At 28.6% G+C, this 72089-nt stretch overlaps 1 protein-coding gene across 2 annotated transcripts; it reads left to right on the forward strand.

Moving 5' to 3' along the window:
* Window positions 1–27555: 27555 nt before the first annotated feature.
* On the forward strand, window positions 27556–55024 carry LOC111290222 (agamous-like MADS-box protein MADS3). 2 transcript variants are annotated; one of them, XM_022881559.2, is made up of 8 exons: window positions 27556–27883; window positions 31305–31380; window positions 32154–32215; window positions 32339–32438; window positions 33225–33266; window positions 53736–53777; window positions 53885–54012; window positions 54656–55024. In XM_022881559.2, the coding sequence occupies exons 1-8, from the start codon at window positions 27702–27704 to the stop codon at window positions 54738–54740; spliced, it is 717 nt and encodes a 238-aa protein (XP_022737294.2). In that variant the 5' UTR covers window positions 27556–27701; the 3' UTR covers window positions 54741–55024. The 2 variants fall into 2 exon arrangements, with proteins under 2 accessions (XP_022737294.2, XP_089624274.1); XM_089768148.1 differs by having other exon boundaries at window positions 31302–31380; window positions 54656–54927.
* Window positions 55025–72089: the final 17065 nt, after the last annotated feature.

A 72089-nucleotide genomic window follows, 5' to 3' on the forward strand; every position in this document is an offset into this window, starting at 1 on the left:
GAGCTTTGTTTAGTCCTAAATGTTATTATTCCTTCAAAGTTCAAGGTTTAAAAGTTTGAAAAATATGATGGTACAAAGTGCCAAAAACCCATATTATCATGTATTATCGAAAGATGGCTACCCATGTTAATAATGAGAAGCTATTAATGCATGTGTTCTAAGACTGCCTTACTAGATTTACTGTTAAGTGATATATCTAGCTAGATAAGACTCACATTCAATCTTGAAGTGATATGACCCATGATTTTATCAGTCAATATCGACATATCATAGATTTAACTTTTGACCATTTGTATTTGTAGAATATAGAAAACAAAAACAACTGAATCATTTAAGGAGTATGTCTAGAAGTGAAGGGACATAATTACTCAAGTGTAGCGTCTTCTAACTGATAAAGAGACCATAATATTGTTTATCAGCACTTAAAAATCTTCTTATTATAAAAAGATGATAGGAAATGCAACAAAAAATTTCACTGACATAGTGATCTCAGACAAAATTATTGAGCATGCTATTAAGAATGGCAAGTTGAAATGAGGGAAAACCAAAAAGATAACAAAAAAAAAGAGATTGAAGCTCAAATTATGAGCTTTGATAGATAATAATTCAGAGGTTATCAATCCTATCTGTCATAATCTTCCACACATATTATCCTACAGTGAATAATACATCACTTTATCCATGCCAGCTAGCACCACAGTCATTTTACCTATCAATATATCAGCTTATTTTTAGACTATAAGCTCTCTATACAGCCTTAACACAAACCTCTTGCAAGACCTTAGATTTGTCTTACTAGCCCAATAAGTGGTTCATGAGAGTTATGAAATACCCAAGAAAAACTCATATTTGACCTAATCTTATGACCTATGAAATTATACTAAAAGCTCTACAACAATCACTTGATTGCCCCTAGTCGATTAGAGCCATTCAAGCTACCTTATCCCAAATTGTATGATTATATAGCTCACTATCACTACCACTTTGAAATTGCTGGTCATTTCACCAAAAATTACATTGCTTTAAAGTATAAAGTGTAATGATTGATCAATGATAGAATAGTAAACTTTGATACAATAGGTAACAACACCTAATATTAGTGGCAATCCATTGCCCAATCACAATGTTAATGTTTTAAATGAAAATCAAGAACGAGTTTGATCTGAAAAGGCTTGGTGAACTTTGACGAAATAGGAGAGCTAGATGTCAATAAAAGCCTTTCATCTGATCATATAGGGGCATAATTTTGAAAATGATGTTAAGGCTAATTGAAAATAGCTTGTCATTTTGAGATTTCTTTCAAAGTAATGTTAGGATTTCTTTTATGCAATAAGATTTTATTTGTTATCATTTTAATTAAAAGCAAGTTGATGCATTCCATTACATGTTCTCTTTCATCTAAGCCACTATTCCATGCTTTGTTATTTGTCATATCTTTTTATTCCCATTTTCAAATTCCAAATGATAAATGTTTAGACAATGGTAACAATAATTTTGGGATTTAATTTTGGAAACTCATTTACATTGATAAAGTTCAATCTATGAAAACTATTTGAGTAAAAGAAGTAAGTTGCTAGTAAATATGAAATAGATATGACTTGAAGATATATAGTCCTTTATAAAAATTCACAAGCTTATTTTTGTTCAATAGATGATTTTCAAAGAAAATATTCATGTTTGAAATAAAAAATGGTCATCTTTCTTTTACCATTCATAAAACAATCCATTACTACCTTTTTTGAGCCTATTAGATTTTTTTCTAAAGAAGCCCAACTAATGATTACCCTTTATACTTGAAGGAAAATTTTGAGAAGAACATGCTTGAAACAAGAAAAAGGCAAAAGATTATAAAAGGTTTCAAAACTAGAGTAAAAAAAAATGCCACAAATGGTTTGGAATATGATGAGTGGAAAAAGAAAAAAATAGTGAAATAATGTGAAATAGGGCAAAATGCCAAGTTACATCAAATGATAAGAAATGATCATTTGGTTTTGAACCCTCTAAATATATGTTTTGAGCCTATTTTATCTATTTCTTTCATGACCCTTCATCATAGCCTACATTAAACCCTTTAAAAGTTCATTTTGATCAAATGTGAATGCTCGAATTAAGTGATCATATGTTAAGCTAAAGCTTGCTTGTGATAGAATAATGAAATCATGCTATATTGTTTTAGAGATTGATGTATGGGATATATCAATAAAAAATAAAAAAATGAGAAATAAAAAAAATAAAAAAATAAAAAAAAGTAAAAAGAGAGAAAATGAAGACTTAAATTAAAAACCTGAAGGGCAATTTAAGTAGAAAAACCTCTAAGCTGATAATTGGATAGACAATTCAAATATATGGAAGATCAAAGACATCTTAACATCTCTCAAAGCTAAAATAAAGTTCAATGAGCTCAAAATAATTTTGAAAGTCAATGAAATGAGTTTTTGAAAAAGAATTCTAGATTAATGTTAAGAATTATCTAAGTACTCATTGTTTGGACATTGTTACACCATTCAATACCATCTCTAATGATATGCTTTGAATTTATCCCTTTGTCTATTTATTTTTGTACCAAACTCATTCCTCATTGATTACCTTTCTCTCAATTCATCTTGTACTCTTTTAATTTTGCTTCCCTAGAATAAATTGAAAAAATGCATGATTGCATTATATTTGTCATGATTTGAAATGATAGTGAATGAATAATAATGTTCATAAAAGATTCTTTAATTTTTTTAAAAAGAAATCTAGGATGATATAGGGTAAAAAAATAAAGAGATGACAAAAACATGAAAAGAATATTTGAAAAGACACATGGTGTGACCAAGTGATGAATATGGTGACCGGATTAGTCAACATAACTTGTAAATTGTGATCAAATGATGGAAATAATGTGAATCAATGGATGAAATTTGTTCTAAAATTACTAGTGTGTAGAAGCCTATGAGTTGTGATCAAATGATGGAAATAATGGGGATCAATGGATGAAATTTATTCTAAAATTACTAGTGCTGAGAAGCTTGTGAGTTATGATCAAGTGATGGAAATAATGTGGATCAGTTGACAAAATTTATTCTGAAATGACTAGGAGTTAAAAAGGGAAATGAGAAATGGTAGAGCCTTTAAAACCATATTACCATAATTAATTATAATCTCATGACATTAATGTTAGTGACATCTACAATACATGTATGTAATTTGGTTTGGCTATGCACTTGCATCATGCAGTAAACATTTGAATCATGATTTAGATTATGGCATCTATAGTATTGAGATAATATAGACTATTGCATTTGCATCATTAAGAAAGCATTTGCATTATTATCATGACATTCTTTACAAAGTTTTGACTTTGATGAAAGATTGAGAATTTTCATGATAAGAGATTTTGAATTTTTAAAGGAAAGCTTGACGTTTACATAGCATGCATTGCATTTTTAAAAGTTTGATGCATAGCATGCATTGCATTTAAGAATGTCTAGTGCATGAATCTAGAAAGCAAAGATATTTCAATATCCCATATGGAGAAGATAAATATGAATACTTTCCAATGAAAGAATTTCAAATTCTCATTTGAAAAAAAAAAGAAGACCTTTAAAATAAGGTTTTGATCCTTGAAAAAAGATGTTTCAAGAAAAATAATTATAAAAGTTGTGAAGCCTTTACTCAAATAAGCATTCTTCTATTTTAAGAATGATTTGTAAGACCTCTGAGCATAATCTCTTATAATTTCTTTCGATGATCTATAAGGCCTTTGGACATGATTGTCGAGGAATTTTATTTTTTTCAAAGTTGTTGAGCTTCTACTTAGAGGAGCTTTATTTATTTTTTCAAAGTTATTGAGCTTTTACTTAGAGAAGCTTTATTTATTTTTCAAAGTCATTGAGTCTCTATTTAGATAAGCCTTATTTATTTTTTCAAAGTCATTGAGCCTCTACTTAGAAGAGCTTTATTTATTTTTTAAAGTTATTAAGCTTTTATTTAGAAGAGCCTTATTTATTTTTCAAAGTCATTGAGCCTCTGTTTAGAGGAGCTTTATTTATTTTTTCAAAATTGTTTAGCATCTATTTAGATGAGCCTTATTTATTTTTTAAAGTCATTGAACCTCTACTTAGAAGAGCTTTATTTATTTTTCAAAGTTGTTTAGCTTCTATTTAGATGAGCCTTATTTATTTTTCAAAGTCGTTAAACCTCTATTTAGATGAGCTTTATTTATTTTTTCAAAGTCATTGAGCTTCTACTTATAAGAACTTTATTTATTTTTTTCAAAGTTGTTGAGCTTCTGTTTAGGGAAGCTTTATTTACTTTTCAAAGTTGTTAAGTCTCTATTTAGAGAAACTTTATTTATTTTTTCCAAAGTCGTGAGCCTTTATTTAGAGGAGTTTTATTTATTTTTCAAAAGTTATGGAGCTTCTATTTAGGCCAAAAATCTCTTTTTCCTTCAGAGTTCTTATGCTTCTTCTCTTTTCTTCCTTTTTTCTCTCTTTTTTTCTAGAATAAGATGAACTCCAATTGAATATTCACTGGATTCTGAAAAATCTTATCAAAATTTGGGTTTGTTCACTAAAAGTTCACCAGAAGTTTACCGATTTTTGGAAAATGAACGTCGGAAACTGGGAACCTCACTAAAATATGGAAATCTAGTCAAAAAGTCACCAAAAAATCCAACCTAAAACTAGAAATTTTTCTAGAAAAATTTTTAGAAAAAAAAACTACAAATCTTCTTTTCAAAGATTTCCCTAAAATTGCTGACTATTTCATGTATTTTGATTTTTGTCTCTGTGTTTTTTTTGTATTTTTATGTGTCTCATTTTTTATCTATGTGTGTTGAGGCTTGATTAGGGTCTATAGTTATAGGGTTCTAATCCAAAGAACCCTAATTCAGAAAAGGATTTTGATTCCTTTTAAACCTTCTCTTTAGATTTTAAATCCAACTCAACCTTTACAATTTAAATCAAACAATTTCACACAATTCAACCATTTTTTTCCATTTTTTATTATTTTTATTAACCAAATCAAACTCAAGCAGAACCCTAGATAGATTAAGGTATCTACAGCTGCTTTTCTTTGCACATTTTCTGTTAAATAAGAATTATGCATAGACGTAGATAACTAAATCAAGAATCAACTTGACACATTTTCCTTTTTTTTTAAAGCATACTTAGACTTCTTGAACAACATAAAACTCCCTATTTATTCATTCTGGAAACGATGTTGTTTTGGTCTTTAGAAAACCCCAAGATCCGCGTGTTTTTCCATCAGGTAGCTTGACCCGAGTGCAACCTATTTTGCTAACTCGCATTTTAGCCAAGGCCTTTAGCCTAGCCAAGCTGTACTGAGTTTTTGAGCCGTGTCTCCAGGTTGCCATCTGTGTCTCCAGTCGAGTTGCTCCAATCGCCAAGTCGAGCCGATTTTATGGTATTTTATTTATTTATTTATTTATTGCATGATTAAATTTTAAGAAAAATAAAAATAAAACAGAATAAAATATATATATATTTGACAATAAATAATAATTATCCAATAATGAAAATTTTAGAAATTTCAAATGGTAAATTTCTATAAAATTCTTAGGTGAAATTTTTTTAAAAAATTTATCCCAAATGGTGGAATAATTTAAAAAAGTTTTCAATAATAATAATTAATATTTATTTTCAATTTTAAAAAATAAGAAATAAAATTTTGGAATTAAATACTAATAACCTAAGGACGAAATTCTTAGAAATTTCAAATGATAAATTTCCTAAGAAATCTCTAGGTAAAAAATTTCTTTAAATTTATCACAAATTTGGAAATAATTTAGATAAAATTTCAATAAAAAGTAATTGTATTCTTTTCCAAATAAAAAATTTTTCGTTGAAAATATTTGACAATTATGCAATGATGAGATTCTTAGAAATTTCAAATGGTAAATTTTCTAAGAAATCTCTAAGTAAAATTTTTTTTAAATTTGTCTCAAATAGTGGAAGAATTTATATGAAACTTCAAAAAATAATTGTCATATTATTTTTTTTCCAAAACTTTTTTTTAAAAAAAGAGAATTTCTAAATAGACCTAAATGTTGAAAAATTAAGAAATCAAAAAGAAAAATCTAAATTGACCCAAATGGTGGAAATTTAGAAATAAAAATAAATTTCAATTATGAAATTCTTAGTAATCACAAATGGTTGATTATGTAAGAAATTTCTAGGTGAGAAGATATTTTTAATTTAGCCCAAATAGTAAAATAATTAGATATATTTTTTATAAAAAAACCAAAAAATTAAAAAATGACTAAACTTTTTTCGACGACTGAGCCTATTCAAGAAAACAAATGAGATTTTTGAATACTCTTGAGGTAAGAAAATATTTTTAAGAATTCTATCAGATTGATGAAAAACTTTTTATTTTCAATATTTAAATATAAAAATTTAAAACCATTAAAATCGTAACTTTAAGATAATTTAAAATAAGATGGCATCATCCTTTGGAGAGGCATATGTTGGTGCTATAACTTTTCTTATATGTAATTGAACTTTCGAACCTTATTTTGAGTAGTAGATCAAAATTTATTCTTTTAAAGACTCTTAGTTAAACTTAGGAGCTCTTTAAAATAATAAATTCATTAGGTGACCAATCACACCTAAAAAAAAATTGATGTGACTCCTCTTGTTAAGTCTAGCTATAGATTTACAGATCTATATGTTATGACAATTCAAAAATAATCTTTTCTAAGAAATTACATATTTATAATTCGTCTAGACTTTATCATTGATTTTATCCCTAAAAAGACCCTAAAATTGTTAGACATTCAATTATTTGATTATCTAATTTTTATTATTTCATTTTATTTCAAAATAAATATTATTAGAAATTTTTTTCTAAATTCATCATCATTCTGATAGAATTTTAAATTTTATTTATCAGTTGCACATTCGTGATCATTTGAAATTTTATTTTTTTGAAATATTTTTATCATATCATTTTATTTATTATTTTCATTAATCTTGTTTTTTCTTAAAATTTGTTAAATTTTATAATAAAATTATTATTATGCAAAAGACTTTAGTTTAACATTTTATTTAACAATTCTATTATTATTTTTCATTATTATCATTTGAATAAATATCCCATGCTCAAATTACTTTAAATTTTAACATGCATATATTAAATATACAAGCATAAATATAAATAAAACAAAATTAATTAATTAATAAATAACCCAAAAAGATAGGTCAAATCGATCAATTGTTTAATAAGTTGGTTCAAATAGTTTGAATAATTTTCTGGTGATCCAACCTGGTTCAATGGCGATTTGTTGGCGGTTTAGCAACTTAGGAACCGATTCAACGGTTTAGAAGCCTATTAAGCCAGACCAGTCCATGGCTTGTAGCAAGGATTGGAGTGGGGTCAGATCCGAATTCACACATGGATCCTCCACCAAAATGACATCATTGCCCTTTAAAAAAAAACTATAAATCACAGTTTTTTTCTAAAACATTTTATCTTTTCTAAAAAAAAAAACTCACTCTTTCAAACAACCCTACCCTTCCCTAGTTTTTATCATCGATCGTCATACTGGTTGTCATTCATAATCGTCGGTTGATTACCTTTTAACCTTAATCTTCTCCCCAAACTCCTCTCAATCTTTTGAATTCCAATTTGGTCTCCATTTCTCCTAAATCATTTTAGATTCCCCTAGATATGAAGTTAATGTCTTCGATTCAAAGTAAAAAATACCCTCATTTCGTCGTTTTGATGGTTGCCATTTGTTACTATATTCATTCCGTAGTCCTAACCTCCCTACACACCAAAAACTAAGTCCTAAATCTTAATATAACACCTTAATACCGAAACCCATCGCAAAACCTCACCTCAATTTTATTTTTATTTTTATTTTTTGGCTTGGTTGGGTTCCTCACTCCGATGAGGATTATGTTATTATTTTATTTTATTTTATTTTGTAGCAAGGAAAAAATAAAAAGTTTTGGATTTTATTCATTTGATTATTGATTTTGATGAATGCAAAGTTTAAAATTTGGGAAATTTTATTTTATTTATTCTGTTTTTTGGCAGAGAAAAAATAAATAAAAATATGATTATTGATTTTTTATTTATAAGATTCTTTGCATGGTAACAGAGCATTGGTGGGAGCAATGATGGTGATAACGATGGCTGTGGGAGTAGTGATGAAGGCAATGGTGATGGTGGCAGATGTAATGGTTCATGGATGGCGGTGGTGACGTTAGGATGGTGTATTGAATTGTCGATTGTTAAGAATACCTTAAACTTTTAGAAGCTTTTCAACTTTGTTTTAAAAAGAACACGTGTCACACAACTCAGCATAATTAAATATAATAATATTTAATAAAACTGATGTGATAATGAAATATGCTAGTTTGGCATTTGGAATGAACAATAAAAATGTTGATTTAGCAAAAAAATTGAAATAAATTGAATATGACGATAGCTTTTGTACATAGGTATAAATAAACTACCCTTACAATTAGAGTTTATTTGATTGATATGAGTATTTAACCACATATATACAAGGCCATGTCATAAATTTAAAGTATCATGAATAAGATAAACAAACCAACCAATTTTTAATGAATATCTATTATTGCCTCGTTATTTTTGTGCCAATTATTTATGACTATACACACGACACATGATTGGATTTATACATTCTGCTAATTCTTCGATGGGTCTTTAAGTTCATAATAATTTTTTTTAAAAATAATTGAATATGAAAGTTGGACCCTATAAATTATGAATTTATATTTAATTAAATATAAAATTAATATACCACTTTCAACTACAATGTTAAACTAATTTTAAATTTTGGTGTGATTCAATTCAAATAACTTCAATAATATAGTATATATTCAAAAGAGTTAATTTAATTAATAAAAATTATTTTTTGCGCATCAAAATTTGATTCTCGTAAAAAAACATTGCTTCCTGATTAAGATAGGTTAAAAAAGACTTGTTATATTACAAAATATATATAATAATTAAGAGAAATTATCAAATATATTATTAATATAATTTTTTAAATTTATAAGAAGAATTAATAAGATGATACATGGTTTTTAAAATATATTTTAAAAATAAAAAATAAAAAATACATTATCATATCAATCTTAATTATAAAATTAACAAACTATAATAATAATATATCAAATAATTTCTCTATAATTAATAAACTGTATTTTTTCTTAACTTCAACTGTCTCACTACTAGCGTAATAAATACTTAAACGAGATTGATAAAAAGATTATTCCTACCAAAGTAGAATGAATCATATCCAGGTTCCTATCGGAGAGGAAAGAGATCCTGCTATGTATTGAGCGGTAAGCAGAAGGTTTTCGTTTACCCCCGATTGGTTAGTTAGGGTTGATAACAGGTCGGATCGAATTTTTGTTCGTCTCGATTTTGATTTGATTTTATAATAATAAAATTTAAATTCAAATTCAAATCCGATCAGATTTTATATAAATCGTACTTGATTCAACTCGAAATTAATAAAATATTATTTTTTAAATATAAATATATAAATATATATTAAAAATTAAAAAATAATTAAAAAAATAATTTTTATATAATATCGAGTCGAATTTATCTAAAACCCGAACTTAACCCAAATCCAACCTTTTTTTAATAATACCCAACCCGATTCAAAATCTGATTTAAAAAAAAAATTTAACCTTAAAGAGTTGGATCAAATCGAAACCCGCCGGTTGTGAGCTGGACTGCAACCCTACTATTGGCCAATTGGATGAGTAGCAGTGACATTTTTTACATGAAGTTCAAGCGAAAGATAATAGATATATTTTTTTCCATGAAGTTTGTAAAATTTTGTATTTAAAATATTTAAATAAAAATTAAAAGATTAAAAGTTTGTATTATATAAATTAAATGTGTAAATTTAAAAATTAAATAATAAAATTTAATATATATGTTATACATAAATATTTTAATAAAAGTTTTTATCATTAAAAAAATTATTATAAATTATAAATTATATTTTTTATATATTATTAATATTTATATTAAATTTTATAATCTTTCTATTTAATTTTTTATTTAAATTTTTTTAAAAGGAGCAAGTCATAGTACTATTAATTAAGAAGGGCCTATGCCTAACTAGCAGCTTAGCTACTCTTGACATCGGATCGAGTTCGGAGTGGATTTTGCTCACTCCGAACCCGACCCGATTTTATGTGTTATTAAACCCGAACTTAATCTTACTCAAATTTTTTTTATTTTTTCATATTCGACGTCGATCCGATACTATATAAATTATATATGATCTGATTCAACTTGAAATTAATAAAATATTATTTTTTAAAATATAAAATATTAATTTTAAAATATAAATATTTAAAAATATTATTATATAAATATATATATAAATAAAAAATTAAATAATTAATTAAAACATAATTTTTTATATAATATTTGATCGGATCAGATCGAATTTATCTAAAACTCAAACTCGATTATTTCAGAATTTTATCTAATTTGATTCTATCCTAAACTTAAATTTTAAAAAAAATATCAATCTCATAAAATCAAATCGATTCAAAATTCGTCGATAATGAATTAAATTACCGACCTAAGCTTAGCCTTGACTTTAACTCTTACTCGGGAGTATATCCTGTGGATGTTTCCTACCAGAGTCTTTCTTAACTTCGTTTTCCCGTACGAGTACTACTCACAGCCACATATAATTACTAGTGGGGATATCTAATCGTTTGTCATTTGAATTTGTGACAACAACGCACAATCATACACTGCATTTTTTTGTGCAGTAATCATTAAATTTTATTTAAATATGTAAAAAAAAATTTTTGAAAAAAATAAAAAAAATTATGTAAACGATTCAAAATGTTAACATATAAATGATTTTAAAAATTATCACATCACATTTAATAAATATATTTTATTTTATTTTATATATTTTTAATTTAAAAATAATTTAAAAAATTAAATTTATTAAATTTATTTTTTTTATTATTAACATTAAATTATTTTCAATTCAATTCATATTAAAAATTTTAAAATTTTAAAAGATTTTTAATTTGACAAATTAAATCAATCAATATATAATTAATAATTTAATACATACTACAATTATAATTATAAAATAATTGATTTTCTAATCAATTATTTGATATATTTATATTTGATGAAATATAGTATCCAGTTGAATAATTGATGTATTTCATATGTAAATATAGAAAGTAAATATATCAAATTAATTTTTCATAATTAAATTAATGGAATAAAATATTTTATTAATTTATATTTGATTGATAGATTTATATTTTATTAAATATGATTTCTTTTAATAAAATATTAATACGTGTTTGATTTCATTTGATAAAATATTAATATACGTGGATTTCATTTAATTTAATTTGTAATTTTTTATAATTTTAAATCTAGATATTAATGCATGTTGATTTAATTAAAATTTAATTTGTTTCATTGCTATTATTAAATGCAATAAATTTATTTTATTTTATTATTCTAAATTAAAGGATCTCTAAATATTAATGGCAGATAAAATATTTTAATATCAATTAACTTGTCATTGTTAGACCATTATATTCTCTCACAATTTTTATTATTTTAATATTAACTTTCATAATTTAAAATTATCTTATTGATTAACCTAGAACACACTTTTTATATAAATAGCTCTAGGTTAAGCATAATGCATCTTTAATCATTTTTTTTATTAATTTTATATCTTTTATCACTACTCAACTCTACTTCAATTTTTTCTCTAATTTTCACTTTGCAGCATTTCTTGGTCTATGCTGCTTGAAGGTTATTCTATTTTTATACTTATATTTTATATTTCTTTAATTATTATATTAGTTTTCTTTTTTTTTATTTTTTTTATTAATGATTGATTTCAAAATGATTAGGCATATACAGGGAAAGTTTTTCACGTAGAGTCACTATCATGAAAGTTGATACCACTTTTGATTGGTACTATATGTCATGTGGGTGTAACAAGAAACTATTCGAAATTGATGAAAATTTTCAATGTTATTTCTGTAATGTTGATGTCCCTAATCCAACTCCAAGGTAATTAGTATTTATATTTTTTATATTTAATACATAAAAAATTATTATTCGATGATGATAATAAAAGTATTTTAAATTATTATATTATATTTATAATTGTAAAATTTTACATTTTTTATAGATACAAGTTGAATAATAGGACATATGATAATTCTAGAAGAACGATATTCATACTGTTCAATACAGAGGCTAAGGATTTAATTAATAGAGATATCTTTATGAAATATCTGTTAAGGTATTAAGTTAAAAATTATTTTAATATTATTTAATATTCAAATTAATTGAATGATATATTTATACTTATGATTTTAAAAAATGGAGATTATAAAATCGAAGAGATATTTGAAAATTTCAGAGGTAAATTTTGTGTGTTCGAGACAAGAGCAACCAAGTATAATCTTAATACAAGTGGTACCAAACTTACAGTGAATAAGGTGTATTATTTTGATCCTAAGCTTGAATGTCAAAAATTATTGGAAGAGGTATGTATAAGTTTATTATAATGATTATGTTTGTTATAAAATTATATAGTCTAAGTTATAATTCAACTGTTATCAAATTACATATTATTGTTTTATCTATCTCTTCACTTCCATCTGTGAAATCTATTGGCTCATTAAGTAAAATGACACCTACTTCAAAATAGAAAGAAATATTGAAGAATTAATTATTGCATCTTTGCTTCAATAACAACTTATGAAAGAATCTCTCATGAAAAAAATTTATATGCGAGATTGATTTTAAGGATAAAATTTTTAATTTTTTGAAATTGAAAACATTATTATCTTTTGTTAGAGATTATTTGGATTCAATAAATTATACTTTGAGTTTTCTTTAGAATTGATAATAATTGTATAAATATATTCAATATGTAACTTTATTATATTAAAATATATAAATTTAAATAAAAATGATTATATAAGTTATGAATTATTCATAAATTTCATAGCTTATATTATCATTTAAAAATAATTATATTTATATAAGATTTATTGGTATATAAATATATTTTTATTCATCGCACAAGTTTAAAACTAATAAAGGAGTGGAATGAAAGCCAAAGATACTTAACTTCTCTTCTATACCAATCATGCTTAAGTATGGGGGAGAAAAGAGAAACCACGGCCACTCTATTTTTTTATTAAATATTTAATTTGAAATTAATTGATATCAATAGATAAAATGTTCAACTTAAATATAAAATTATAAAAAGTATAATATTTAACAGGATAATAACACTTTAATTAGTCCAGTCCCATATGAGACAAAAATCTATTACATGATAAAATTAAAAGAGATATAAGGTAAAACCCCATCATATATAAATATAATTATTGCATGATAAAATTAAAATATATATATATATATAATTAAAACAAGAGTCATAGAATAGAACAGAACTTGGATGTATTTTATTAAGTATTAAATTTAAAATGAATTGACAATAAATAAAAAATCAATTTAAATCTTAAATTAAAAATATTGACATTTAATAAATAAAGATAACATCACTTTAATAATTTTTTTGGTCGAAATAAAGTTAAAATGGCAACAAAGTTCATTGAGAGGACCGATAATTGCTTTAATGGTGGAAGTGAAAAGCTTGATGTTAACCGTCGTATATTTTCCTTTTCAATCAATGGACTTCAAAGATGGTTTAATACACAAGTTTTATATAACATCAATTTTCTTAATTAAAGCTATTGTAATCTTTGAGACAAACTTTTCTGGCAAAAAGAAAATCTAAGACATAAGCCTTTAATTATTTTTTAAAAGGAGAAACTTTTAATTAGTTAGAGTCCTTTTTATTCTTAGACTTATAATTAATTTTTAATTATGTAGGTTAAATATCATTTTTCATCATAAGTAAGAGGTTCAAATCTAAGGAAATTTGTGGAAAAAAAATTTACTAAGTGTTGAAGATCAAATCTTAACCATACTGAAAATCAGAGACAGATCTAAATATTTTGGTGGGACACTCTTAAAATTTTTTTAGGCATTCCAAAATTTGAAAAATTAAAGAATTAAAATTTTTTTTAATAGACACCCTTAAACTTTTCTTCTAAATATCATTTTTATTGATAAAATTGATAAATCCATTGCAATATTAGACATATATATATATATATATTATAAATAAGCACTCCCGAAAGAAATTCTAAATCTGGCACTACTAGAAACTACCTTTTAAACAATGTGGGTGAATCATTTGGTCTAAATCCTATGTTTATAGGTTACAATAACAATAAATAGAGTCTAAATATCTCATAATTTTAAGATCGACTGTATAAAAAATAAAAATATCATATTAAATCATAGTTTTCAATTTTCTTACGTCACATATTTTTATAAAAAACAACATTTTCATATGTTTCTTTTCACTCTCATATCCTACATTCATAGTTTAGTTAAATATTATTAAATTTATAAAATGTTACAATTATTATTATTATTATTATTATTATTATTATTATTATTATTATTACGAAATTCAAATCATATTTTTAATAAAAACCTTGTACCGACTATTAACTAAAATACTCAAATACAAATAATGTTATTACTACTTTTAATATTTTAACCACAAAGTTGTTTTGTAGTTAAAGCCAGTGGCACTCTCTAATTTCCATCTCATGACCATGAATATTATTCTAGTAATTTTTTCATTTTTCATTTTGTAAATGTTTTGTATTTTTGTCAATTTTTATTTTAACCTTGTTATATTTAATTAAAATATGAGGAAAATTGTAAAAAGTTTGTACGGAATTAGATAATTTTAAAATAGTAAAATTTAGTTTAGATATCATATATGTGGAACAAAAGAGTATTACTAGTATTAATGTAAAATGCTAAAAAATAAATTTGACATGGCTTGTGATGATTGATGAACTATCGTGATAGACAAGTGGTTTTAGATTTTTAATACTTACTATTAGTAATTAACAACTTAAAGAAAACCTACGTGAACATAGAAGGGCCTTTAGCCTGTTATCCCTATCATATATAATATTATATTGTAATATATATAAAATTTTGATAAAATTTGTTTACGAGAACGTTCAGATAGATGATTTCTTTTTTTGATACATAAAAAAATCTCTAAAATTTATTTTTTTTATAGTGACATCTAAGAGATTTTTTAATTTTAAGATATTTATAAAATATATATTTAAAATTATTTAATGTAAGAGAGTCTTCTAAGAGAATGGGGCTCTGTAGGAGAAATGCAAGTCTTGTTCGAATGCAAGAAAGTACTGCCTCAGGATTACTCAGATTTAGGTGGTCTTTGATGATTTAGTAAGTAGAGCAGTTTTTAAGTTTCATATTGGAGAAAGGAAGGGTGACAATGGAGGACGAGTTGAATGAGAGGTGGAAACAGTTGAGATTAACGGATGAAGAAAAGGATTGTATAGTGACGTAAGTGGTTGGGAGTGAGAAGGAAAGTGAAAACGGCTAAAATTGGTTGGTTGGAAAGTTGTTAATACAAAGGTCCTTCAATAAGGAAGTGTTGACAGGGACAATTAAATTGGTTTGGCAATTGGTGAGGGAAGTGGAGATTTTAGATCGAGACAATAATCTCTTTTTATTTAAATTCGCTACAGTGGCTAATAAAGGAAGAGTGATGGAAGGATCTCCATGGTCCTTCGACCAACAAAAAATTCTCTTTCAGGAATATAAAGGTGAATTGAGACCGGATGAATACTATTTTAATACCGCATTGTTCTGAGTTTGGGTATATGGGTTACCGCTGGGGATAAGGAGCAAGGAGAATGGCCAACGAATGCGAGAGAAGATAGGAATCCTAAAGGCAGTCGATACAACTCTAGAAAAAAGAGGGTGGCCAAGATTTTTATGAATAAGGGTGGAGATAGACGTCAGGAAGCCTCTATGAAGAGCAGTGTTATTACTTGCAGGATATGACAACAAGGAAATATGGGGCAAACCAAGTTATGAAAGACTCCCCACTTTCTGCTACGTATGTGGTGTATTGGGACATACGTATGAGGAATGTGATCAAAATGAAGATTTGGGGGAGAATAGGTAGGAAGCACGACAGTACGGTGATTGGATGCTAGCATCGCCTCTAAAACAAAAAATGATTTGAATAGGGAAAATGAGGCAATGGAGCTCGGACGACAAATGCCAAGGTTGGAAACCAAATGTCGAAATGAGAAGCAGGGATAGGGTTGTGGAAACGGCAGTCCAAGGCGATGGAGTGACTCGAAAGTTGCATTAGACCGAAGGTTAAACAAATGGAAATCAGCGGGAGGATAGGAGTGAATTACGGTAAAATCTGGAAGTACCCGAGATTTCAAATTACAAAAGCAGAATTGGTGGGGTTATTAATGTAGAAGAATCATTGACGGCAATGGAAAATCAAGGACAACCGAATAAAGTGAATGAAATGGGCTCGTAGTTGGGAGATGGTCAAGGACCGCAATACTCACTTGGATTGTGCATGCAAAATATTAAACATGCAATGGAATCATGTGGTAGTAAGGTTCGGCACTTGGCGCATAAGCTGGTAAGTGATTTAAAGCATGGAGGTGAAGTTGATGATAAGGATATGGAAAGTGGGGCATGCATGGAAAGGTTTGGTGGAGACATATCACTCGATAATCTGACAGTGTTCCCATGCAAAATGGGATTAAAAGAAGTGGAGCGGGACCACAATGATAATGAAGACGGATAAGGAGTAAAGGAAAATAATGGCCAACCAGGAGATTCTGAAAGTGGACAAAAACGAACACAACTTAAATCAAAATGAAAAAAGATGGCTCGTGCGCACATGGATAAAAGGGTTTGCACAGAAATTGAACTGGGAAAAAGGAAACTAGCTACGAGGGGATAGTTGACATGGAGATCAACATCTTCCATAACAAAACAAGGAATAAGGATGGGAGGAAACTCAAGGATTGTAACTCCCAAACAGGGCAGAGATTAGATCCCAGTCCCATCGAGTTCAACGAAATGCTTAGCCTAGAACTGCCGTAGGCTTGGGAACCCACTTGTAGTTGGAGAGGATACTGAAGAAAGAAGAGCCCAAGGTGGTTTTCTTGTGTGAAACTATTAGCTTAAGTGTAGTAATCTAAGAGGAGAGTGAATTAGATTTTCTCCAAATTTCTTCTTAAAAATAGATTTTAATAAATTGAATGGAAAATTACAATCAATATGAAAATGTGATGAAAATATGATGTAATGAACAACAATTAATATATATCTTGAAGCAAATATAATAAAAAATGATAATAAAGAGAGTAGGAATAAATAAATCACACATAAAGATTTATAAAAATTTGATCATTCTCCAAAGACACCTATGTCTACGCCCTTTGCCTTACTTGCCAAAGAGTTGAATCCATTACTTGAAGAAACTCTTATAAGAAGCAATCTTTATCTTTTCTAGGCTTAAGATAACAACTTTTCCCTTTTGTAAGATTCTACTCAATCTCATTATAAAGTTTTTAAGATGATACCTCACCTCTTACTCTTTTATCCTAAGAGGATATCACACCTCTTGCTCTCTAATCTCCTTAGAATATAAAAGCTCTTTTGCAAACAATGAAATACCTTTCTAAGATTGAGTGTTTGCTTAATTTAGGTACAAGGAATGATGAATGAAAACAACAATAGCTTGGATACAATAAATACAAAAGATATATACTTAAAGCTTTAAAAACTATTGATTTCTAGAGAGATGTGAATGTATGGCTTGTCGGTACTTGCTCTTTTGTTTTTTCTTTTTTAATGGTATGTTGGAGTGCTTAATTTATAAAGGAATTGAGTTTGTAGCCACTGGGGATGGATACAATAAGAAAATAGTTGTTGTTCCTTTGAAAAAACTAGTTGTTGAAGCAATTTATGAAGGACCCGATTAATCCTATAATGGAAAAAGAACGATCACGTACCTTACCTGATTGATCCCTTTTGGCTATTTTTCAACTTGATGGTTTTCTAGGCAAATACTCAATTGATCCTGTCAAAGAAAGGATTGATCCTATTTTGCTAATCCTTGACCCAATCAATTTTATGCCATAAGGGATCAATTGATTTTGCTAAAAATTGAACTTGGAAGCTATCTAAATGAAAAATCAATTGATACTATACAAAAGGAGATTGATCTTATCCCTTGGGGATCAATCTTTTTTTCCTATTTTTGCATAAACATTTTTAAACCATAGAAAGAAGTTCATGATCTAAAACAATCTTTTTACTTAACCAAAATACTTAAAAATATTTTTTCAAGTTTTAGCGAATTAAAGAATATTTTGTAAACAAATTATGTATTTAGTACAATAATAATAGAACATAAAAACAATGTATTAAATTGATCTTTTGCAAAATCACAATCAAACTTATTTAATTTAATGTTTTATCATTTTAAAATAAGGATCAATTCAAGGCTAACAATCTTTCTCTTTTTGATATGACAAAACTTAAAAATAAATTTACTTGATGAAAATCATTTTGGGCTTTTGAAAGCCATTTTCAAAAATCATTTTGCAAAACTCTCCCTTAAATAATGCATAATAAAACTCAATAAATTCTCTTCCAAAACTAATGCATCAACTTAATCCAACACAACTTAACATACATATGTTAAAGCATATATAATAATTAAGCAAACACACATATGCATATAAAATACAAGCAAATTTATCCACAAAATAGTCTCTCTTTTTTGTTATAGTAAAAAGTCATTAGCAAATATTTATTTCTCTCATTTTTTGTTTAAGCTTTCCCCTTTTTTGCTAATAATGTACATATAACAGGTTTTCCATAACACTCCCCATTTTTGTCATTTCAAATGAAAGAGATTAATTTAAAGTATAGGACAAAATGTAAGATCAAATAAATTCAAGCAATATCTATCCAATCAAGAGTATAAAGAATTCATGTATTCAAATGTGATATGCATAATGAAGTTTACATACATGTATTCAAGTACAAGAACATAATGTATAAAGTGTATCCAATTTTAGTATTTTATCACAAAATCATTAATAACATGATTGATATGAGTAAAGAGTAAAAGAATATTATGCATACTACTCATACATAATGTTTTCATAAAATTTGCTTAGAATTTAAGACATCAATATTATGTTAGCATATTTCAAGTACATGGATTTAAACTCATACCAAATGTTAAAGTAATGTTATCACAAAGGATATTAATTGTTATCACAAAACAAATCATTTTAATCTAAGCAAAATTGTATTCTAAGATTTTTCTTTTTTCAAAATAAACATTAATTAATTTAAGACATATAATTTTACATGAAAGGTATAAGCTATATCAATGATAGACATATATAAAAGCATCCATGAAAGTTAAAAAATTTATTAGTAATTTTGTCTACTAACTTTAAAAAAGCACAAATATTTCGTGCATATAAAAGATTCTATCAATACATGCATAAATGATAAGATATCATATCCAATCAAGAATCATAAGCTCATACATAATGAAGCATGAGTACTAATGAGCATTGAGATTCAATCAATCATCATATCATAACAAAGATTATATAAATATGATTTTTCAAACATGATAAACACATATGCTATGTCAAATAATAATGAAGGCATAATTATTCAAATAAATTATGAATTATTTCAAAACATAACAATTTACTTAATCTAAATAGATGCAAGTATTCAATCATATATTTCAATCAAAATCATACAAGCCTACACAAAATACATAAGCAATATATCTAGTTCAAAAAGATATGCAAGCATTTAGGCACAATATAATATATGCTATCTCAATATTTTCAATCTATGAACACGTATAAAGAAATCAATCAACTTAACTCATAGGCATATTCAAAGATTCATGCATTAAACAAATATTCATGCATTAAAACTATTAATCTAATCAAAGCAATTAAAAACTAGGCATGAATATTAATCAAAGTTAATTAATCAATCTAAGCTTTTTAGAATATTAAGACAATTTCTATCAAATAGCTTGGTGACTAATTTATGCAATATGTTTATATATTCAATCACAAAATCATATATTTTGCACATAATCTCTCATGAAAAACCTTCTAAGCATTTGAATTAGTAACATTTACTTATATCCTTTTTAAGCTTTGTTGTTATGCTCATTTAAGTTGAGTGAGGCTTTGAATCCTCCATTCCACATCATTTGAGCAAGTCTTTTGGTACTTGGCTTGACTAATGAAAATGCCATGCTTTGTTATAAACTCATTCATGCACTTTTCACATTTTGCTAGCATAAACTTAGAAAAATTATTGACAAATAAATATTAATTAGTAACAATAAGAATTCATATTCACAACTATATACAAAATTGAAAAAAGGTAAAGATTGTCCCTAAACAAATAAAATAATATACATACAAAAATATTTACATAGATAAAAATGTAAATGCAAATACATATATGCAATACACAGTAACAACAAGAATTTATATTTATAACTATGTACAAAACTGAAAAAAGTAAAAAAAAAAATTACTCTTTACTTTTCAATTAGGCATTCAATTCTTTTTATATATGAAAAAGTGAATGGATAACAAAAATAAACGTATAAATGCATGTATGTAATGGATATGATCTTCGATATCTAACAAGAAGATAATACATTTCAAAATCTTATTTATTTTTCTTTATTGTTTTGAAGAAAAAATATATCAAAATATTTTTATTTTTGTACAAGTTCAAAATTTTCTTCACAAAACATAAATATAAACAAATATAAGGTGAATGACAAAATACGTCACTTAATATATCCTATTTTAAGGTTTTCTATACAAAGGGGAATGATAGAACTCTAGCTTAGGGTTGGATTCTTAAGGTTAATTTACATATAGGGTTTAAAAGTTTGGGAATCTAAAGACTTCCTAATTGTTGCTTATATCATTGTCCATTATAGACTAATAAGTAACCCCAATCCTTACACACCATTATAAACTTAAATGGAATATGGTCCAATTCGAGTGAGAGTTTTCACTAGCTTACATGGAGGTTACCATCTTATAAGAGTGTAAATACTTGCTCCCTCTTAGGGTCGGCAAATTTACCTGAATCCGTCGGGTTCCGACCCGACCCGATAATTTAGGATCGGGTTTTTTTCTTAAAAAACGGGTTTCAGGTCTGGTCGGGTCGGATTTAATTTTTGAAATGTTTGTTTCGGGTCGGGTCGGGTTTATATGAAACCCGAACCGACCCGAGATATTTACTAAAATACCCTTAATATATATATGTAATTTTTTTTTAGGGTTTCTGAGTTTCGATTGCTTTCAATGTTTTTGTTTTTCGTCCGTCCTATCCTTCTCATCTCTTTCGATTTGTTCAAAATTTCTCATCCACCTATCCAATTCTAGCCATCCCACCTGTTTTCATCCATTTAACTTCCATCTATTTAGCTTTCTTCCTTCGAATCTTTCCTCTATTTCAACAAAAAAAGCCATCAAGCTAGAAAGAGTAAAGTTAACAGGACAGAAAGACAGACGAGTCGCAACCATTTGTAATCTCCACAGTGCCAGGATACCAACAGACAGTAGTTTTGAGGTAAGCCAAAATCATCTCCTTACCCTCTACTGTTAATGTTATGTCGAGCATGTTGAGTTTTTACAGAGACTTGGATAGTTTCAATTTAGATTTCAGACAAAGCTGAAACTCTGCTAACCGGCTATTCTGGTTCATGTTCTGTTGCAACTTGCAAACCATGTTTTGTTACAAACCATGTGCTGTTTTCGAAACCATGTTCTGTTGCAAACCATGTGCTGTTCGAAACCATGTTCTGTTGCAAACCATGTGCTTGCAAACCATGGGAGGGGTTTTGGATAAACTTTTTGCGTCTCTGAGGGAGTTGAAAAAGGCTATGTTTTAAAAATTGGTTTTGTAACTTTTCAAGAACAAAGTAATGCCCTGCAGAATCGAAAAACCTTAGCTACGATTATAAGTTTTCCAGGAATCTTTTCGGGTTTCTTTTTCTTTAAGAACAAAAAAATTTTGAAAAATCCCTGCAGTGTAAATAATATTTGTAACGGGTCGGGTCGAGTTTTATTCGGGTAAATAATATTTGTAACGGGTCGGAGTCGGATTTTTCACTAAAACCTCCGAACGGGGACGGGTCGGGTATCGGGTAGAAGCACTAAGGCTTCGGGTCGGAGGCGGGTCGGAGGCGGGGAAAGCAAAAATCCGACCCGCCCCACCCCGCTACCATCCCTACTCCCTCCTAAGAAATGAAAAATCTTGGGTCTAGAGCTTATACATGAATGCATGTGTAATGTGTACGAAAGAACATGCCAACCCAAATAATCAAATAAATTGCTACACATGAAAAATCAAAATCCACAGAATAAAACAAATAAATTAATACACATGAAAACTTATAAACTACAAAATAAACAAATAGGTTAGCACATAAAAAGAATCATAAATAATTACATAATAAAACCATCAAAGCAAGGTTTAGGATAACACATTATTAAATAATGGTTTGATTCTCTAAAATTTCAAGTAGAGTCATTAAACTATCATAACATTCAAATTAGAGAACCTACCTATTAGACATAAAAAAAAAAAGAAGTCGTTATAAATATTTTTTTATTTAGATGTGATTGGTCACATATATGAATTTATATTTTTTAAGGCTATCTTAAACTTGACTAAGGATTTCTAAAAAGAATAAATTCTGATCTATATCAACAGATTCAGGTTCGAGAGTTAGTTATGTCAAAGGAAGGTTTTAAAACCCTCACAATGCTCACAAATTAGTATCAAATTAGTCACATGTTATCTAATCAAGCCTTAATTCAAATGGCTTTTATTCCCTATTTTTATTAATTTTGATATTTAAATATTGAAAAAATGTTTAGATTTTCACTAAAAATTTTTTTCTCATCTAAAAATTATTCAAAATAAATTTGTTGTTTACTTGAAGAGATTCTATCTTCGAATTTATTAAATATTTTATGATAATACAATTTATTTACAAATATTAATTTCAAAATACTCATAAAAAATATTATACAAAAAAATATTTAAAATTTTAAATTCACATTATCAAAACTTACATCAAAATGTCTTTTAATTTTTTATTATTATTTCTTAATAAGAAATTATATACTAATAAAAAATAAAATAACAAAATTAAAAATAAAAGAATAAAAGAACATGTATTTACAAATAAATAGAATAGAATAAAATAAATAAATATACATAGAATAAAAAAGGCAAAGAATTATACCTAATTTGTGCGATGGATTTTAGCAAAAGAAAAAACTCTATAGCTCAAGGAAATGAGCAATTGAAATCTGGTGGCCATAAATCTATTAGCTTTGAATATGCCTTCAATCTTGATCAACTCCATTTTTGCTTTTCAAATTCACAAGAAGCTCTCCAAATTTCAGCTACAAACTTCAATTAGCTTACTTTTTCTCCTATTTTCTTAAGTAATTGCTTCTTGATTCCGTTGATTGTTCAATTGCTATGGCGCTACATGGGCAAGGCTACATGGACCCAGCAACTATAGAGGCGATAGCAACCTGTAAAGCTCTAGAGTTTGCTGCTGGGAGAGACTTTAGCAAGATTATTTTAGGAGATGGTTTGGATGTCGTACAACAAATTAACCGAAATGAGAACAGGTCAAGAATAAATAATATGGTTGAAGAAGTAAAACAAAGAATTAAGTGCTTCGAGGAATCAGTTTGCAAACATATTAGAAGGGAAGCTAATGAGGTAGCTCATAGATTAGCAAAATTTGCTTTAGAAAGCAGAGACAGCGAGTGCTGGATTGACGAGTACCGTGAGATAGTTGAATCTGTTATTATTACTGATGAATGTATTTGAATTATAATGAATGAAATATTGAGTGATTTTTAGTCAAAAACGATATATATTTGATTTAAGTATATTACTATTACTAACTAAATTTGGGTGTAACTGTAAATATGCTAACAAATGATTTAGCTGTCTGAAGAAACGAGGAAAGAAACAAACTCAATAATTAGACAGGTTATTGCGCAGGGAATATAAATAAAGGACGGAGGGACTGGTAAGGTTCTCTCCATCGATCACAGCTACATCAGATACTGGTCCTTCAATTCTGTCTCACCCTTATTTATAATCAGCTGAGCTCGACTTCTATAAATCAAGCATGACATGTCGTTTTCTCATTGGTTGGAACCACAGGTTTGACTCTTTTTCGTCGTTGTTCTTTCATAACGTCCAATACCATGTCGAAACGTAGCAAGCTCATTAAAAGCTTGAAATCCATGGGAACAAAACAAAAAGGTTTTAAACAAGCGACAAGTCAACAATGACCCCAAAAGCTCGTAGAAAATGAGATATTTGGTGGACAATTTTATCATGAAACCTACGTACAACATTCGACACGTAGCATTTCATGTATCTGTCGAGAGAGAGAGAGAGAGAGAAAGAAGGCCCCCAAAAGCAGATCAAGTCACAGTTATAGAGACCCGGGAAGGAGAGTGCCAAGTGAAATCCATGTGAAAAATGGAAATACATGGAAGATAAATGGACAACAGAAGCTAGTATGCAACACCATATTCTATTTGCCAGTGCAGTGATGGTAAACAGCTCCCAACGAATAATGTGTAGTAACAGTTTGGTCTCTCAACTATTAGTAGAACACAAACTAAAAGTCCATTGTTTTTGTTAGGATTTGCTTAAATCTCATAATCTCACGTCGAAAGTTAGTGAGTTTTAAATTTATCCAGTATCTCACATCGGGAGTTTAGTAAAAATATAAGAGATTTCACCCTTATAAATAAGATATTTTGATTTTAGTTTGATAATCCCAAAGAGTTAGACACCAAGAGAATAGCTAAGTGAGTAGGCTATTAAAAAGATGTAATTGAGTTTTTGGTTAAGTTTTGAGTAAGAAGTTTTAGGAGACTTTTCTCGTTCTAAAAGTCTCATAATTATAAAGATTTATTTAATAGTGGATTAGGTTTGGAGTAGGTTATTTTGAATTGGGCCGAACCAAATATATTTGTGTTAGGTTATTTTGAATTGGGCCGAACCAAATATATTTGTGTTCTTATTTTTAATTTGAGCTTATTGTTTTGTGTATGATTACTGCGTGTGAGTGTTATTTTTTTCAACAAGTGGTATCAGAACTGTAGTGTTTTCTAACGAGTGGTATCAGAGCGAGGTTCAAGGTTTAAGGTTCGTGAGCCCAAGAGATCGTGAAGCAGTATTTTAAGATGTCTAAAGAAGGTATGTCTAGTGTGCCTATGTCTAAGTTTGAGATTCCGTTATATGATGGAAAGAGTAATTTTATGATGGAAAGAGTAATTTTATGTTATGGTAAAGTACGGTTCAAGATTTGTTAGTACAACAAGGATTGGATCAGTCATTAGAGAATAGTAAGCCTGAGGGAATGTTTGACGTTAATTGGAATATGATTCAAAAGAAGGCTATTAGTACTATTAGATTGACGCTAACTTCAGAGGTAAAATACAGTGTGTTGACTGAGAATACTCCGAAGAGTTTGTGGGATAAGCTTGAATGTATTTATACTTTGAAGTCGTTGATTAATAGATTATGTTTGAAAATGGATCTGTATTCTCTAAAGATGAAAGAAGGTATGAGTCTTCATAATTACCTGAATGACTTTAATAGATTGATTTCTCAATTGCTAGCGATTTCTGTTGATAAGTTAAAAGATGAAGAGAAGGCTTTAATTTTGATGTCATATTTACACAAGTCTTATAGGCTTTTAGTTCAAACTGTGTTGGTAGGCAAGTCTATTTTGAAGTTGGATGATGTGACTGTATTGTTGCGTGAGAATGAAAGGTTTATAGGACCTCAGAACTCGTCACCTCGAGGGAGTACACTAACTGTAGAAGATTTTGATCGAAAGATGACTCAAAAGAAGATTGATGGATCAAGAGGAAGATCCAAGTCAAAAGACAGAGATTACAGTGATATAGAGTGTTATTATTGTGGTGAGAAGAGACATATCCAAGTACGCTATAAGAAACTGAGAAGAGATATGACTGTTTTTAAAAAGACGAATGATGAGAAAAAATCAGATGAAAAAAAGAGTGATACTACTGCTGTCATGTCTGATGATGATGATGTTATTTTGACAACTTGTGTGGATGAGACTCAGACTTTGAAAGGTGATAAAGGTTGGGTTTTAGATTCAGCTGCTACAGTTCATGTTTGCAATTATAGAAGTTGCTTTATGGAGTTGGATGAGAATGAGAAGTATGGGGATATTGTGGTTGCTAACAAAGAAAAGGTGTAGATTCAAGGCATTGGGAGTGTTTGCCTTAGATCTCACAATGGTGTTGTTAGGATGCTTCGTCATGTAAGGTATGTACCAAGTTGTCACTATAATTTGTTATTTTGGGTGAGTTAGCTTCTCAGGGATACACATATTATGGTAGTAATAATTGATTGAAAGTGTACAAGAATGGTAATGTGATTCTATAAGGGAATAAGATCAAAAATCACTTGTACATGCTTGATGAAGGCTCTATTGTTGGGATCCCTATGATGAAAGACAAGAAGAAAAGTAAGCGTGTTAGCTTTACAAATACTGTTGAAGTGTTTGAAGATTCAAGTCAAGGGAGAATTTGTTGGGATTTGCCTTGAATCTCATAATCCTACATCGAAAATTAGTGAGTTTTGAATTTGTCCAGTATCCCACATCGGGAGTTTAGTAAAAGTATAAGAGGTTTCACCATTATAAATAAGATGTTTTGGTTTTAGTTTGGTAATCCCATAGAGATAGACACCAAAAGAATAGCTTAGTGAGTAGGCTATTAAAATGATGTAATTGATTTTGGGTTAAGTTTTGAATAAGGAGTTTTAGGAGACTTTTTTCATTCTAAAAGTCTTACAATTGTAAAAATTTATTTGATAGTGGATTAAGTTTAGAATAAAATATTTTGAGTTGGGTCGAACCAAATATATTTGTGTATTTTTATTTTTTATTTGAGCTTGCTGTTTTGTATATGATTACTGCGTGTGTGTGTTCTTTTTTCCAACAATTTTAGTTGTAAGTTAATATTTGAAGTATTATAAATGTTATACAATTTCAATCAACTACACAATCATATTTCATTAATTAATAAAATTAAAAGCAGTGAGATCTTTAAAAATAAATATTAACATTTTTTTAAACTTTAATTAATTATTAAAAATAATTTATTTTTTAAATACTTAATTATTTTTATTCATTAATAAAATTTTATCACATAATTATTTAACAATATATCAACTATTAACTCATTTTATTTTTCATTTTAAATTTATATTTTCCTAAAAATAAACACTATCATACTTTGGTCTGTGTAACATAAGTTCGTACTATATATAGCGTTTGTTAATGAAATGAATTGAATTGAGTTGATATTATAAAGCATGAAATGAGATAGAAGTTTTATGGTTTAGACTTTAGTTTTGCAGATACAATAAAAAAAAAAAGGGTATATTTTGTGGAAAAGGACAGATGCATATTTTCAATTTGGGGAGTATATATTTTTCATGAGAGACGTATACAGTCTCTTAGCCACTATATCCTTTCATCGTTAATATCAAACAAAAACGATAAACCAAAGAAGAAGGATAGGTAGCAGGAGGAAGAATATCGTTCTTTGGCGCAGATGGGGAGAGGAAAAGTGGTGTTGGAGAGAATAGAGAATAAAATCAATCGGCAAGTAACTTTCTCAAAGAGAAGGAATGGTTTGTTGAAGAAAGCCTATGAGCTCTCGGTGCTATGCGATGCTGAGGTTGCTCTCATCATCTTCTCTAGCCGGGGCAAGGTCTCTGAATTTGGCAGCAATACGTAAGATTCTTTCTTAATTTCTCTCTCTCTTTGTTTGTTATTTCTGCATTTTTTTTCTATGCCAAAAATTAATTAGAACACCAACGAAAACTTGTTTAAAAGCAACTACCGTTCTAGTAAGATAAAAAAAAATTTTTTTTTGGTTATTACTATTTCTGCATTTGTTTTGTTTTTGACAATCCACGAGTGATCATGATCAAACCCAAAAAATCTTGCCAAGTCCTGGAATGATTTAAAATGATGCGTACATCATCGTCTTTGTGCTTTTAATTATCAAAAGCGAAAAAGAAGAAAAACGGGAGAGAGAGAAGGACGAAAATTCGTTTGAATTATTCAACGTTTTGAATAGCCTTAGCCTCTCATCAATACCTAACACGAGAGAACGCGAGAGAGGTTATTTGCTACCCGTGATCGAGAAAATCGCTGTAAGGCAGGTCTGCTAGCTGTAGGGAGATTACAATCAATGGTTTCACGACACGCGTTTCTTTTTTTTTTCTTTACTTTCCTTTGATCTGTTGCTTTGATGATCAAAAACGCTTATTATAATTAAGTAGACGATTGTTGTCAAGTCGATTTTGACAGCCCTTGGAGTTGCATAAGTGGTTAGGATTTCTGACCCACTTTTCTTTTCGGTCGTACAAAGCTAAATATCTTAGCTCCGTCAATTCTCAAAGGCTGTAAAAAATTAATGGGAGAAAACTACTGTTTTCGTTTTTCTTGTTTATAATTCAAACTTTGCACATGGTACTCGAACTGGTTACTCGTCTTTTTTGCTCTAAAAGCAATTCTTGCCTCTAGGATTTCACTTTTCTTCATTACCCACAGCCTTCTTTTCTTTATTTGGGCCTCTGTTTGCATCTAAATCTCTTTTGCTTCTCTGATAACTAAGTTCCATTTTCTCCCTACAATTTATTGTTAACTTTTTTTTTTTTCTTTTTCGGTTCCCTCAGAATATTGGGGTACTTTTCATTCACAGAGATCGAAAACAAATACCTTTCACTCCTCTCCATCTATCATCTTCGAAGTGAATAACTGTCAGTGCATTGACCTTTGAATTTCCAATGACTGATGTGCTTTGCTTTTATTTTCTTTCCTCTTTTCTCTTTTTCACCCTTCAATATTCTCCTTTTCGGTTTTTTTTTTCTTCAAATACTAGTAGCAATTGTTTTTATGGAATGTAAATTTTCAAAACTGCTTTGTTTGGACGCTTTCTTTCTGCATATAGGTGTGGCAAAGCAAAGAAAGATGAGTCAATTTTTTTTTCCTTTAATTTTGAGATAATAGAACAAAAGAACTCATCTCCAAAACTGAAAAGCAGGAATCTCGAAATGATGTACATTCGGTGTTGCTTTTTACAGATACAGCATTAGCAATGTTGTTTAATAAATAAAAAAAATTTAATATTGGAAAATTAAGTATTAAAATTTTTATTTTAGTTAAAAAAATTTTAATTACTTTAAAAATTATTTGGCACTTGAAGCATTTAATTTGATGTTTTGTTGATTTTTTTGTAGTATGTTGTATCAATAGAAGTTAAAAAAATATATAAAGTAAAAAATAATTAAATAATAAACTTTTTAAAAATAAAATGATTGAATTCAATAAATAGTTTATAATTACTTAAGACTTTTAACAATTTTTCTACTCAAAATAAAAAAAAAAAAAGATTATCAGACACATTGAAAAAAAAAATCATTGAAAATGTTCATGTTCAATGATTTTAACATTTTCAATGATTTATCAAACATAATTTCAATAAATTAAGCTAGTCAACTTATATTTCATTCTGCCCTGCTTATATGCTTCCATATGGTATTTGACTTAATTTTTGTTACGTGATTGTAATTTGCACTAAATGAGATATGATATTTAGCAACAAAACTTTACGTTATGTTACAAATACTTGTGTTGCAAAAAAGTATTTGTAACAATTTTTATGTACACTTTTGCTGCAAAAAATAGTTTGTAATAAAACTTGTTTTGTTGCAAAAAATATTATGCAAATTGTTGAAGGGGTTGCAAATAAGTAGCAACAAACCTATATATATTTTTGTTGCAAAATGTAGCTTTTACTCACTTATTGCAACATAATATTTTTACAAAAAATATATATATTTTATAACATTCATACAAATGACTCCAAAAAGTTTTATTGTTAAAGATGAAAATATCTTGGAGTGATTCCATATTACTCCTATCTTTCAATCACTAAAGTTTCTTCACTCTTCTACTTTTAAAAAATCTAATCACATGTAAGTATTCTTATATCCATCTACATAAAAAATTCAATATAACTTTATTCAGTTTTTAATCCTTTGCAATGTATCCAGGAGGCATGAATGTATATATATACATACACAGGAATGTTTGTGTGTATTTTTTTAAAATTATAATCATAATTAAGTATTATATTTATATAATCAACTATTACATCATAATCAAGTTATAATAACTGAATAATCAATTCATAAATTAGAATATAAACTAAATAACCAAAGTTACATATAGTGGGACTAGAACTTAGGACTTCAAGGTTCTAAGACTTTCTATTTACACTAAGCCAAGGCCTTGTTGGCATGTTCGTGTGTATCAATGTATGTCTTGCACTTGTCGATCAAGTCCAAGTAGTATGATTATTTTTTAATTTAAATAATCTTGGCTAGGTTTTTTGGCCTGAAATTTATTTTTGTATTTGAAATTGGATCAAAAATTGAATTTTAATTATTGAAATTAAAAGTCTAACACATCACAACGGACCACATGGTTGTTGACATCTAAACTTAAGTTTTTAATAAGAAAACATCCAAATATATATCGGTATTCTAAGATTTTAAAGAAACTGTATTCTATATGGAAATCATATTAATTAGGTGGCATTAATACAATACAAAGTTATTATCACTTAAAGCACATGATGTTAAAAATTTTGCATGGTTCTACCTAATAAAATTTACATGAAGAGTTAAGATAAATTTCAATTTATAAGCAAGGATGCATTTTAATTTATAAGAAAATTTTTTGAAGAATAAATTCAAGATGAATATAATTTTACATTTTTATTCAGATACAGTAAATAAAAGTTTTGAACTTTGAACTAGCAAAAAATTATTATACTCAAATATTCATAAAAACAATTTTGAGAAGTTAATTAAATCTAAATTAATAAAGCAAAATCTTAACTACAAGATCCAAGAGGAAGCTGAAGAGACAACGAAAGAAAGCTGAAAGAGTTCAACATTAGCTGATTTGAAGTCATCACTGATGAACTCGTTTGATGTATGTGCATGCGCACGTGTGTGTGTGTGTGTATATATATATATATATATATGCAATAATTATTTTCTTTTGTATATTATAAACATATCTATTAATTAAATGCAATAGTTAACTTTTTTTTTCCTTCCTCCTCGCACTTTAGCAGTGTGACTCAAACCCTGGAAAAATACTGGCAGCATCGATACAACTCTCAAGTCAAAATTCCCCAGGATGAAACGCAGGTTAATTTGTTTTCAAGTTCAATCTCATATATACTTTAAAGTTTTCATACTACCTTCTCATTACAGATTCCGTTTGTAATTTACTGGGATCTAATTTGCTGTTTCCCATCCTCCCATTATTAATAAAGTTCTGATTTATTCTTGTAAAGAAAGGGTTTTTTAAGTTCTATAGCAAAGTTGTGGCATAAAATCAAGTACAATATATTCACCAAAAATTATTTTATTCATATGAAATTTTTAGATTATACAAGTATTGTGGTACATACTCGTCAAGATATATTAAAAAAAGAGACGTACATCAATTTCTTAGTCTCATTTATGAAATTAAACAATAAATTACATTCACAATATATAAAATTATATAATGACTAGGTAATTATCTCTTACCTTCCTCCACTTCTTTTTTGTGTTAATAAATTTTGCATTGATCAATGGCTCCTTTTGTTGTGCCTTGAGCCATTAATTGCCCTTTTCTTTTTTACCTCTTTTTGCCAGCATGCATCAAAGAAAAACACTCATATTTGCAACAAAAATGCTTACTACACATTTTAGCATGAAAACATTTCAATTTATTTTTTTTTTATATCAAGAAAGCATTGTAAATTTTATTTTCCCCTAAAACCTTAACTAAATTTCTGGATAATTTAGATCTTTGAGGTCAAATAATTAGCTAGAAATGTAGAGTTGGAGTTGCATTTATACGATTGATACCAATAGTGACAGAAGGTGGTCTTTGTGACAGTTTTTAACATTTGTTTTCTTGCTTAACACAGACTTTGTACCAAGAGATATTGAGGTTGAAGGAAGAATATGAATCTCTTGAGCGTTCGCAAAGGCAATTTTACATTTGACTTACTTGGACAAATCAATGCGTTGATTTACATTTATATTTAAAGCCTTTCTATGTATTAATTATCTGAATGCACACTGATTATCGGACGATAATGTGTTTCTGAAGGCATCTTCTTGGAGAAGAGCTTGAGCCACTTAGTGTAAAGGAGCTCTATAAAATTGAGAAACAGCTTGACCGAGCTCTCTCACAAGCTAGACAGAAGAAGGTAACCAGTAATTCTAAATTCAATTTTGCTGTTAATTCATTTGCCATTAGTGTCCACCCATATATCCTCCTCTTTTTAAGCGGCATGTTTTTTATTTTTATTTTGAGATGGTAGGAGATTTCGTTTTCCTTCTACCACTAGTTAAATTCTTTTTGGAGGCACATATGTCAAAATAATTTGTTATTCCATTATTCAGGAATTTTCAATTCTTATTTCTAGTTTAAACAGCTAATAGATTAAGAAAACTAATCAATTTTGGTTACTGTTCAGTTGAAGTAAACACCTTGTGATTGTGTTTAGTTGTGTATGAACCTAATCTCAAACCAGATATTGGATATTACAAAGAAGAACTTATATGCCAAAAGTTTTTATTTTATCAAATGAAAACATATAGCCTTTTTATCATTGATGGTGCAAAAGCTTTTGACTGATAGGCATGCATGCTTTTTTTGCAGTCCCTTTTTATTTTATATCAAGAATTATGTAAAAATTTATACTATATATTTGTTGACACCGACATCAATTGTAACTCTGAAAAATCAATGGAAAAATCAATTGATCTTTTATTGCAGACACAAACAATTTCATTAGTAACATTTCTCAGAGTCAGCACGAAATAATCAAGATTTTGTCTTACGGTTTGAAAAAACTGACAAAACTGTATTTATGAAGTTATCTTACTTATCTCATTGCCATGGAAATCCCAGTTGCTAATTGTGCATGCACATACTCTTTGCTGTTACCATAACATTGAAATTTTAATTTCTTGATTATTATAAAATGCAGACGCAGTTGTTGTTGGAACGAATGGAAGAGTTACGCAATAAGGTAAAAAAAAAAAAAGACCATCAGCCAAACAACTTTTTTCTTATGAATTCCTGCAGTGTTTGATCTCAATTTCAGTGGCTTTACCTATGTCGCAACTTGCCGGTCTATAAATCCCATCGTAGGACATAAAAAAATTAGAAATTAAAGAAAATAAGAGGAATCGGTATTATTATTATTATTTTTTGTTAAATGTTATTGGTCACTTTAAAAAAGTTATTTTTTTAATAAAATAAAAAATGAATTTAAGGTCTATCAAAAAAAATATGTTTTTAGCCTTTGAAAGTTGAGCCAGATTTTAGGAGTACAGTTACGCATAGAGAAAGATTAATACTTTCACAATGCTAGTTTAAAAATAATACAAATTTTTCATGTATTATCTTTGGTTTTGGATAAAAATGTTTCAATTCGAAATTTAATAATAATTCTTTTTACTTAAAAAAAATCAATTTTGTTAAAAATCTTAACTTAAGAATATTGTGAAAATTTTTAAGTTAAATTACTTTAAAAGTTTTCAATATTTAGATAGAATTTAAAGATAATTCTTTTCATCTCAGATTTACCACGATATTTTTTGAAAATGAAAATAACATTATTTGCAGATGATAATTGTTGATGACTTTTCAACATCTAGGCAGAATATAAAGAATTATTTTATTCGAAATGTTATTTTAGTTTTATTTCAAATTCTATATTTTTAAATAACATTTTCCAAAAAAAAAAAAAACATTTTAAGTGAAAAATCGATAATGCTACAATTAACTGATAAATAATAATAATTAAAAGATATGAGTATGTGGAATGAATGTAAGCTACAATCTAAAAATAAAGAGATATGAATGTGTATTATGCATAATGATGAGATACAATTTTGAAATCGGGTCTTTAAATATGAAAGATCACTTGGACTCTCCAACTTTTAGGTAGAATTTAAGTGCGACTATTTGTATTTAAGATTTTATTTTTATTTTGTCTAATTTTATTATTATTGTGGTTAAAGAATTGTATGACAAATTTAATGAAATAAAATTTCCTACACATCCCATCTTTTAGGTGACATGCGAGAATAGATTATTTTATATGAGATTTTCAAATGAACCCTTAGAATTTTACGATAGTTAGCATAGGTCAAAGTTGGGGTTGTGGGTTGGATTTAGGTTTCAAGATTAAGGTTTTGGTGGGTTTTTAGGATTTAGGGTTTTGTTTCAAAGTTTTAGGATTTTGGGGTTTTGTATTTTGGCAAACTTCTCTAAAAGTCCTCAATATCTAAATGGACTTTTAGAGTAAACTCATTTTTCATGACTTTTCTAAAATTGGATTTTTTTTATTACCTTTATTATTATTATTATTATTATTATTATTATTATTATTATTATATTGTCTTTTTTTTTTCTTTTTTTGCTAATGAATGCATAATATAGTTAAAGGTGTCATATGCGTGTGAATTATAATGCTAATGTTCTAAACCAGTAAAAGCAAACGTAATTAAAGACAATTAGATAATAATGACAAAAACAATAATGCATGCAACACACTATTAAAAAAAAATCATAATACCTAAGGCTCTCTTTTTTTGTTTAAACTTTATTTAAAATTTTTTATTTTTAATTAATTTAAGATTTTAATTTTATTTATTTTTAAATATTTTTTAAAAGATGTCATCCTCTATTTTTAGAACATCATTTCTTTGTTTTTTTAGCACAGAAGTTGTCCATTAGTTTTATGATTTGAAAGACAATTAGATTTCATTATGAGAGCCTTAAACTTTCATGCAGAAAGAAACCTAACCTAAGTCTTGAACCAAAAACCATTCAAGCCAGAATAGAAACTTTAAGACCAGTTCTTGGGCATCATAGAAAACTCAAGCTTTACATTTTTAACACAGATTCATGCTATTACAGAAACCGACAGCAAACACAAGCCTTACTGAAATTCCTAGACTCCATGCAACCTTAATATATTAAGCCAATGCAAAGGAAAAGAAAAAGAAAAAGGAAAAGCATAGCAAATCCAATGCAAAGCATGAACTTCATGCAAACAAAGTATGCAACTGAGGGAGCTTTAAGTTCTAGCCAACTAACTTCATGCAAAAAAAAGGTATGCAGGAAATCAAAACATACAAAGGTTGAAGTTTAAAAGGTTTAATCTTCACATAGAAATAGCAGGCAACAGAAGAAGACCTAGACTTTAAACCATTTGTATTTATAGCCTACTATGCTTTGTTTAAAAGACTTTATTTTTTGCCGAAGAAAAATGACTTCTTTCATGATTTTCAAATAATTTTCGATTGCAAACAAAGGAAATGATCTTTTTTGTGATAACCAGGGAGTAATGGCCAAAAGAGAAAGCTTTGATGAATAAAAAGTCAAAAAAAAATTAAAGCCCTACTTATTCCTAAACTAGTTTTTTTTTTTTTTCACAGAAAATAGAATATGATGCTTCAAAACCAAGTTAGGGGCATTCATGGATAGGTAGATAAAACCATGATGCTTAAGCCTTCCAAATGTTATGAAAATGTTGAAGCTTTGGGCTTTTACACGTAAACTTCATGCGAAAACATGAAGCAAGAACAAAAAAATGAAAAACTTTAAGCCTTTTATTCCTTATGTTGACTAACTTCTTTTCCTGTTTTGTAAGCCATTTTTAAAAATTGGTTCCTTTCACTGAATAATGCCAAGATCATATGATTTGAAAGTTTTCAAGTTTTTTTTTGGCAAAAAAATGAGGCTTTTTTTTTTTTTATTTCAAAGCTAATAACCATCATTCAAAAATAGAGTTTGAAGTTCCTAGTTCAGATAAAAAAGAAACAATAGCTTAATGAGCCATCTTAAGTTTTTTTTTTTTAAAGAAAGGTCTTATCATTTTAATTCAACAAGCATGCTCTTTTAACCCTTCTTCTTCATAAGGCAAGCCCCACAAACCTTAAATAAGAAACATTTAACCTTATTTCTTACTGTTAACTTTGTATGAAATACAAGATGATTGCTTTATACTCCAAACCCTGTAAGGAAAACATGGACATCATCACATGCATAAAAGTAACTAGAATACTGAGTAAAAAGACTACTTTTATTATGTTTACCCTCTAAAAGCAATAGCTTTTCTTTCTTTTACGATAAGTTTTCTTTCTTCTATTTCATGTTTTTTTTCCTCTTTTAACTCTTAGACATTTTTTCTTCTGATAAGTTTCCTTTTATTTTTTTTTTGGGCTCTCTTTCTTTATATTGCCTGATATCTCTCCTTAACCTTTCTCACCAAATTTTTATTTTTTTTCTCTTCCATTCCACTGTCATTTTCTGGCTTTTTTCTCTTTTTTTTTATTTTGTAGCTTTTTTAGCTTTTATTTCATTGATTGTCCCCCTTAAGCATGCCTTCATACATGCTTTACATGACTCTCACACATTACAAGCCATCTTTTTCTTTTGTTTTAAGCCTTCATCATTTAGGCTACATTTGGTCGTGTACCAAAGGCCTATTATTTTCTTTCTTCTTTTATTGTTTTGGGCTTATGTTTGGGCCATGCTTTAGGTATTAACACAAGCTTGATTTTTTTCTATACTTCTAAATAGGCCATGGAATAAGCTGTAAACTGGCCTCAAAATGGCCACAAAGTAGGCTTGAAGTGGGACTTTTAATTAGGCTACATTATGGGTTGTGTAACAAACTTTTAATTGGGTAATGTTATGGGCTTCATAATGGGCCACGTATTAGGCTTCATTTGGGCTCTTATATTTGGGTTGCAAATAAGCCTTAATTGGGTTATTCCTTTTTATCAGTCCTGGTCCTCATTCTCTAGTTTTGAGCCAAGTTGGATGGTCAACTTGGGCTCTTAAGTGGGCTAAAAAATGGGTCATTTGATGAGATTTTTAAAATAGATTGTGTAATAGGTTAAAAAAATAATGGTCTTGGCCCACTACAACAACGAACCCAGATCAATGGTGTCAAATTGTTTAGGATAAAATTATGTGTTTACAACTATCTTTTTTTGTATATTTTTAAGGATCAAGAATAATGTAAAGAATATAAACAACAATTTTTTTCGAATGATGCTTCTAAGAATTTTGTTTTGTTTTTTTTCTAGGCATCAAAGCTAAAACCAATCTAAACTAATCCGTAAATTGCAAAATTAAATGACAGACTGAAAAACAAGTTAATAGATAGAAATGGTCGGGATTGAATCATAAATCGAATGATAAAGATTACTAAGACTGAATCATAAATCAGGAAATACGAACAACTGAGACTGAACTATAAGTAGAGAAATAAGGATGATCGGGATTGAATCACAATTTGAAAAATAACAAGATGACCAAAACTGAATTACAAATCAAGAAATAAGAAAGACCAAGACTGAATCGTAAGTTAGGAAATAAAGATAATTAAGACTAAATCGTGATTGAGAAATAAAGATGACTAGGATTGAATTACAAGTCAAAAAATAAGAATGATTGGACTTGAATCGCAAGTTAGGAAATAAGGATGATTGGGACTAAATTACAAATAAAAAAATAAGAATGGTAGAGACTAAATCGCAAGTCAAAAAATAGGGATAACTGGGATTAAACCGTAAGTTAGAAAAAATAAAAAAAAATGATTAAGACTGAACCATAAGTCAAAAAATAAGAATGACTTGGACTAAATCGTAAGTCAAAAAATAAGGATGACCAAAATTAAACTGTAAGTCAAGATATACTGGGACTAAATTATAAGGTAAAAAAATAAGGATTATCGAGATTGAATTGTGAGTCAGGAAATAAGGACAATCAAAATTGACTCGCAAGTCAAGAAATAAGGATGATCAAGATTAAATTGCAAGTCAAGAAATTAAGTTAACTAGGATTAAACCATAAGTCAAAAAATACGAATGATCAGGATTGAACCACAAGTCAGGGGATCAAGTTGAAAGGGATTGAATCGTAAGTTGAAAAATAAAGATGATAGAGATTGAATCGTAAGTCATAAAATAAATATTATTGGGACTAAATCGTAAGTCAAGAAGTAAGAATGACCTGAACTAAATCGCATGTCAGGAGATTAGGTTGACTGACATAAAATAGCAAAAAATAAAGATGATTAGGACTAAATCGCAAGTGAAAAAATAAAGATGACCGAGACTAAATTATAAGTCAAAAAATAAAAATGACAAGATGCTCTAAAATCAAAAGATGAGGCTTTGAGGATTATAATTGAGGTGACTTTCATCTTTATGGCCAAATTTCTTAACCGAGTCGTGATCCTTGCTTTGAAGAAAACATTTTAGTCTCGTTTAACATCTCCTCATAGAGAGACCTTCAATATGATTTATTAAAAGAATGTATGCAATACATGTAATGATTGTAATGAATTTGAATCGTGAAGATGCAATCAATTATTTATACCATGCTATTTTAATCATATTAATTTAACGTTAAGGATTGGTTTGGTTTTTTTAAATTTTAGAAACCATATCCAATATCCTCACCCTTCTGAATTATTTCTTATTTATTTACTTTTTTTCTTTTTTCATTTCTTCTTCCTTTTTTTTTCTCTTTTTTTTTCTTTTTTTTTAATATTTGATAAACCTATTTGTGACCCTTACTCATTTGGAAACCTTCTTTAGGTTCATTCTTTATCACTTTTTTTTTGCCCTACCAATCAATTAATTTTTGCTTTCTGACCTTATATTGTTATTTTTTGTTATCTTTCAATCCCCCTTTTTCGAGCGACACGTTGGTCTATTATGGGTGTTATCAGTGATTATTCCAATTTCAAGTGACAAATGCAAAGATTGCATGTTCAAAAATGAATATGAGATTTAGTTAACAATAGGGTATTTATTTTGGTTTAGAAAGGAAAATATAGGTTCCTCAAAACACAAAGGATAGTAATTTAAAAGACATTTAGGGAATCAAATATCATTTCTTTAAATAATGAATAGTTAAACAAATTAGATCAATTCAAACTAGATTTTTTCTCAAAAACTCATTACATTTGTGATCTTACTATATTTGATCTCATATAACAAATATTTGCCTTACATCTGGCAATTAATGGAAACTTGCTAAAAAATTCATTCCCCTTCATTCTAATGTTGATCCACCTGATTTTGTACTATTTTCTTTTCTCCTTGAATGATTTTCCTCTTAGTTTCACCTTCATTTAAGTCGTCTTTTTAGATTTTTAGCTTAGATGGCCCCCTTTTGATTCAGAGTGTTCTTTTAGGTTTTCAGTCAGAATCTTTTTTTTTATTTTTTTATTCTTTATATTTATTCTTTTTTTAAATGAAATATTTCTTAACAACATCAAAATTTATTGGATTTAGCAATTCATCACTGTCCATTTCTGTAATGATCAGGGCTCTATCGATTAAAGCCTTTTTCACCATGTATAGACCTTTCCAATTAAGTGCTCACTTTCTCCTACTATCAAGTTGATTTGGCAAGATCATTTTTAAAACCAATTGTCCTTTATGAAAGCATCGGGGTCACCATTTTTTATCATGTGCCTACATCATTCTTTTTTAGTACATCTACCTATGATAGAGTGTTGAAAGTATATTTTTTTCTATAAGGTTTAGTTGTTCAAAGTGGTCTCGAATCCAATCTACCTCGTTTAATTTTACTTTCATAAAAACTCTCAAAAAAGAAATTTTCACCTTGATTGGCAACAATACTTCCATCCTATATACTAGTGAAAATGGGGTGGCTCTTGTCCGAATTGATGTCTTATAGACAAGTAAGGCAAATGGTAATTTCTAATGCTAGTCCCTATATGTATCAGTCATCTTTTTTTAATATCTTTTCAATGTTCTTATTAGTAACCTCTACTGCTCTATTTATATTTAGGCGATACAATGCTGAGTGATTATGTTTTATCTTGAATGTGCATACACTTCCATCATTTTACTATTTAAGTTGCATTATTAGAGATAATCTTTTTTAGGAGCTTATACCGACACATGATCTCTTTCTTTCTGAATTTGCATACCACTAATCACATAACACTAGCATAAAAGGTTGTTTCCACCCATTTAGTTAAATAATCAATTATTACGAAGATGAAACAATGCTTATTTAAGGCTTTTAGGTTATAAGTTTGATCACATCCATTCTTCACATAGAGAATGACCATGAAAGTATCGCACCTATAGTAAGATCGATGGAGAGTGAATTTTATCTACATAAATTTGGCACTTGTACACTTTCTGGCATAATTGATGCAATCATTTTTCAATATAGATTAGTAATAATGTGCCCTCATTATTTGTATGAGCATCATATGTTTATTGGCATGTGTTCTACAAATCCCCTCATGAACTTCTTCAAGTATCTTTCTTACTTTACTAGTGTCTACACATGTTAGCAATATCTAATCCCAACCTTTCTTCTACAAGATTTTTTCATCAAGTACAAACTCTACAAATAATCTTTGAAAAATCCTCTTGTCATTCTTCCAGGCCTATTTGGGATATTTTTTATACTTAAAATATTGTACGATATCATCATACCATGGTTAATGGTCTGCCTCTTTTTCAACATTTGAACAATGGGTCGGTGAATCCCATTTTTGTACTATGATGGGATGGATTCCTTTATTGGCATTTAACTTGAACATTGCTATCAAAGTAGTTAAGGCATCGATGATCTAATTTTCTTTTCAAGGAACATGTTGGAACTAGACCTCTTTGAACTATATGGCTTTCGTATAACATCAATTTTGGGGTCTCTGATATCTTATTCACCTTTCAATTGGTAAATTACCAAAGCTAAATCCTCATATACTTTTGGCACCTCAATATTTTTTCTAATAGCCATCTGTAAACCCATATCACACACTTTATATTCAACTTCATTATTTATGCAATTGAAATCCAATCTTATATGCTAGGGTAGTAATTTTTTTCAGGGATATTAATACTGCCTAAATATTGTGGCCCCTTATATTGGATGCCCTATCAAAAAACATCTTCCATAATTTTCTTGTTGGCTTTTCATATTCATCCCATTAGATTACCATTAAATCTTCATTTAAAAAGTCAAACTTTATGGGTTCATAGTTTTTTGTAGCTCAGTTAGCCAAAAAATTAGCTATCGCACTCATTTTTATAGATTTTTGTGTCATACATAATATCATATTCCAAAAGCATAAATTGTCATCTAGCTATTTTGTCTAATAAAGATGGCTTCTAAAAAATGTACCTAAAGGGATCTAACTTTGTTATAAGCCATGTCATATGATAGAACATATACTACTTGAGCCTATAGGTAGTCCAAACCAAGGCACAACACATCTTTTCCAACTTGAAGTATATAGCCTCATACTCTATAAACTTCTTACTTAGGTAATAGATGACTTGTTCTTTCTTACCAATCTCATCTTTTTGCCCTAATACACATCCCAACAAATTTTTTTACACAATTAAATATAAAATTAGCGACTTTCTTACAACTAGTGGTACCAATACCAATGAGCTTATTAAATATTTTTAATTCTTTTGAAAGCATTTTGACATTTTTTGTCCCATTTGCTAAGGTTGTTTTTTTGTAGCAACTTAAAGATTTGGTTGCTTTTTGAAATAAGGTACGATATGAAGTGAGAAATGTGATTCAATTGTCCTAAAAAGCCTATCACTTTCTTCTACATGTAAGGAGTTGTCAATTATTGAATGGCTCAAATCTTATTGGGTCTACTTTGATACCTCATTCATTGACTACAAGCCCTAACAATGTTTTAGATTCAACGTTGAATGTGCATTTGGCCGGATTCAATTTGAGCTGATATTTTCATAACCTTTTAAAGAGTTTTCAAGGTTAGCAACATGATCTTCTCCTTTTCAAAATTTTGCTATTATATTATCAACGTACACCTCTATCTCCTTATGCATCGTATTGTGAAAAAGGATGACCATCGTTCTTTGATATGTGGCGCCAACATTTTTTAGCCCAAAGGTATGAACTTGTAGCAAAAAATACCTCACATTGTCACGAATGTGATTTTTTCCATATCTTTCTAAGCCATTTTGATTTGATTATAGCCTAAAAATCCATCCATAAATGAGAAGCTAAAGTGTTAGTAGTGTTGTCCATAAGAGTATCAATATAAGGCAATGAAAATTATCCTTTGGATTATCCCTATTTAAGTTCCACTAGTCTACATACATCTTCACATTTTCATTTTTTTTGGGAATTGAAACTATATTGGCTAGTCATTTGAGGTATTTGGTGCTTTTAGAAAACTCACATTAAACTATTTTGTTCACTTCCTATTTTATTTTTAGCAATATCTTCAACTTTATGTGTCTTAAATTTTGTTGTATTAACAAGTAATCTAGCTTTAAAGGCAATCTATATTTAATAATATTCGTGTTAAGCCTAGGCATATCTTAAAATGACCATATAAATATATTCACATATTCTCACAACAAATCCACTAACTTTTGTTTTTCGATTAGCAATAGTGAAATACTGATCCTAACTTCCTTTTTATTTTCATCATTTCCTAGATTCAATATGTTTATGGGTTCTTGATGGGGTTTTATAATTTTTTTTTGCTCCATCCATTTTAACAAATCATAAAGCAACTTGTGCTTTTTCGAGTCAATATCATTGTCAAGCTCACTAATGTGAATTGAATTTTTGAAATCAAATATGACATTATTGACTTGTTCATCCATAATGTTATTATTAAAAGAACTAAAAATGGGTATAATCACAAGAAAGTATAGGCTAGCCTTTGCAAAGGCCATAAAAATATCATAGTAAAAAAAATAAAAAAAATGATATATGTGAAGTGTATTGCATTCATCATTTTATTAGGATAATAAAAGTAAGCTGATATGTACATTTGACCTTCGTTTGCTCTTAGGTAAAAGCAATTATAAGTTTGGATGGTTCAAGGATTATTCTTAGACCTCTTAACCTAGAAAAGGAAAAATGAACATCCTTTTTTCTTGCATCTATTTTTCATCGCCATTTATCTAAACTTGAGATAACGTTTCTTCTAATTCTGTAGTTAGTTCACCTTTTCCAACATCTAACAACCTAGGATAAACATACCCGCCAGAATAGAACATCTTGTACAAATAGGGAAACAACATTTTTTCCACCAACTAACTCATGCCCTTTGAGGCATGCCATTCTATTTTCTCTTTTATCCAATATCATCCTTCTCTTATTGGTAGCAATAGGTTTGTAACCTAAACCTTCTCTCTCTTTGTTTTTAGTCATGATTAGCATTTTCTTGATATTTTGTAAAGCATTTCCCAAACCTTGTCTAGCTTGCCAACCTTTGCTAATGGTTTGTTTAATTATCGTACCTGTGATCTTTGATAATCAAGAGATAGGTATATTTAATCCTTTTCTAACATAGATAGTGTTTACTACCTCAAAAGCTCTAAATGAGTCCTCAGGCACTTTTTTGATGGCTTTGACATAAGGAGTAGTTAAGGTTTTGATCACTAGTAAGTCTTTTTTTCCATCCAGACAAATTTGCTTCCTTTCAATGATGAATTTTACCTTTTAGTGTAAGGATGATGGTATAGCCCTCGCTATTGAAATCCAGGGTCTTTTGAGCAAACAACTATATGAAAGCGCTATATCTATTACTTGAAATTGGACATTAAAAGTACATGGGTCAATCTGTAATGGGATCTTTATATTATCAATCACTTCTCTTTGTGCTCTATCAAAAGCTTTTGCCATTATATGGTTGTTTCTTATGTGGATAGGTCCACTAAAAGCTTTGATAGAATGGTCATTTGTATCACATTAATAAATGACCCATTATCAATTAGTACTTTAACTATAATATGGGTTTTACGCTTAATAGTAATGTGCAAGGCTTTAACACTACGTCATCCCTCCAAAGGTATTTCATCATCATTGAAGGTGATGAAATTAAAGGCTATGATATTCCTAACCATTTGATCTACATTTTCAACATAAATATTGTATTCAATGTAAGCTTGATTAAGCATTTTCAATAAAGCATTCCTGTGTGACTTCGAGTTTAATAGTAGTGACAACAACGAAATACGAGTTGAGAGTTTATTCAGTTGGTCTACCATATTGTACTCACTATACTTGATAATTTTATGAAATTCATAGGCTTTTTTTTCTAATATGGATTTTTAGTGTTGCACCTCCGAGTTTGGCACTATGAAACCAGATTCTACTTCTATTATGACTTTTTCTCCTTCTTTAGCTTTTCTTTTTCTAATTCTTTTTAACATCTCAGGTGTAACAACGACCACTCTTGTTCATTCTTTTCACTCCTGTTATATTTATGGTATTTTCAAATCTTATGTTTCTAGAGCGACCTTATCATTAAGTCCTTGAACCTCCACCTTATAATTGTAATTTCATGGGACTGACTTGTCACTCTTATATGGGAATAGACAGGGAACATATATAGTTAGTGTTGTTTTGGAGAGATAAACTGGCTTTTCCATGATTGGCTCATGCTCATCATCATAGAATGTGGTGATAGGTTTGGGAATAAAAGGCATTTTTGAAAATTCATTTACCATGTTTACATCATTGACATTGTCCTCGACATAAAAGTATATTACAACTTTATCCATTAATTACTGTAACACCTTCTGAAACGCTTGGCACTCTTAGACTGAATGCCCCACATTTTTTCATAAAATTGACAATCTTGATCATTATCTATACTATTGCTATCAACATTTGTAAATTAAATCATTTTTGTTTTAACCGAGCAATCAAAGACCTTTCTCATTAAGGTTTTCATTTCATTTACCCATCTTTTCACTTTTACCCTTTACTCGTCCATCACTACATTAGTGGCACCACTACTATGATTGGGGAGAGATTTCTACCAATATTGGCTTTAGCCTTGGTATTGAAATTTAGCAGTCTTTCCTTTATCAATCCCTGCACCTTATATTTAAGAGTTGTGCAATCTTCAGTGGAATGACCAACCACACCATAATGGTAGTCGCATTTGACATTGCGATCATACCATTTTGGGTAGGGTGACTTTAATGGTTTCATGTAAATGCATGCAATAAGGAATCTTTTCACCAATAGAGAATACAAATTGGTGTAAGTCATAAGGATTGGGTCAAACTTACCCTTTTCTCAATTGTTGTTGTTTTGTGGGTTTTTTTGGCTATTGGTTGAAATGGTTGGTTGGATAAATGGTTGAATTGGTAGTACAAGATTAAAATTAGGCAGTTGAGGATTAATGTTCGGCTTGTATGGTTGTTACTGGGATGCTTAGTAATGATATGGTTGCTGGGTGACTTGATTAGTGGTTGGATAGCAAGAGAAGTATTGTGGGCTTGGGTTATATGGGATGAAAAGGCGGAATGAAGGGTTTCCATAAGTGACTGCATTTGTCTCCAGCTCTTTCTTCTTTGGATTTGCCATTTTCTTAATGCAGAGAGTTCTAGGTCTTTTAATTTTGCCACTCTTGATGGCATTATCATTTCTCCCAAAATCACCATGTTAAAGAAATGTTTTGTAAGATTTCCAATCAACTTATCATAGTATGGGGCCTTCAGTTTGCTAACAAATAACATAATAATCTTTTTTTAGATTAGCGATGGTTGGACCTAGGTTGTTGTATTTATCCATAAATGCACATATTCTTTAAAAGTTTTTATCAATTTTTTTTTCATATTTTGTAATGACAACCCATTTGAGGTTGTGTCAATGGCATGTTTATATTGAGCTATGAAAGCTCTAGCTAAGTTTTCCTAGGAATGGATCTAGCCCTGATCCATCTAAGCATACCATCTTGCTAGCAACCCAACCAAACGATCTTAGAAATAATGTATCAAAAGTTTGTCATTTTAGGTATGACCTACCATTTTTTGACAGAACATGGTAATATAAGCAACGAGACATTTCATTCTATCGAACTTTTTAAAATTAGAAATCTTAAATTTTATTGGAATGACTAAGTTAGGCACCAAACTAAGCTTATTTGCATCAATGCTTTCGTAGATGTCATTCCCTTCTACTGCTCTAAGCCTTTCTTCAAGTAGGTCATACTTGTTTTGCATTTCAACATTCACAACTAGCTCAAATATGCCACATAACTTTTCTTGTGTTGCAAGGTTGTTAGGTTTGGTATCATGATGGGATCAATAAGGCTAGATCCTTGGTTGACATTTATATGAATCTGAAGTTAAGTAGCAAACGGACCACATGGTGTAAGTTTATGCAGTCGATGGGTTATAAATGGATTCCCCGAAAAACTTGAACTTAGGGTAGGCCAAAACCTAGAGGGTATAATGGTTTTTTCGTATAAATCCCATCTCATGGTCTTTTTATACCAGCAACTCATTTACCCTTTAGGAAGCTGGCTAGCATTTGTTTCAGTTCAGACAATTATGCCTCAATATTTTGTTATATTTTCATCACTTTTTCCCCTATCTCTTTATGTGCTTTTTTGACCCTTTTGAACCTAGCTATGTTCTCTTACTCTATGATTTAAGATTGAGAACAGGTGTTATATCTATTTGGAATTGCTTGATTTAAATTTTTTAGCCTTGCTATCCTTGAACCTTTATTTATTAATCATGAATTAGAGTGCATGGTATAACATTATTATGATTATTATTGTTATTAATTTACTTTTATTAAATTGCACCTATGAAATGAAAGTAATGCAAATGGGGTATTATTTGGGATTAATTTAAGCAAAAAAAAAAAAATTGTCATTAACCATAGGAATTCTTGCACATCATTCAATCATTCTTTCATTAAAATTATAAAAACACTTGACTTCAGTATACTACTTTCTAGCCTCATATAAAAAATCTAACAATCGCTAGCTGTAACCTTGAGTCAATATGATCTCCCATTTATGTGCTTTCGCTCTTTCCACCATTTTTTCAGCCTTTTAGATAGCCTTGTAGATATGAGAAGTGAAGTACTTTATGTGTTGCTACCTCCCTAAGCTTTTTACTTTTTGCATTTCTCGAGTCTTTACTTTCATGTTATAGATACAGGCCTGTTCAATCTCTCTTTCTTGCCATTTAGTTAGGCCATGTGATTTTGATTCTCAGCCAGTTGGTCTTCCAAACTTATCAACTCTTATTCCTATGTATTTTCTCTTTTTTTTGTATAGCCAAATTCGTGCTTTCTTTTTCCTTTAATTTGTCCTTTAATTGCTTGTTTTCTTCAAAAACTTAAGAAAACTTGTCCTTTTATGTCTATCACTCCTGAGTGAGTGGGATGACAACTTTCTTGTTTTCTCGAATTCTACCTTTGCAATACTCCATCATTTTTCTTAAATACTCGTTCTCTACTTAGATCCTCTTGAAGGCCTAACATCCATTCTCAACTTTTTATTTTTTTAATATAAGTATTCCAAATCCACTTTCAACACTTTTCATTTTTTGGCCAACTTCTGTAATGAATCGTCTTTCATCATTAAGTCATACCTCAACTGATTAACTTGATCCATCATCATCATCTTTTTTTTCTTTATCCTCTTGCTCTCGACACTAGGTGATCTCAAGAGTTGTCAATATGGGCTTGGATGTGGGGATAGGCAGTTGATTTGAAACATCTATTGGCAAAAGCTTAAATTTGTTGACCTTTTTCATTATTTATGCAAGGTACACTTTCATAACATTGTCTGCATTCCTGGCAAGGCTCATTCAGTTAATCTATTTCCATGCCTTAATGACCTTTCGAACCTTTTTCATGTAATTAAGTGCCCTATAATCAAACTTGAAAAAGTTGAGTTAATGAGTCATAGGGATGAATTGATGGAAATCATATTGCCTCTGGACCATAAGAGGCGCAGAGCTTATTGTACCCCATATTCCTAGTAATGATACCCATGGCTTATCTCCACAACTATACAATACGGCTGTGAGAAGCATTCATGGTGCTCTCCATGTTACGGTCTCACTAGTGAGCTTTAGAAAAAATGCTATCCATTGTTCTTTCATCCAATCCTTTTACCATTCCTTGGTGAAGACCTCCTTGATCGAAATAAAGTGAGTAGAGAAAAGCTAAAATGATATCTTTTTTTTTCTCTAAAAATGACTTCGGATCCAAATATAGAGCAACTACGCATATCCTATAAATCATTTTTCACCTTTTCTTTAACAAAAGTTTAATGATTGGATGGTCTCAACTAGGATGGTCGATGATGGATTTATGCTTTTGTTTAGTTGCTCGAAAAATTCAACTATCGATGCTTTTATATGTCCCAATACCTTGGAAAATATCATTAATCCATACACAACCAAGGCAAACAAATCTAATCCGTAGTCATCATCTAAATGCTTCATTATATGTTATAATAGAAATGCTAAGGGAACTGTCTTTAACCCATTTTTTACTTCTTATGCTTGTTTGCTTTCTCAACCCCTACTTATATAATCTTTGCTAATTTCTTTCTATATTTTATGGTTTTTTACTCTTTCCAGTAGATTTTATCTTGGCTGGCAGATTTTATCTAAGGCAGGGATGAATACTTTTTTATTGTAAGGGTTAAGTTATCTTGGTTAAACACAAAGCATTGGTACAACGAGTCCCAAAATTGCACTGCAACCATGATTGGTGATTCATCAATCTTCATTGACATAAATAGTGCCATATCCTCATATTTTTTCAGGAAAAACTCTTTTTTCTCTGTTCCCCACTATCTTCATATGACCTTTAACTCAACTACGTGACTCTAACTCAAATCCACATATTGATTAAGGAAGCATAGAGACATGACCAACCTATAAGTAGTTTTTTTTTTCTCTTTCCTAAGTGCTTTCTTACTAACCCTTAAATTTTAAATAATTCTTACAGGTACCTGATACTATCAATGGCTTCATGAGAGCTTCCCTTGCTAATAACTCACCCAAAATAATATTTTTCTTAAAATGTGATGCCTACATGATGATGCAGCAAAAGTAAAGAAAAAAATGAAATTAATCAATAATCAAAACAAAATAAATAATCAATCATGGAAATAATATAGCATATAATAGAACATAATATACACGGTATCCTAACTTTAGATAATTTTCCTAAGGAGGACAACATAGCTCTATCCTAGGCTATCTCCTTATGGCTTGCAACATGCTGGGTTAAGATTTATTCGTTTAACGATTCCTAGATTGTTCCTCACATTATTATCTATTATGAACTAGTAAGGCACTATGATTTTCATCCCTTATAGGCTACGAATGGAAATAATTCAATTTGAGTGAAAGTATTTTGCTAACAAATACAGAGGTTATCATTCATGAAAACGTAGTTACTTAACTTTCTCCTAATAAGGACAAAGCCCGGTTCTAGAGCTCATACATGCAAGTGATTATACAAAGTGTGGGTGAAAATATGTATCAATTAAAAAAAGTACAAGGGCAGAACAAATAACAAAAATAGAGTGGCATGCTAACTACCATGCAATATTTGAGCAAAATAAAATGAAGAGAATTAAAATTAAATGTCAATTAAAACCATTAAATCCAAAGTTTGAGATAACACATGATTAATTTTCAGCTTGACTCTAAAAAAAATTCTCTAGTTGCGTCGTTAAACTATCACAATGTGTAGGTCCATAAACTTGACCTTAGGACATAAAAAAATAAAAAATAAAAAAAATAGGGGGAGCCACACCAACTTTTTTTATCATGTATGATTGGCCACTTAAAAAGTTTATCTTTTTAGTAAAACCAAAAATGAATTTAAGCTTTACTAAAAAGATATTTTTTGGACCTTTGAAAACAAAACAGGTTTGAAAATACAGTTACGCATAAGGAAATATTAGCACCCGCATTTTGCCTGTTTAAAAATAATATCAATTAATTATGCATTATCTTAGCTTTGGATAAAAATGTTTCAATTTGAAATTTAATAATAATTTCCTTCACTTAAAAAAAAAATCAATTTTGTTAAAAATCTTTATTTAGGAATATTGTGAAAATTTTTAGGTTAAAGAATTATCTTAAAATTCTCCAATATCTAGACATAATTTAAAGATAAATATTTCTACCTTAGTTCACCACAATATTCTTTAAAATTGAAATAACATTTTTTACAAATAATAATTATTGGTGACTCTCCAGCATCTGGATAAAATATCAAAAATTATTTCTCTTAAAATGTTACTTTAGTTTTATTTCAAATTCCAAATTTTTGAATAACATTTTCCATAAAAAAACATTTATGCAAAAAATTGATGATGTTACAATTAACTAATAAATAAAAATGATTAAAAGACATAACAAGAGGAATGAATGCAAGCGATAATCTTAAAATAAAGAGATGCAAATGTTATTATTCATGATGATGAGATGCAATTTTGAAATCGAGTCTTTAAATATAAAGAGATCACCTGAACTCCCCAACCACTAAACAAAATTTAGATGCAACTATTTGTATTTAAGATCTTGTTTTTTATTTCCATTTTGTTGTCTAATCTTATTATTATTTTGGGTTAAAGAATTATACGAGAAACTTAATAAAATAAATTTTCCTAAGCACCTCATTTTTTAAGAAATATTCAAGAACAGATTATCTCATATGAAATTTTCATACAAATCTTTAGAATTTTGGGATGGTTAGTATAGGCCAAAGTTATGGGATTTGAGTAATTTTGGGAGTTTAAATAATTTAAGGTTATGGGTTGGATTTAGGTTTCAAGATTAGGGTTTTGGTAGGTTTTTAGGAATTAGGATTTTATTTTAAGGTTTTAGGATTTTGTATTTTTGTAAACGTTACTCAAAATTCTCAACATCTAGGCGAACTTTCGGAGCAAATTCGTTTTTCATGACTTTTCTAAAATTGGATATTTTATTATCCTTATTATTATTATTATTTTATTATCTTTCTTTTTTTTTGCTAATGAATGCATGAATGTAGTGAAAATGACATATGCATGTGAATTTATAATGCTAATGTTATAAACCAACAAAAGCAAACATAATAAAAAACAATCAGATAATAATTACAAAAACAATAATGCAAGCAACAGACTTAAAAAAATTATAATACCTAAGGCTTTCTTTTTAATTTAAAATTTTTTAATTTTTAATTAATCTAAAATTTTTTTTTTGTTTTTTTTTTTAAAGTCATCATCCCTTTTTAGAATGTCATTTCAGTTTTTTTTAGCATAGAAGCTGTCCATCAATTTTATGATTTGAAAGACAACCAGATTTCACTGTAAGAGCCCCAAACTTTATGCAAAAAGAAACCTAACCTAAGTCTTGATCCAAAAACCACTCAAGCCGAAATAGAAACTTTTAAACCAGCTTCGAGCACTATAGAAAACTCAAGCTTTATGTCTTTAACATAGATTCAAGCTATTGCAGAAACTGATAGCAAACAAAAGCCTCACTGAGATTCTTAAACTCTATGCAACATTGATATATTAAGCCAATGCAAAGGAAAAGAAAAGGAAAAAGGAAAAACGTGGCAAATCCAATGTAAAACATGAACTTCATGCAAATAGAGCATGCAACCAATGGAGCTTTAAGTTCCAATCAACTAACTTCATGCAAAAAAAAGGTACCCATGAAATCAAAACATGCAAAGGTTGAAGTTTAAAGGGTTTCTACAAACAATCTTCAAGTGGAAATAGCAAGTAAGTAATGAAAACCTAGATTTTAAACCATTTTCTTTTACAGCCCACTATTATGCTTAGTTTTAAAGACTTTATTTTTTTGCTAAAGAAAAAGGACTTCTTTAAGGTAATTTTTGGTTTCAAACAAAGGAAAGGTTCTTTTTCATGATAACCGGGGGGTAATGACCAAAAAAGAGAGCTTCGATAAATAGAAGGTCAGAACAAAACCAAAGCCTTTTTTTTTCCTAAACCAATTTTTTTTTTTCTTTTTCATAGAAAATAGAATATGAAGCTTCAAAACCAAGTTGGGGGTATTCACGAATAGGTGGATAAAACCAAGGTGTTTAAGCTTTCCAAAAACCATGAAAAGGTTAAAGCTTTGGGTTTCTGCAAGTAAACCTTACGCGAAAACAAGCAGTAGGAATAGAAAAACAAAAAAAAAAAACCTTTAAACCTTTTGCTCCCCATGTTAACCAACTTATTTCCTTGTTTTATAAGTCATTTTTAAAAATTGGTTCCTTTCACCGAATAGTGCCTAAGATTATATGATTTGAAAGCTTTCACGTTTTTTTTTTTTTTTTGGTGGGCAAAAAAGGAAGGCTTTTTTTTTTATTTCAAAGCCAACAACCATCATTCAAAAATAGAGTTTAAAGCTCCCGGTTCATCTAGGAAAAAAAAATAGCTTAATGAGTTGTCTTAAGGTTTTTTTTAAGGAAAGGTCTTTCTCATTTTAATTCATCAAGCATGCACCTTTAACCATTCTTTAAAAAGAAAGCCCCATAAATCCCAAATAAGAAACATTCAACCTTATTTCTTGTTGTTAACCCTATATGGAATGCAAGATGATAGCTTTATACTCCCAAACCTATAAAGAAAGCATGGACATCATCACATGCGTGAAAGTAACCAGAATTCTAAGTAAAAAGACTACTTTTCTTATGTTTACCCTCCAAAGACAATAGCTTTTCTTCCTTTTATGATAAGCTTTCTTTCTTCTGCTTCAAGCTCTTCTTTTTTTTTCTTTTTTTTTCTTCCAACTCCTAGACATTTATTCGCCTAATAAGTTTTTTTTTTTGGCTTTCTTTTTTTATATTGCTCGATATCTCTCCTTAACCTTCCTCACCAAGTTTTTTATTTTGTTTTTTTTCTCTTCTACTCCACCATCATTTTCAGGCTCTGTCTATCTTTTTTTATTTATTTTATTTTGTAGCTCCGCTAGCCTCTATTTTGTTAGTTTTCCCTTAAGCATGCTTTCATGCATGCTTGTTTCACGAGTCCACGCACTACGGGCAATCTTCCTCTTTTATTTTAGGCTTTCATCATTCGGGCCGCATTTGGCAATGTACCAACTCTTTTCCTTTTTCTTTTGTTGTTTTAGGCTTATGTTAAGGCCATGATTTGATCAATCAACACAAGTTTGGTTTTTGTTCGAGCTTTCTAAATGGGCCATCGAATGGATCATAAACTGGTCTTAAAATGGGCCACGAATTAGGCTTGAAGTTAGGCCTTTAATTAGGCCACAATATGGGCTATATAACGGGCTTTTAAATGGGTCACGTATTGGACTTCATTTAGGCTCTCATTTTTGGGTTGCAAATGGACCCTTAATTGGGCCTTTTCTTTTTATCAATCTTGGGCCTCATTCTTTGGTTTTGGGCCAAATTAGATGGTCAGCTTAATTGGGCTAAGAAATGGGCCATTTAATGGGACTTTTAAAATGGATCATGTAATGGGCTTAAAAAATAATGATCTTAGCTCACATGCAACAATTAGTCTAAATCAACGGTGTCAAATTGTTATAAACAAAATTAAGTGTCTACAACCTATGTATATATAGTTTTGGTTCAATTATACTGCAAATAATAAGAAATGTAACTCGCTTATCTTTGGTCTAACTTTGTATCATCTGCGTATGATGTTTTACATGAATTAACCTATCAGGAACGAGAACTTGACGAGGAAAACAAAAAGCTTAAGTCTCAGGTTTTTATCTTAAATTCCTCTATTCAATGTCTGCGTTGCAGTTTGCACTTGCTTACGGTAGCGTATTTGTGATAGACTGAGACCTTTGTTCCTTACGGTGTTTTCAGCTAGAGTTAGAGCAATGTTTTCAAGCAGCTCAAGGGTTAGGAGATCCTAACATTGAAGTTGGTAATGAATACAATAGGACTTCGTCACAAGCTAATAACGTCCAGCAAGAACCCTGTATACAGATGGGGTAAGGTTTTACTCTTGGTCAAATTGTGCTATCCATATTGTATTTAGACGAAAATGTGAATTTAATCCCTTTATATTTATTTTTAATAATGATATTACCTCTATTTTTAGCGATTTAAAATTTTAATCCAATTGCTAACATCATTTGATTTCCACCTTTAAATCTGATGATGTGAACGGTGGCTTGTTGGCTTGACCTTATTTACTTCAAATTGTTTGGACAATTGCTAACATGGAGATAGTATCAATGTTAAAATCGTTATAGAGGAACTAAATCCGTATTTTGGCCAAAATATAGAAACCAATAGCTCAGTTTGACCTTTAATCTTCTTTCAATTAATTTATTGTCTTTATTTGCATTATGGATACAATCAGTTTTGATATAATGTTTGTGAATTGTGGATTTGTGATCATTGGTTAGCGACTTTCAATTTCTTTCACCGAGACTCCAACCCAAATGATCTTATTGAAATTTGTATTAATCCCTTAAAAAACCAAATCTTCAGCCACAAGCTTTTAGCTTTAATTAACATTAGAAAATTCCTGATACTGGCAACAGTGGCAAATCTTGTACGACCAAAATCATAGGACCTTTTCATTTTAAAGATTTTATATGGTCTGATGAATTGCAGCAATTGAAACAGGTACCATCGGTTTATTCCCCAAGAAAGGGTAACTGAAGCTAGGGTGGACGGAGGTTCGAATAAGCATACTGCAGGTTGGCTTTGATTCTTTCAACTTGATCCGCTATGTGCAAGACATTCTTCATTATATATAATTCTTATTTTCGTCTCTAATAATACAATCTTCTACATATTATATACCTATAGTGATGATTTGAGAGATAGAAAAGCTTCATTATCACCAAGGAAAATGAATGAAATTAGATTGCTACTTTGGGATGCTTTATGTATAATATATTCTTAAAAGAATACTACTTAAACCTAATCAATAATCATGGAATGAAGGATTGATGTAATCTCTAGATTTATGAAGAAAATTTGTTGATCAAACACCAGTTTATTCTTAATATTTTTATGGTAAATTATAACTTGAACTAAAATCATTTGCATTTTGAATTTAAAGTTTAGCTCAATTGGTTCATCCAACCATTCTTATGAAATGACATCTAATAAATTTGTTATTCAAATCTCATATATTTTATCTTTGTCTATATTCTCAAACTACGGCTTCCTATGTAAAAAAAAAAAAAAATCATGTGTTTTAACATGTTATTATATTATATACTTGTTCTATGATGTGTAGACCAAGATTGACATGTGATGAATTTCACTTTCATATATAATTAGTTAAACCTGCTGGAGTTGAAATTCATGTTTGTTGAACCGATACAACCAGTTCTGCTGGCCAGAGTTTAATCAAGTTAGCTGCTGCAATAGTGTTAGGTCAAAAAGCCCTAAGCTAATAACACTAGCAGAAGTGAAATCAAATAATTAATTAATCACACAAGAGATAATAATTTAACGTGATTTGATTTAACCGACCTAGTCCATAGATAAAAAAAAAAGATCCACTAATTGTAGAGACTTACAAACGTATAAATTAAATCAAATACTCATAACTAATACTCATAGATCCTTTCAATCTCTTCTAATCCTATAGAGTATTTTTAAACAAAACACATATACTAATGTGTACCCTTTCAACACAAACAAATACATATCCAAATGTGTCCATTCATCAAACCTATGTGGATCCTTTCAATCTCCTCTAGTCCACTCCCATGCATTATACCTATATGAATATTCTCAGTCTCCTCTAGTTTAATCACAAACATACATACCCATAAGATATAAATTTTCAGTACTCTTATGAGGTGTCTATCCCATAAAACTCTACAACTCTTTTATATCTTTTTCTTATATATAACCTTACAGAGACTTCACATATTTATAATCATGCAAACTCACTTATTAAAAATCTTTTTCCTCTTAGAATTCTTCTTTTGCAAGTTAAACTTATCTATTAAGAATCTTTTTTCTCTTAGAATTCTTCTTCTGCAAGTCTTTTTATCCATCAAGCAATAACTAACTAATCTCAAACAAATTTATTATAAGATTTGAGTCACTATTCCTAACAATCTTTACCTTGACTCAAATTTCATCAAATTAACTATCTTTATGCTAGATATGTTTGGCTCCACCTACAATGAAAGTCTCATAATCATTTTCTCTTATGTGTTTTCAAGCTTCACGCAAACCGATCCTCAATCCTCAAAGTATAAACTCAAACTCTTATCTTAAATTGAGCTTCTCTAGGCTTGCCTTTTTTCACGGCTTGAACTATGCTTTGATACTACTTGTTAGGGATCATCATAGCTTTGATACCACTTGTTAGGCCAAATAGCCCCAATCCCATTACATCAGCATAAGCAAAATCAAATAATCAATTAATCATACAAGAGATATCAATTTAACATTAGTTCGGTTAAACCAACCTATATCCATTGATAAAAAAAAAAAGATCCACTAGTTATAAAGAATTACAAATATACAAATCAAATCAAATCAAATAATCATAATTAATACCCATAGACCCTCTCAATCTCCTCTAGTCCTATAGAGTATTTTTAATCTAAACAAACATATATCAATGTGCACTTTTTCAAAACAAACAAACACATACCCATATGTACTCATTCATCAAACCTATGAGGATTCTCTCAATCTCCTCTAGTTTACTCCCATGCCCCACACCTATGTGAACCCTCTTAATTTTCTCTAATCCACTTATAAACATATAAACATACACACTCATAAGATATAAATTTTCAGTACTCCTATGAGGTGTATATCTCATAAAATCCTATAACTCTCTTATATTTTTTTCTCATACCTAACCTTGTAGAGACTTCACCTATTTATAACCATACAAATCTACTTATTAAGAATCCATTTTTTCTTAGAATTACTCTTTTACAAGTCAAACTTGACTATTAAAAATCTCTTTTCCCTTGAAATTTTTTTCCTATAAGTTTTCTTGTCCATCAAACAATATCTAATCAATCCTAAATAAATCTATCATTAGATTTGAGTTACTATTTTCAACAAATAGTACACATCAATTAACATATAAATACATATAATGAAAGTAAATCAAATGATGTCATTTGTAAAAAACTGTTTTTCCTATCTTACCATCTTTAAGTTTTAAACCTTCTCCTCACCCCTCCAATTCTCAAGGGATAAACTTAAAGACCAAACTTGGGTCGCCAAAACCATACAATGCAACAAACTAGGTAGCTTTGAAATTTTTTTAAAATCCTTATAAAGGATATATGCCTCTCAAATGCTATCCCTTTTGAGTTTTTGCTGATGCATTTCCCTTGAGCCCTTAGTAGCTTTCTTGCTTTTTTTTTTTTAATGTATATATGAGGCGAGGAAAATTTTTGTGATCTTTAAATTAAAAGTTCCAACATGTACTATAATGATGAAACACCTTGCAGTGTTATATAAAATTTTGTTGCAGATTACCATATTTCTTGTATTGTGGCAGGATGTAACTTAAGAATTTGGTCGTTAATATTTATGTCCAACCATTTTATAAATAATATATAATAAAAGTTAAAATTTTAGTTAAATTAAAATTTTTATTTCAACAGCAAATAGAAATTTTAAAATATTGATGCCTTAAATTAAAGTTTTATCATACATAAATTTAATTTAATTGTATATTAGATTAATCCAATTTTATATCAATTTGTTACTTGATCTATTTAATTTATTTTGTTAAATCTTTATATGAGATATAATAGGTTATTGTGATTATACCAGTATTTTTTACTCATAATAATTTAACTTCGTAAAGAAAAACCCAAGCAATTAAAGTTTCCCAATAAAATTAAGAACCGGATGCCATGGCATTGGCGTGCACCTGGACTAGGAATTAAAGGTGTCGTGAGAACTCGCATGAGATGTGGGTATGCGACGTTTTCATCTCAGACTGACATTGACATATGTGCAACATCTTCAAAAAATTCTTACCTAAAATTCCATAATAATATTACTTTTAGATAATAAAAAAGCTTCACAAATATTACCAACAAGTGATTGATTCAATTAGTTAGATTCATCTTTTTCGACGAAAAAATCTTGAGTTCAAGTTTTATCGATAGTCACTTATTGAAGTCATCTCGAATACACGACTTACAACCATTAATCTTAAACTATTAGATATAACACATCTTACATTAACTTAAAGAATTAAATAACTTATTAACCTCAAACTTTTCTTATTAAAAAGAAAAAAAAAGCTTCCCACCCACCTTTCTTGTCCCTGCACCGAAAGAGAATATATTATCAAATCCCGATATGGATTCTGAAATTGTTTTTTTCTTTTTGGTTGGTGTGATGCTTCCTAAGCTTAGCAGTATGAGGTCTCTTTGTATGAGAAACTTAAAAATTTTAAAGAATTTCAAAATATTAATATTTTAAAATGTATCAATTCAAAACAATAGAATTTGTAGTTACGTTGTTTAAGTTAAATGTTCAATCTAAGATTCAATATTTATTTTAATCATTTTAATTTATGTAAATAAAAATTAAATATTATCAAATATTTATAATAAAAAATAAATTTGAAGGAAAATTTGTGCGTGTCTCGTACGTATTGTTTGCTTACATGATTTAGTTTTATTCTAACATTGATTTATACACAAAACTAAAAAAATAAAATCATTAAAAACATTAGTTTCGTAAGAACAAAACAAAATTTTTTTTCTCTCTCTAGATTTTTTTGTCCTAGCTGCAGATTTTTCTCCCTTCAACTCTTGTTTCTCTACAAAACTTCCCATTATTCTGTTCTTGTAGAGGGATATACCAGGTAGATTGTTATAAGAGGGCTAAGAAAATTGGCTAACTACTGCTTTGATTTGTAAGGATTTTTGGTATTTAATACTGTTGGTGGTGGAATTAGTTTTCATTTTGGAGCGCTTGTCTATAGATTATAGAAAGAAGTCAAAACTTGGCTTCACCATCTAGCCTTGTTCTCAAGTAATTCCTTGAAGACTTTGAGAGAAAGTACAATTTGAATTTTTGAAATCAAACAAAAATTTTTTGGTTTAATTGTGGGTTTTTTAATTTTATGATTATTATAATATGGATTGATGTTTTTTTTTTTTTTTTTGGATAGATTAACATTGAGTAATTGAAAATTTAATTATTGTGTAAAAAAACTAAAACTTTGAATTTTTTTTATACTTTTTATTTTTAAACTGTATTTAAAATAATAAAAATTTTGAAATGATTTTTTAAATTTTTTCTAAAAAGTAATTCTCAATTTTAGGATTATTTTTAATTTTTTTATTTAAAATAATACATAACCATTAAAAAAGTGATACATGATCATTTTTTCATTTAATTATTATTTTTATTAAAGTTAACGGTGCATGTTTCACGCACACATATTTTCATCTAATTTTATTTTTAAGTGTAAATATTCGATAATGTTTAATCCTTATTCATATAAATTAAAATAATTAATCTTAAATTGAGTAATCACGTAAACATTTAATCTCAAATTAAATATTTAACCTATTATTTAGATAATTATTTTTAGAAAGAAATTTTAAATATTAAAACTTGATGAAATAAAGAATAATTATAATAGATAAATAATGATATAATAAAATACTAAAAAATATATGTAATATAGGCCTCATTAAATTTGTAAAAATGTGTAGATGTTATTAGCAATATAAAAAATTAAAAATTAAATTTTACAATTAAATTTTGTAGTTAAAATTGAAACAAAATTTGTGTAAGAAACATGAAAATTTTCATTCAAATTCCAAAAATTTTGATAATTTTTATTTTTATTTTATCAAACAAAATAATTATATTTTAGAATTTAATCCTCTCTACAAATAAAATCACTCTTTAAAATCCTACATTTAAATGCGTCATAAGGATTTCGGACACCTACAGGGTTCTTTGCCATTATAGGGAAAATAGTAGCACTCTGAAAATTCTATGAGCAATTCCCTTCAAAATAGTCAATTATTTTAGGAGAAAAACTTACATAAAATTTTTTAAATAAAATTTATGAAATTTTTTAATAAAAATGATTAAATAAAAATTAAAATTAAATATAAAAACCGATAAATTAAAATTTGTTACATAGATTAAATGTACAAAATTTGAAAAATTTTGAAAAAATTTTGATTTTTTTAGATAAACATTTTTAATAAAAATATTGATAGAATCTTTACCGATAAATAAATAGTGATCAAATTTCAATTATATATGATATTTTTTAAAAAAAATTTACATATTATTAATTTTCAAATTAAATTATATTACTCTATTGATTTTAATTTTTATTAAAATTTTTATTAAATTATTTTTAAGAAAGAATTTTATAAATTTCATAAAAAATATTTCATCTAAATTTTGTCCTTATTTCCGTTGGTGAACGTCTAAATGAAAAAAAAAATTCAGAATTGTCTCCTTGTTGATAGTAAAATCAAGGTAATAAAAATAAAGGGTCTCAATTTTTTTTTTCCCATTTTGATTGTTGAATTGGAATTTTCTTAAAGAATATTTGCCGACTTTGTGAGCAGCTATGTCAATTTAAATGGTTAAGTTTTATAGTTTCAAAAAAAAAAACAACAAAAAACAATTCCTCCACTTTTTACCTATACAACATACATTCTTGTATTTCAAAAAATGAGGATTTACCAATTTATATTATCTCGATTCTTTATTGGAATAAAATCCATTACAAGAAAATTAAAAACAAGTATCGATTTTTTTTTTCATAAAACTAAGATTATAAAATTTTATTTCATTTTAATTGTACTTATTAAATTTAAAAGTCAATAAATAAAATTCAATTGCTAGAATTATTAAATAGTATTTTCTCAAATAATGTTATTCAACTCATCTAAATAAATGAAATAAAACCTTTCTTTTATAAATTACATCAGTCAACCAAAAAGATGTCAATGAAACATAAAATACTATTTTTCCAAAGAAACATGAAATATTTAGTAAATGTGTTAATTACAATAAAATAAAATTTTATTATCTTAATTTTATACGTTAAAAAATTGAGGATGTTGTAGACACTAATTTTGCTTGAAAAAATAAGTGTTAATACATTTTTTATTTTTGTTTAGACTCATTTAGATATTTTAATTAAACTTATTATGAATCCAATTTAATTTAGTTTTATTATTTTTACTATTATATTTTGCCTATTTTTTCTTTTTATTTTTTTTCTATCTTTTCTTTCTCCTTTTCTGAAAATCTTCAGTGCATTTATTGCACCATCTACAAGCCACTCTATAACTTGCCAAACTTGGCAGCACCAAATCCGACCACCCAAAAATTTTCTAGTGGCTTTGAAAAACAACACCACGATATAGACTTTAAAAATATGAGATTTGAATCTTAAAAAATCAAAGATTTGAATCTTGAAAGGCTCTATAAATATAGCTTTTCCTGCAAACAAATAGACGAACAAGAAACAAAATTCAAAAAGACAAAAATGTTGCTAAGAAAAAAAATTTTTTTCTCTTGAAACAATCAAGACCCACAACCCTTTCTTAAACAAAAAAAAAATCTAAGCAAAAAAAAAGAAAAAGAAATCCAATCACATCCCTTGAGAGCAAGAAACCATAGCACCAAAAACTAGCCAAAAATTAAAAATTAAAAATATTTTGACAAAAGCTTTGAAGGCCAATTTGGGTTTCTAGGAGTCAATTTTTGAAAACAAAGTTTAAAACTAAAAAGAAGGGATTAGGAGGAATTTTTGGTGTTTATTTTGAAAATTTTTAGCTATCAACGATGGCGGCCAGCAATAAGGAAACAACGACTAACATGGCGACACATCTCCAGAATCTAGAAAGGGGTAGTTGTTGGTTGGGCTTGTTTCTTTTAGAGATAGAAAGCAAAAAAATGAAATAAAAATATTTTTGGGTTTTTATAAGAAAAAATATAAAAAATTGAAACGAAGTCATTTTAGCAAAGGATGATCCGCCCACCAACCTAAGACCTAATTTGGGATCCGCACATACAACTCAACAACTTGCCTCATCCTTAATCGAAATTAGTTCAACCAAACCTGATTGAACCATGTTGAATTAAACCAGACCAGAGTGGACCGTGCTAAACCGGATTAGACCACTTATCGTTAACATGCATTGACTCACGTTGATCAGCTATGACTGATGTTGACCAACAAAAAAACTAGTATTTTTTATTTTTTCAATTTATTATTTATTCCATTATTTATTTTTTATGTTATTTTATTTTTTTTTAGTATTTTAATTTACAATTTAGAATATCTTAAAATAAATATAATAACAAAATAATAAATTTAAAATTTTGAAATAATGAATAAAAAATAAATAGAATATTATTAATAAAAATAAAGTTACAAGTGGTGATTTTATTAAAAATATTCAGGTAAAGAAATTTTTTAACATATTCTAAAAATGTTAAAAATATTTATAATTTTTCAAGCAGAAAAAATTACTAATAAAAAATAAAGTCACAAGTGAAGATTTTATCAAGAGATTTTCTAAAAAATTTACCAAAAGTGTTAGGAATTATTTTTTTTAGATTTTTTCTAATAAAATAAATAAAATGATAAAATAGAAAATAAACTCACAAGTGGTGATTTTATAAAAAAAAATATTCATGCAAAGAAATTTTATAAAATATTATAAAAGTATTAGAAATATTTTAGAATTTTTCAAATATAAAAAAAAAATGTATTATTAATGGGATAAAGATAAAGTCACTAAGTAGTGATTTTATCGAAAATATTATAAAAGTATTAGAAATATTTTAGAATTTTTCAAATATAAAAAAAAAATGTATTATTAATGGGATAAAGATAAAGTCACTAAGTAGTGATTTTATCGAAATTTCCTAGGCAAGGAATATGTTTAAAATATTTCAAAAGTGTTGGAAATATTTTGAGAATTTGATCAATAAAATTTTTACTTACTTTAATAATATAAACAATAAATAAACATGAAAAAATAGATTAAAATTGTTGTCGATGATGAAATTAAGAGAAAGTCACAAGTGGTGATTTTCCTTTAAATTTTTAGAATCATACCAAAAATATTGGTATAAGAGAATTATGATCTACTTTGCTTTAAAAATATTAAAATAAATTTGATGACAAGCCTCTTTAAGAAAATAAATGATTTCTTTGAATACTCTTAAGGTGAAAAGATTTCTTAAGTTATATCGAAAGTATACAAAATAACTTATAAAATTTTCAATAATAAAAAATAAAATATTAAGTAAAAGACTATTCAAATATGACCATGTTAGGATGACATAAAATAAATTGGTACCGTCCTTGGATGGGCGTTAGGAGTGCTATAACTTTTCTCACACGTAATCGTACTTTTAAACCAAATCTCAAGTTTGTATACCAAAAAAGAAATGGTGGAATCATACCTCAACAAAAAAGATTGGTGACAACTTCTTAATTTTATGTCTAACAATCGAGTCCCTAGACTTATACATTATGATAGCTTGGCAACTCTACTGGAGATGTTAAAGAGTCGAACCAAAAATTAATTTTATATGATCTTGGGTCTTGGTTAAATAGTCTAGTTTTCTTTATTCATTCATTTTATTGATTTATTTGACTAATTAATCCATTATTTATTTATTTATTTGCTTCAAAAGTGTTAAAAATCTATTCCTTCACACATTACATGTGCATATCATAACATAAGCTTTAGACTCAAGCTCCGTCCTTCTTAAGAGTGGGTAGAGTATCTATGCTTTCATAAGGTGTTGAGATAATTTGGATATGAACAGTTTGTTTTAATAACACATGAACTTTGTAGACATTTTATTTTATTCAAAAAATTTTTCAAGATAAAAAATGGGTCTCAACCATAAATTGGGCCTTATCAGAAAGCTTCAAATCCAATAAAAATTTAATTTGATTTGATTTAATTTATGATTTAATTTTACTTTTTTTTCAAAAAAAAAAGAGAAAGGAAATCAGAAATGAAGGATTGGGGATTTGATCTTAAAGTTCATTATGGATGAATTTTTTGGCTTAATTTTATAGTCATCGCAAAATCAAATAAATTCATATAATTAATTCACAAGAATAAAATCACAATTAAATCCCAAATTATGTTGATTTTTTTTCATATTTAAAGGTATTTAATCCTTATAAAGAGAAACACGAAAAAAAGGATACCATTGCTGAAGATTCACTGACCCACTAGGTCTCTGTCAACCCATAAAACCACCACATTTTCTCACCGTCACCGTCCCCACTAGTACCCGATGCCTCACCATCACCTTGTTTACGAAACCAACAGCCATCACCAAGAACCTCATCACAATCAACTCAACACCCAGAGTAAAAGAAAAAAAAAAAAAACAAATCAACTGCCATTACTATCATTACCACAAATTTGATCCTACTTGAAACCCATCATTGGAACCGATACTTTTAAATCTTAGTCAAACCTAGCCAGAATCCCATAAACTTGCAAACAATCTTACAAGCACCCATAAGCACTAGAACCAAACCCAACAGATCAAACCACCAATTTTCGCTCAAGCAAAACCTACCATCATCCTCAATCTCCTGTGAATCTGCCACATTCTGTCAATACACCAAAAAATAAAGTTAAAAACAAAAGACCACCAGAAATGAAAAAGAAAAATTTTTTGGGTATCGATTTGATTGTCTTTTAGGGGGTTTTGAGCTTTCAAACACAATGAAAAGATAGACAAAGGCAAGGACAATAACACACTTAAAGGCGGTGACCATCAAAGTGGTGAAGAAATGGAAGCGAAACTGTAACTTCAAACATATTTATAGAAGTCTAGTGAGTTCTTAAGGGAACCAACCAAAACACAAGAAAAGAGATGCCAAGGCAAGCTTGTGGAGAATTTTTAAAACAATTTCGATTACCAATGGACAGCCAATGAGCAGTGGTAGAGCGTGACCTATGGCAGCGGCAATCGTATATGTTCATTGATTTCTAGGTTGTTGAGTATCTAGTAACTCTCATTCTTTCCTAGAGAGAGAAACTTTAGAAATATACAAAATAAAAGAGAGAAAGAGCCAAAGGGAAATGAAAAAAAAAAACTATTTTTTTTATTTTATATATATATATATACATATATATCAAAACGACATCATTTTGATTAAAAGAAGGGCCAAGCCATTTCAGCAAGCCATAAGCCAAACCAATTTCTTTAAAAGAGAAGTCAAGCCAAGTTGTCCTAATCGAGCTTATCTAACTATTTGTTGTATTTGAAGTTGAGTCATGCTTTCAAGCTAAAGTCGAACTATATCAAAGACATTTTGGTAATTTTATTTATTTATTTTATTTGTATTAAATTTATTTATTTATTTATTTTTAAAATTAAAAAATATTTTTTTCTTGAATTTAAAATTTTTTTGAATTCTATCAAACTATTGGAGAATTTTCTAAGTCAATTTTTTTATAAAATAGTTTGAAATAAATTATTTTAATCCTACCAAGCAATTGGAGGATTTGAATATTAAATTAAATCTTACCTTACTATTGAAATGTTTAATGAATTTTTAAAAATAAGTTTCATACATAATTTTACAATAAAATCTCATCAAACTATTGGAAGATTTGCATCAAAGTAAATCTCACTAAACTATTAAAAGATTTTGCTAATTGTTTTCTTTTAATTAAATATGTTAATAAATCTAATGATGGAGCCTCTTTAAAAGGAAACACTAGTCTCCACGAACACTCCTAAGGTGAGAAAATTATCTTAAATTGTTATTAAATTATTGGAATAATTTTAAAATCCATTTTCAATAATTAAATTATTTGATAAAATTACAAAAAAACTTAATGGCTTGGATAATTTGAAATCAAACTGGTACCATCCTTTAGATGGGTGTGGTGAAGCTGCTATAACCTTTTTCATGCGTAACCATACTTTCAAACCTAGAATCTAGTTTCGTAAACTAGAATCTACCTTTTAAAGATATTCGAATCAAGTTTAGGAGCCCTCTTTAAAGTGAGACAAATTCAGTCAAGTGACTAATCACACCTAAATAAAAAAAGATTGGTGGTGACATATATCTAGCAGTAGATCAAAGGATCTATACATTATAATAGTTTGGCAACTCCATTGGAGACATCGAGAGTCATGTTAGTAAATGATTTCTTATTATCCAAGCCATAATAAATTTAAGAATATTTTTTTATCTTTTATTTATTTATTCTTTTTATATATCTGTAATTCATTTGCACATACATAACATGAGCTCTATACTCGAGTTCTATCCCTTAAAAGGAAGTAAAGTACCTACGCTTTCATGAGATTTCATATCTACATATGGGTTAGTGAAAAACTTTCACTCAAATTGAACCATTTTCGCTTGCAACCTAAAATGGGTGAAGGTTGGGGTGTCTTACTAGTCTATAATAGATAATGATGTAAGAAACAATTTAGGAACCCTTACATTGTCAAATCTTTGAATCTAGCATGTAAATAAACTCTATGGGTCCAAACCTAGGTTAGAGCTATGCCTTTCCTTGTGTTAGAAAACCCTAAATATGAAATATGATGAGACATTTTATCCTACTTGTAAATTTATATATTTTTCTTTGTATATATTATTTGCATACTAACCTTTTATGCTTTTTTTTTGTGTATATTATATTGTTCTTTGTATATGTCATGTTTACTAACCCTTTTCTTTTATTATATATGCTTACATTCACATCATTGCATTCATGTATTTTTTGCATTCATTCTCATGCATAATTTGATGGTTCCATAAACATTATTTTAAATTTGCATCTAATTGTAGGAAATCAAGGTCCAAAGATAGCTCAACACCAATATTACACCTAGGCCCAAGCTAGAAACATGGAACAAGATAATGCAAGCCATGTCAAGAAATTAGAAAAGGCCCAAAAAGAGATTAAAAGAGAATTGAGCAAAATCTTTAAGGCATTGGGCAAGTTTAATAATGGAAATGTGGTAAAATAAGATGTTTCACTTGATGTTATTGATCCTCTATATCCTTCAAGTTATGGTCCATATCAAGCCCAATCCATTCCAAGTTTTTCATCACATCAGTTTTGTATTTTCGACAGGTTATACTTACTCAAAAATGTCGCTGCACTTAGCAAAAGGAATATCCAAAGCTATAACAACCATGTCTTTGTTAATAAGGCAATTGAACTGATCTAAGTTTCTAATTTGAACATCCCAAAAGAGAAATTGAAAATGGTTAAGGCTTTGGAAGATTCAAAAACTGATTATAAGATGAATATGCTTAATGAGATGTTGCTAATTGATGAAGGGATAGATTTTCTTGGCTCCATAGATGCTATTAGCCTTTGTTTGATTCTAGATGTTATGATTCCTTCAAAATTTAAAGTTTTAAAATTTGATAAGTATAATGGTACTAAGTGTCCGATAACTCATGTCACCATATATTGTCAAAAAATGGTTGCCTACACCAGTGATGAAAATCTATTAATGTATGTATTCTAAAATAGTCTTATAGCTCAGCTGCAAGGTGATATGTTCAACTAGATCAAATTCACATTTATTCTTGGAATGAGTTCACGTCGGCATTTATCAGCATTTATCAACCAGCATCGCCACATCATTAACTTGGCCTCTAATTGGCTTTCTTTACAAAGCATGGAGAAAAAAGTAATAGAATCTTTCAAAGAATATGCTTAATGATTAAGGGATATAGCTATTCAAGTTTAACATGCTCTGATTGAGAAAAAAATAGCTATCTTGTTCATTAGCACCTTAAAAGCACTTTATTATGAGAAGATGATAGGGAATGCAACAAATAACTTTGCTGAAATGGTGATCTTAGGGGAGATTATTGAAAATGCCATTAAAAGTAGCAAGCTTAAAGAAGTAGAAGCCAACAGTACCAAGAAAAGAGGGATGCCTAAAAAGAAAGAAGCTAAAACCTAAGCTATGAGTTTTGAGGGGTAACAATTTAGAAGTTATGCTTTATATCCACCATATGTTCATCTTGCTTACTACTTGGCAGTCAATAATATTGCATAAGTCCCTTACCAACCTCATTACCCAACCATGAACAACATCACTCCTAGTCATTATCAACCAACCTTTCAAACACCTGCATATGGGCCTAGTTTTGTTATTACACCAATTTCAAGGCCATACAATCAAACGAGTGGTTTAAGAAGACCTAAAGGCAACCAAGAGAGAGCTTATATTGATCTTATCCCCATAACATACACTGAGCTATTCCCAAAATTAGTTAAGAATGACATGGTATGTCAAGTTATTTTGGAACCATTGAAGTCGCCCTATCCCAAATGGTACAATATTAATACCACATATGATTACCATAATGGGAATATGGGTTATTCTATAAAACTCTGCCCTACTTTCAAGCATAAGATGCAAAGTTTGATTTAAGCAAGCACAATGAGCTTTAATGAATTAAGGGAGTTGAATGTCCACAAAGGCCCTTTGTCTGATCACCTAAGAGCATAATTTTGAGAAAGATATGAAAAGGCTGATTGAAATTGCTTATCATTTTAAGATTTTTTTTCAGAATAATAGACTTTTTTTATGTACTAGAATTTAATTTAATTTTTTATTATTTTAATAAAAGTGACAGATATGATGCATTTTCATGTCTTCTTTTATGCGAATCACTATTTTATGCTATTTCTTTTTCATATTTTTTCTTATACCCATTCTTTGATAATGAATGTTTAGACAGTCATGCCAATAATTCAAAATTCAATTTTGAAAGCATCATCCACATTGGTATGATTGATGAGTTGATAGTGGTAATTTGGATTGCTGGATAAAAGAAGATAAATCTAGCAAAGAATTTTGCTCACTAAAAGGTGAACAACATGATTTTTGTTTTTGGTCAATAAATATTCTTCATTGAAAATGTTCATGTTAGAATGATAAATGGCCATTTTTCTTTTACCTTTCACAAAAGGAGTAAAATTCTCTTTTGCTACCCTATTTGAGCTTGTTGAAATTTTCTTTCAAAGAACTGACCAAGGATCAACCTCGCACTGGGAGGTAAAGTTTAAGAAGTTTGTTTATCCTTAGTGATTTTAAGGGCAAAGCCTTTTTGTACTTTTTTTTTTAAAAATGATGAAAAAGAATAAAAAAGAATAAAAAAGAGAAATAAAAAAAAGAATAAAAAATCGATGGGGTAAAATGTCAATGTGCCTTACACAAAAGAAATGATCATTAGTTTTTATTACCCTTCAAATATAGTTTGGGCTTATGTTATCCATTTCTTTTATAACCCTTCACCCTAGCTATTACTACATCCCTTAAAAGTTTATTTTGATCGAATGTGAATACTTGAATTGAAGAATCATAAATTGAATTAGGGAAAATTTGTCATTGGATTATTTGAGATTTTTGTGTCATTGATGGACCACAAGAAAAAGAAATAAAAAAATAAAAAAGAGACGTACAAAAAAAAAAGAAAAAAAAGGAAAACTTAAACTAAAAACTCAAAAGGCCAATTTAAGTGAGATGAAAAATTGAAACAATTACTTTATGTGAAGATCTTAGGAATAAGGATAATAAGTGGCATAAAGATCGTGGATATTGATGGAATGTGTTTTTTAAAGAGAATTTTAAGTTAGAGTTCAGAACTATCTGAACAGTCATCATTCTAGATGTTAATACTCTATTTCCATAGTATTTTTCTTTTGTTTTCTTTTAAATTGCTATTGGCTAGACTTTCTTTTGATAATGCATACCCATTTTTTTGTTTGTATACCTTGAATAAATTGAGAAAATGTGTCATGTGTGTCATAAACAGGAATGATGATAAATAAATGAATGATAATGTTTGTAAAAGATTTTTTTCATTCTTTTGAAAGAAATCCAGGATGACAGAAGTGAAAAAAGCCTAAAAAAATGTTTTGAAAAGGGCAAATAAGATGACCCAAAGGCGAATACAATGATGGATTGGTCAACATAACCTGTGAGTTGTGACTAGATGAGAAAAATGGCATGAATCAATTAATGAAATTTGTTCTAAAATCATAAATGATGAGAAACTAAGAAGGAATATATGAGATGATTGAGTCTTGAGAACCTTGTTACCACAACTGAAATTTCATGGCATTGATTTAGCAACACATGCATTACATATATTGTGTTTACATTATTTTTAAAATCTTTGATAATTGCATTTGTATAGTGGTTGAGGCATATATTTGCATCATATAGAGAACATTTGAATCATAGTATGACATTTGCACTATTGGTTAAGACATGCATTTGTATTGTTTAGTGAGAATCTAGATTGTTTAGACATTTGCATCATGACATTCGCTGCACACAAGAATTTGACTTTGATTGGAGAAAATTTTTTACTTTTGAATCCTCAAATGAGAAAGACATTTCATGATGAGATTATTTTGACAAGAAAAACTTTTCATATTTTTTAAATATAGAGCCTTTGTTTAAAAAAGCTTTTCGAATGAGAATCTTTAAAATTTTGGATGTAAAGCCATAAAGTTTTTGAAAAAAAAAAAAAACCTTTGAAACTTTGGATGTAAATCTTTAAAATTTTTTGAATGTGAATATTTGAAATTTTAAATGTGAAGCCCAAAAATTTTTCAGCTGAGAATTTTTGAAATTTTGGTTGTGAAATATTAAAGTTTTTAAATGTGAATTTTTTGAATTTTCTATGCAAATTTCTAATTTTTTCAAAAGAAAATTTTTAACTTTTGGATGTGAAACCTATAAACTTTTCGGATGAGAATATTTGAAATTTTGGTTGTGAAATATTAAAGTTTTTTAATGTGAATTTTTGAAATTTTTGATATGAATCTCTAAAATTTTTGAATGAAAATCTTTGAATTTTGGAGGTGAGCCTTAAAATCTTTGATGTGAAACCATTAATTTTTTATATGAAATTTTAAATTTTTTGAATGCAAATATTTGAATATTGTCTATGAAGTAGAGTTTGTAAATGTTTACAATTTTGAAATTCTTGCTAATATGAAGTTTTTATGAATCTTTCATCTAAAGTTCTTGTGAATCTAAAAATTTTGCAAATCTTTGATTTCTTGCAAACCTGAAATTCTTACGAATCTGAAAGTTTTGCGAATCTTTCAATTCTTGTGAATCTAAAACTCTTATGAATTTTTGCAAATCTTTCAATTCAAATCTAAAACTCTTATGAATTCTTGTGAATCTTTGAGTTCTTGTAAACCTGAAATTCTTGCGAATCTAAATTCTTAAGAATCTGAATATTTTGCAAATTTGAAAGTCTTTGCAAACCTAGAATCTTTGTGAAATCGAAACTTATGCAAAACTTGAAATCTTATGAATCTGGAATCTTTGTGAATAGGGAACTTTTGAGAATCTTGAGACATTTACAAACTTTTGGAATCTTTACGAAACTTAGAAACCTTAAAAATCTAAAAATCTTTACGAATCTTGGAGTCTTGGAATCTTTCAATATTTGTTATGAAACCTTGCAAATCTTTGCAATTTTGTGAACCCTTGAATTTTCAAATTGTGAATCATTAGATTTTAAGCTAAAAATTTTGATGTTTTTTGACATTTATATTTAAAATTTTTAATGTTGTTGAACCTCTATTTAGAGGGGCCCATTTCTTGATTTATTGCATGCCTCAGTTTAGAGGATCCTTGCATTGAACTGGACATAATGGTTGTCTATGTCTTTGCGTAATTTTTGTTCCACAGAAAATACACAAAGAAGGATAGTTATAGACACTTCATTTTGTCCAAAAACTTTTTCAGGATCACAAACGGGTTTTTTACCATAAGTTAGGCCTTATTAGGAAGCTTCAAACCCAATAGAAATTTTAATTTGATTTGATTTAATTTGTGATTTAATTTTACTTTTTTTTCCAAAAATAAAAAAGGGAAAAGAAATTGGAAAACGAAGGATTGGGGATTTGATCTCAGATTGATTATGGATGAATTTTTGGACTTAATTCTTGCAATCATTGCAAAATCAAATAAAATCATGTAATTAATTCATAAAAATAAAATCATAATTAAATCCCAAATTATGTTGAATTTTTTCATATTTAAAGGG

Source organism: Durio zibethinus, chromosome 11 (genome assembly GCF_047325235.1).
Source record: "Durio zibethinus cultivar Kanyao isolate XHJ-2024 chromosome 11, ASM4732523v1, whole genome shotgun sequence".
Taxonomy (NCBI): Eukaryota; Viridiplantae; Streptophyta; class Magnoliopsida; order Malvales; family Malvaceae; genus Durio; species Durio zibethinus.

Bases quoted from the DNA above. Each gene is read 5' to 3' on its own strand.
- LOC111290222 (XM_089768148.1), top strand. From the start codon at position 27,702: ATGGGGAGAGGAAAAGTGGTGTTGGAGAGAATAGAGAATAAAATCAAT. The intron at 32,439-33,224 runs GTAACCAGTAAT...TATAAAATGCAG, and splicing joins CACAAGCTAGACAGAAGAAG to ACGCAGTTGTTGTTGGAACG. The intron at 33,267-53,735 runs GTAAAAAAAAAA...TTAACCTATCAG, and splicing joins TGGAAGAGTTACGCAATAAG to GAACGAGAACTTGACGAGGA.